The sequence below is a fragment of the Leucoraja erinacea genome, chromosome 10 (genome assembly GCF_028641065.1).
Source record: "Leucoraja erinacea ecotype New England chromosome 10, Leri_hhj_1, whole genome shotgun sequence".
NCBI lineage: Eukaryota > Metazoa > Chordata > Chondrichthyes > Rajiformes > Rajidae > Leucoraja > Leucoraja erinaceus.
The window spans coordinates 70,811-142,899 of NC_073386.1; the positions used below are offsets into that span (position 1 = coordinate 70,811).

The 72,089-nt window shown below is 44.7% G+C and overlaps 1 protein-coding gene across 1 annotated transcript; it reads left to right on the top strand.

Annotated features, from left to right (window-relative positions):
• Positions 1-1,542: 1,542 nt before the first annotated feature.
• Positions 1,543-45,057, top strand: LOC129700681 (di-N-acetylchitobiase-like). Its single transcript, XM_055641263.1, has 7 exons — positions 1,543-4,052; positions 10,183-10,321; positions 27,151-27,359; positions 29,073-29,244; positions 29,321-29,418; positions 36,823-36,981; positions 38,675-45,057. The coding sequence occupies exons 1-7, from the start codon at positions 3,909-3,911 to the stop codon at positions 38,858-38,860; spliced, it is 1,107 nt and encodes a 368-aa protein (XP_055497238.1). The 5' UTR covers positions 1,543-3,908; the 3' UTR covers positions 38,861-45,057.
• The last annotated feature ends 27,032 nt before the right edge of the window (positions 45,058-72,089 follow it).

The window sequence follows — 72,089 nt, forward strand, 5'->3', positions numbered from 1 at the left end:
AACTGCGCAGGCGCGGCTAGAGGTGGTGAGGTGGAGATGGAGGGGGGTAGAGAGGGAGAGGGCTAGAGATTGAGGTGTGGGGCGGGGGTGAGGTGACACAGGGGAGGGCTGGTTCCCGAACGCAATACTCCACCACTCACCCATATGACCCAATATTCATCACTCCCTAGAGAGGGAGGGGGGCAGAGAGGGAGGGTGGAGATAGAGAGAGAGGGAAGTGCAGAGAGGAAGGGTGGGTCAGAGAGGAAGGGAGGGGAGCAGAGAGGGAGGGGAAGCAGAGTGGGAGGGCCCCCCCTTTCCCCCCTCTCCCCTTCTACTCCCACCCTCCTCTCCTTGAATTTTGTTCAAACTTTTAGTTTGAACGAAATTGCGTACCTTGCAGTCATGACAGAAAATATAGTAACAGAACACACAATGAACACAGTTTAACACAAACATCCATCATAGTGAATCTCCAGTCACCTCGTCACTGTGATGGAAGGCAAAAAGTGTTAAAGTCTTATCTCTTCCTTGCTTGTTCTCCCTCTGCGTTGGGGCGATCCAGGCTTTCGATGTTGGGCCCAATAGTCATTACTCCCTAGAGAGGGAGGGACGAGGGCTAAAAGAATGGTGGAGATCCTTTGCAGTATGAAACTTTCGTTGGCACTAGAGGTTAGAGTCGAAAGTTAAGGATGAAAAAGAGCGCTCACGATTTCTGGTGAAGTATACAAGTGGAAGTGTGAAGGTACTTGTAGAAAGTTGTCGGATGGAGCCAGGCAACCATGGCTATAAAAAGATGAGAAGATTACTAAAATAACGTTTTGGTGATGAACAGAAGATTGTTTACGCATGGAATTATGCCTGTTGGTCGTCAAAATATACCAAGACATGAAGAATTAAAACAATGGCCTTACCTGAAGGATGTCAAGATATCTGAAATAAATTCTGGTATTGATCTACTTATCGGAATGAAGTTTCCAGAGAACTGACAGTGAACCGTTTCTTAAGCGAGAAGAAATGGATCGATGAACTAAAATCTCTCTGCAAGCTAGACAGAGAGTAGCCAAAGCTTGAGCTGGGATTTGAAATCACTGCTAAAGATTCGGACATTAAAACAAACTTAACGGTGAACTTTATTGTTAAAGATCCTGTTATTCTTTTGAAGGATTTTCATACTCCAACAACACATTCATGATTTGATTGGACATGGAGGAAGACGTTTCATCCTATCAAAGCATTGGACTATGAAGTTTTGGACTATATACTGGGTAGCATGCCAGATTTTAAGGGATTGGTATGCACGATACGACTTTGAATTAAACCACTGTTGTAATAAGATTAATAACCGTTGCTTCTAGAAGGTGAAAGTGAAGATGGAAGAGTTGAAGAAGAATTCTGATCGCAGACATATAGTGCATGCTATTTTTTCCTCGTTAGTATAGTGGATTAGTATCCCCGCCTGTCACGCAGTAGACCAGGGTTCAATTTCCCGATGAGGAGCCACAAGGCTTTATTCCCTGACCTTTTGCTTTTTATGTATATCAAGCCTTAATAGCCACTTTTTAAATGTTTATTAGTAATTGCCTCATTATATACTCGGAACAATTAGGGGCCGGTATGTAGTGGCCATCTGGCCTGTTTTGCATGTCATTGATGATGGCATGTGCCTTTAAATTTTAGACTGCCCGTTATATTGTGGGTGGGGTTTATGACGTGGTTTTGGGCATGTTTGGAGCTTAGATGCTTGCGCAGAAGTCTAGTTTTTTAGATTAGTTTGGAGAGACCATGGTGAAGGTTAACCCTTCTACCATGTACAATACAATACAATACCATTTATTTGTCATTTGAACCTCACATGAGGTTCAAACGAAATTTGGTTTCTGCAGCCATACAAGAAAAGAACCAAGACACACACCAACACAATTTACACAAACATCCATCACAGTGTGATGGCAGGCAAAGTCTTGTTTCTCCCCTGCTCTCCATTCCTCTCCCAAAGTCAAAGTCCCCGGCGGGCGCTAGCAAGTCCCACGGCCACATAAAGCCGCGCCGGGCGATGTATGGCCATGCTCTGGGTCCCGATGTTGGAGGCCCCGGAGGGCTCTAGCAAGCCCCACGGCCATTTAAAGCCGTGCCGGGCGATGTAATGCACTGCTCCAGGTCACTCTCAACCCCGTAATTTGAGCGGGAGAAGTCGCCGTTGCCGGTGCCCCGCAAAGCAGTCTCCCACCGGGGACCCGCGAGCTCCCGGTGTCACCATCCATCGCAGGCAGTCGTGAGATCATGCGGGTCATGTGCGGTCCATGGGAGATCTAAAGGCAATCATGTCAGATCTTGCCAGTGTTATGGAGACACGAGGAGTTTACTAATGTCTAAAATAATAAGCTGGAGTTCGAAGAAGATTGTAGTAATGAGTCGGAAGAAGCTTGGATGTATCTTACTGTTTTCTATCAACAATAAAATATTTATTCATCAAAGGACTGTGTTTTGATTCTATATCTGAGAAGAAGCTTTGAAGGTCTCTGTGAGAGCACACGTGCATTTAGAAGACACCCCCTTCAACCATTATCATCCAAATAGCGGCTATGGTGCTAATTACATAAAAAATTTGAAAATCTGCCGTTACATCAACTAGCCGGGTGATGGTAAGTCACGCGGCCGAATCCAAGCTCCGCGAATGGGTCGATTCAAACTCCGCAGCCTGGGGCTGACGAAGTTCCCACCCTCCAGTCCAGTGGACGAAACTGTTGTTGAGAGCTTCGGAGAATTGGTCACCAACCTTGGACCTGCGAGCTCCCGATGTTGTCGTCCACTGGGCCCGCAGCAGAAGTCTCCGAGGCTCCGAAGTCGGTTCGCAGCCACAGCACCACCACAGCCTCCAAAGTTGACCAGCTTCGCAATGGTGAGTCCACAGGCTCTGCCACCGGAGCCTCAAGGTTGGTTCCAGTTGGAGGCTGCCAGCTTCACGATATTAGGCCTCAGTGCAGACTGAGACGGAGACGGGGATATGACAAAGAAAAGGTTGCATCCCCGTTGAAGGAAGAAGTTAAAACAAGTTTCCACCAACCCCCACACATACACAACTAAAAATAAAAGAAAACATACATCTAACAAGACAAAAGAAAACAAAAAAAAGGAAAAGACAGACAGACTGTAGGCGAACCGCAGCTGCTTGGCTGCACCACCACTTCCAGAATTTTGTATCTATCTTCGGTTTAAACCAGCATCTCCAGCTCCTTTCTACAACCTTAAATATGTGTGTAATAGTAAGCTGTAAAAAGTACTGCTACTTTATTTCCACTTAAATACCTAAGTCGTAAGTAGTTGAAAGCACAGATATAAAGCTTGCTGGCTAACTTGAAAAAATATAATTTGTACTGTTTAGAGTTCATATAATTGTCATGTGTGTCAAGGTACAGTGAAAAGCATTTGTTGCGTGTTAACCAGTCAGCAGAAAGCCAACACACGATTACCATCAAGCAATCCACTGTGTACAGATACATGATCAAGGGATTAACATGATTGGTATATTTTAACCAATCCACATCAGATACTTATTGGTCATCGATAATTATTATTGCCTCAGTTCGTGTGGAGAGGTGTAAATGGTGGAGGAGGGTGAAAATCAAATCCACGTTGAGGGACAAACTTTGTCCGAGTCTGTGAGAGAAGGGGATTAGTGTCTTGGAGTTGAATATTTGTCATGTGAAAGGGGGAGTCAGTGCTGACTGTTGTTCAAGGCTGCAGGAGAGGAGAGGAAATCACTGTTCCTGCAAAGTTACATTTGATTGCATGAAATTGATGTCATTATTCCATTGTTGCCACTTGCAGAGAGAGAGATATAGAAAGGAATCGGAGGTTTCATTCTCAGTGGATTACCATACATAAAACACTGGTTGCAGCAGGTCTGGCAGAGTCAGACAGAGAGGATGAGATGGAGACTGGAATCAGTGCTGACTTTGGTCATAAACACACTGTGGATGCAAAACATAGTCACGGACAGGGATGTTTGTAAGTGTAAGAATCAAACTCTGTGCAAACCCATCTCTTCAAGCCATCGCGTCCAAGTTGAGGTGAGTGATGAGGCGGAAAGCACTGCGTAGCCTTTTATCTCTTCAGCTGGAAAGTGGAGCGAGGATTTATGAGGATGTCGCCCAGGGTTGGGGAATAAAGAACCAGAGGGCGTAGATTCAAGTTGAGAGGGGAAAGATTTGATGGGAAATTGATAGATTAACTTGGGGTCATGTTCGTTACGGACATCGTGTGTGGTCTGTTCTTGTGCTGTTCTATGTTCTATTTTATGTGGACACCAGAACATAACATGGGCAACGGCGCTCCTGGTCATAACCACCAGGGACACCGTATGATGGCAGCCTCTGCCTACAGTCTGTCTGTTTTTTCATCTTTTTGTTATTTTTATCCCGTTTAAAAAGTATGTTTTTGGAGGTTTCTTAGTATTTTTTATGAGGGGGAGGGTAAGGGGGAAACCGTTTCTCAGTCATTTCCTGGCGAGGATGCGACTATTCTCCTTGCATCCCCCCCCCCCCCCCCCCCCCCCTTGTTGCCTACCATCAAGATTGATGGGGCGTTTCTTGCCAGAGACCGACCAGAGCTTCAGCGGCGGTGCAGCACTGATTTACAATCGCGCGTCAGACGATGCCTTACTGGGGATTGCTTATTAAAGCTCAGGAGTGTTGGGACTGCTGTTTAACAATGTGGAGCTGTGGTTGTGGAGCTTCTAGCTGCGGGAGGCGCTGACTTCAACATTTCGGTGTCCTGGTGATCCCTTTGACGAGGGCCGCCAGTGTTCAATCTCCGCCCAGCTCGGTCTCTGGTAAGAAACGGCCGATTCGGACCTCCAAGCCGCTGAGAATGTTCTTCCATTCCGACATCGGAGTTCTGATCATCCCAGCAAGAGGGCCTGAACATCGGACCACCCGTAGCATCGTGTGCGGAGGGCTCAAAGGCCCTGAACGCGGGTGAACAAAGAGGAAATTGTTTGAACTTTATTGCATTCCCTCACAGTGGGAAACATTGGTTCTACTGTGTGGTGATGTTTATGTTAAAGTCTATCGTGTATTGTGTTCTTTTTTATTTGTATGGTGACTCAAATCTCACTGTACTAATTGATGCATGTGACAATAAATGTAAACTTGAAAGGGCAATGGGAGGAAAAGCAGGTGGACTTTTGACTCCTAGAGACTGTTCTGCTTTTCGTTCCGATCCTGGATAATCTAGTTTAGTGAGCGATCTGAACTCTCTGCAATAAAACATTCTAAAGATTCACAAATCTCTGAGGCAACACAACACTCTTATCAGAATTAGAATGCACAATGTGTAGGAAGGAACTGCAGATGCTGGTTTAAACCAAAGATAGACACAAATTGCTGGAGTAACTCAGAGGGACAGGCAGCATCTCTGGAGAGAAGGAATGGTGACATTTTGGGTCGAGGCCCTTCATCAACCTCTGTATCTCTGAGATACAAAGATAAGGAAGTGTAAGGTGTGAGAATTAGACATCAAAAGGGGTGGACAAGAAGGAAAATGTAGGATAGATCATTGTTAGCTAGGAGAAGGTAACAACAAAGCAAACAGATAAAATGTAATCAGGGGCAGTCAGACTGGAGGGATGGAGAGAGAGGCAAAGCAAGGATTACATGAAGTTAGAGAAGTCAATATTCATACCACTGGGGTGTAAGCTGCTGAAGCAAAATATGAGGTACTCTTCCTCCAATTTGCACTGGGCCTCACTTTGACAATGGAGGAGGCCAAGGACGGAAAGGTCAATGTGGGAATGGGAGAGGGAGTTAAAGTGTTGAGCAACAGGAGATCAAATAGGTTTAGACAGGCTGAGCGGAGGTGTTCAGTGAAACGTTAGCCGAGTCTGCGTTTGGTCTCACCTGGAACAGTGGGCACTGCAGATGAGGTTGCAGGAGGTGCAAGTGAACCTCTGCCTCACCTGAAAAGAATGTTGGGGTCCTTGGATGGAGTTGAGGGAGCAAGTATAGGGACAGGTGTTGCATCTCCAGCGGTTGCAGGGAAAAGTACCTGGGGAGAAAGCAGGAACGGGGTACTGATTTAGAATGATCAGCCATAATCATATTGAAAGGTGGTGCTGGCTCGAAGGGCCAAGTGGCCTATTCATGCACATCTTTATTACTAAAAGTCTGACCTTGACCGCTTTTGGCTCGCTGTGCTGTGATTTCAGAGAGAACGCCGCCACCTATGGCTGTCATTTTGGACCACCTCGCTCAGAGCCACCCTCCGCTTCCCGGGAATAGAGGATTTTTCATATCGATGAAAAATCAGAGAGATATTAATGTTTTTTTTTAAATCACCATTCTCTCTGCTGCACCTGCTGGCGGGAGGGGGAAGTGACTATAAAACCCGGAAATGGTGAGCATCACTCAGTCTAATGGAGGAAGCCAGAGGGTCACATCTCTCTGAACAGTGAATAACACTGAACACATGTCTACTCAACTGTGAGTGTCCTTAATGTGGTTCTAAAATGCTTGCAAACAGTGTCTATTGGTTCTAAAATTCTAGCAAAAAGTGTCTTTTGGTTCTAAAATACTTCCAAAAAGTGTCTCTATTTGTTCTAAAATGGTTGCAAAAAGTGTCTCTATTGGTTCTAAAATGGTTGCAAAAAGTGTCTTTATTGGTTCTAAAATAGTTGCAAAAAGTGTCTCTATTGGTTCCAAAATGCTTGCAAAAAGTGTCCCTATTGGTCGTAAAAAGGTTGCAAAAGGTGTCTATTGGTTGTAAAATGGTTGCAAAAGGTGTCTACTGGTTTATAAAATGCAAAAAGTGTCTATTGGTTCTAAAGCTTGCAAAAAGTATCTATTGGTTCTAAAATGGTTGCAAAATGTGTCTACTGGTTCTAATATGCTTGCCAATAGTGTCTTTTGGTTCTAAAATGCTTGCAAAAAGTGTCTCTATTGGTTCTAAAATGCTTGCAAAAAGTGTCTCTATAGGCTCTAAAATGCTTACATTTATTGTCACATGCACCAAAAAGTATCTATCTATCTATCTATCTATCTATCTATCTATCTATCTATCTATCTATCTATCTATCTAAAAGTAAGATCTTGACTGCTTTTGGCTCGATGTGCTTTGATTTCCTAGAGAACGCTGCCACCTACGGCCGTCATTTTTGGCCACCTCGCTCAGAGACCCCCTCCACCTGCCTGGACTGGAGGATTTTTCCCATTGATGCAAAATCAGAGATATTAATGTTTATTAACAAATTGCCATTCTTTCTGCTGCCCCTGCTGGTGGAAGGGGGGAGAGACTATAAAACCCGGAAGTGGTGTGCCTCACTCAGTCTTGCAAGATGGAGGAAGCTAGAGGGTAACGTCTCTCTGAGCTCTGAATAACACTGAACACGTGTCTACGCAACTGGGAGTGCCCTTAATGTGGTTTGAAAATGAAAATATGGTTGGTTTGAAGTAAAAAGGCACTGCATGTAAATGGTTGTTACATAGAAACATAGAAACATAGAAATTAGGTGCAGGAGTAGGCCATTCGGCCCTTCGAGCCTGCACCACCATTCAATATGATCATGGCTGATCATCCAACTCAGTATCCCGTACCTGCCTTCTCTCCATACCCCCTGATCCCCTTAGCCACAAGGGCCACATCTAACTCCCTCTTAAATATAGCCAATGAACTGGCCTCAACTACCCTCTGTGGCAGAGAATTCCAGAGATTCACCACTCTCTGTGTGAAAAAAGTTCTTCTCATCTCGGTTTTAAAGGATTTCCCCTTTATCCTTAAGCTGTGACCCCTTGTCCTGGACTTCCCTAACATCGGGAACAATCTTCCTGCATCTAGCCTGTCCAACCCCTTAAGAATTTTGTAAGTTTCTATAAGATCCCCTCTCAATCTTCTAAATTCTAGAGAGTATAAACCAAGTCTATCCAGTCTTTCTTCATAAGACAGTCCTGACATCCCAGGAATCAGTCTGGTGAACCGTCTCTGCACTCCCTCTATGGCAATAATGTCCTTCCTCAGATTTGGAGACCAAAACTGTACGCAATACTCCAGGTGTTGTCTCACCAAGACCCTGTACAACTGCAGTAGAACCTCTCTGCTCCTATACTCAAATCCTTTTGCAATGAAAGCTAACATACCATTCGCTTTCTTTACTGCCTGCTGCACCTGCATGCCTACCTTCAATGACTGGTGTACCATGACACCCAGGTCTCGCTGCATCTCCCCCTTTCCCAATCGGCCACCATTTAGATAATAGTCTGCTTTCCTGTTTTTGCCACCAAAATGGATAACCTCACATTTATCCACATTATACTGCATCTGCCAAACATTTGCCCACTCACCCAGCCTATCCAAGTCACCCTGCAGTCTCCTAGCATCCTCCTCACAGCTAACACTGCCCCCCAGCTTAGTGTCATCCGCAAACGTGGAGATATTGCCTTCAATTCCCTCATCCAGATCATTAATATTGTTTGGGGGGTTTGGGTTGAAGTAAAAATACACTGCATGCAAATGGTTGTTTGGGGGGTTTGGGTTGAAGTAAAAAGACACTGCATGCAAATGGTTGTTTGTGGGGTTTGGGTTGAAGTAAAAAGACACTGCATGCAAATGGTTGTTTAGGGGGTTTGGGTTGAAGTAAAAAGACACTGCATGCAAATGGTTGTTTGGGGGGTTTGGGTTGAAGTGAAAAGGCACTAAGAAGGGTTGCTTGCTGGTTTTGGGTTGAAGTGAAAAGGCACTGCAGATGGTTGTTTGTCTCAACTTGACAACTTCCTGTTTGCACTATATTGATTTTAGATAAAACGCTACCACTTACGGCTGTGATTTTTGGCCATCTTTCTCAGCCCCCCCCCCCCCCCCTGCTCTTCAGGTGCGGAGGATTCTTCCCATCAATTAAAAACAAAAGTGTGATTAGTGTTTAAAAAATGTTGAAAATCTCTCTTCTGTCAATCACGCCATGAAGGCCACACCTTTTCCGGTGGGAGGGGGAGGGATTATAAAACCCGGAAGTGTGTGTGTGGCTCAATGTCTTCATGATGGGGGAGGGAGTGATCACGACTCTGTCTGAGCTGTGAATCAACTGAACACACTGAATGTCTACTGAACTGTGAGTGTGATGTTTTGTGTTGTTTTATGGTGGTTTTTATGGTGGATTCACCCTGCTTGAAATAGTATGAAACTGCATTTGAATGTGGTGTCGTTGCACCCTGCATGAAATGGTATGAAACTGCATTTGAATTTGGCGGCCTTGCACCCTCCTTGAAATGGTATGAAACTGCACTTGAATTTGGTGGCTTTGCACCCTGCTTGCAGAGATAAGAAACTGCACGAATTCGGTGGGCTTGCACCCTGCTTGAAATGGTAGGAAAATGGATTTGAATTTGGTGGCCTTGCACTCTGCTTGAAATAGAATTTCAAGGAATAGCTGTGAGTCAACCGCCAGCCCACCAGCCGTGAATGAGCTGCCAGCAGATCACGCTTGAGGGACTGAACTGCCACCCCAAGAATCCATTTGGCCCACAATGTCCATACTAGCCCTCTGGAGACCAGTAGTCCCTGCAGCTAACAACACCCATACCAGCGATCCAGAAAACCCCCCACCCCCCCTCTGGCCACCAATATTGGAATTGGTGGAGAGGCGGAACATTGCGTCGGGGGATCAGCCCTCCCGTGTGAACATGGGACCTAACGGGTCCCGCTTAGTCTAGTATTTTCTATGTGTCTATGTCAGTCAATAGTCTATCGACTAGTGAGATCAAGAAACGAAAGGGAGATATCAGAGATGCTCCAAGTGAATTTGAGTGCCGAATGCATTTAGTAGCAAACATCATGAAGGCTGTGCATTCTGCATGGGTGCAGGTGGTAGACCCGATGCAGTTGTCAATGCAGCAGAGATAGGCCTGGAACAGAAATTGCTCGACGAAGCAGGGTATGGGCATAGTTTTGAGTTTGAGGCAAGTTTAAAGGAGATGTGTGGGACATGTTTTTTATGCAGGGAGTGGTGGGTGCTGGTGCCCAAGAATCTGATGCTGTGAGGCAGCATCTCTAGCATTCAGTATTCCAACAAAAAGTACCACCAACATCATCTGCAGGCTAAATCTGTCCACCAACAGCCCTTAATATTCTTCAGGGTCTGAGAACAGATAATTCTGTATAATTGCAGGAAATTGTTATTTCTTAATTTAGGTGGCAATTCTAATTTTATTCCAGGTCTTTGGATTTCACATTGGAACAGATCGCTGGGTGCAATATCACTGGCCGAAGATTACAACAATTGTCGTGTCTGGTGCTGTGGAAGATAAGTTCTACTGTATCGTCCATTCATATAACATTAGACTTGTCCTGAAAGGTAACTCATTTTACCATAGATGATTGAGACAATACCATCAAAGATCCAAGGATTAATTAAGACCGGTGTAGAGCTGTTTAGTCGGCATCTCAGCACGTTTTATTCCTTGTACTGTACAACCATCTGCTCTACGAGCATGGACTCGGTGACCACACTTGCGCTTGGTCCGCCAAGACCTACTGGATCTCCCAGTTGCAAACTATTTTAACTTGTTTTACATCCCCATGCAGAACTTTCAAGCCTGGGCTTCCTCCATTTCAAGAGTAAGACCACACACAAATGCACAAACCATGTAATTTATACAGGAAACAATATATATAATGAATATAAGAAAAGTTGATAATTAGTTTTTATCTCATATTAAAGTTTGTAAACAAATAATACAATATTACAATATTAAAAAAAAATTAAACCAGCAGTCTTCTAACAAAGATATTTTACCACATAATATATAAGTAATAAAAAATATATAATGAATAAATTACAGTAGGTTAATTTTAGAGAATATACAAAATTTGTAGTTATTTTAAACCGCAATGAATGAAGATGTTAACACAAAGATTGAAAGGAATAGGTAACGTTCAATTGTAGACAGAACAATTGAAAATATATCGTAATACTAAAAAATGAAACTAATTATTTTATTACCACAATAATAGCCATGTTAAAACAATACTCTTTACTAATGGGAAAGGTGAGCCTGCTTCTTCTTTGTCAGCTTATCCAGTCGAGGTTCAATTGAGGACAGTGCCATGCGCAATGGATAATGAATATCCATAGTATTCCTGTACTTTGTTTTAAAGACACTCATGGTTGAGAAGCCAGTCTCGCAGAGGTAAGTTGAAGGAAATGGGAGAAGGGTTTTCAGAGCAATTTCACTAAGCTCAGGATATTCTGCTTTTATTTTTATTAAAAAGGAACCAAGTGATGTTGTAGTGTCGAAACTCATCTTCAATTCTTCGTCAGCAGCCAACTCCAACAATTTATCTTCCATAATGACACTTAAGTCGTGTTTCAATGGAATAAATGGATTTCGGATCCATCCATTCCCTTTCCGTGGATCTTCTTCTGCTGGAAAGTATAACTGAAAACTGTCTGCCAGATTCGTCAAGTGTTCTCTGATGACATTTCGTAGAGATGTAATATTTAAATCTTCGCCTGCATCAGCGATGATTGTCGCTAATTGGTGAAACATGTCATAACAATCTCTTGACACTCGACTCTTCCATGCTTCTAGTTTTCGTTTCTGCCCATCAATCTTGTCTGCCATTGTAAAACACCAAGCCATGCTTCCCTGCATGGAGGTGTTGAGATCATTAATGATGGCAAAGATATCAGCCAAATAAGCCAGCTTCACTAGCCAATCCACATCTTGGAACAATTGTGACCAATTTGTTTTTTTGGCCTGAAGAAACTCGACAAGCTCGTTTCGTAGCTCAAATACTCTTGACAGGACTTTTCCCCTCGATTACCAACGTACCTCAACATGCAATAAAAGCTGTTTATGATCAGCTCCCATATTATCACATAATGCAGTGAATAGTCTCGAATTTAAAGCATTCACCTTTACATGGTTTACAATTTTTACAACCTCGCTGAGCACACTGTATAGTTCTGTTGACATTTTTTTTGTTGCAAGACTTTCTCGGTGAAGGAAGCACTGCATCGACTTGCATTCTGGGGCAAGCGCCTTAATTTGGGTAACCACTCCTGACTGCCGTCCTATCATGGCGGCAGCGCCATCAGAACAAACGCCTACACAAAACTTAAAATCCAATCCACATTTGTAGTCACTCACAGTCTTAAACAATTCAGAACTAGTTGTTTTTGTTGGTAGTGAAGCAGAGAAAAAAAACTCTTCCTTCAAATCACCTCCATGTTCAAAACGTACATATACCATCAGAATTGCCTGATTAGCAACGTCTGTACATTAATGAAGCTGCAAAGCAAAATATTTTGCTAATTTAATCTGTTCTATGACCTGATCTTCCATATCGTGAGCCAGATCGTGAATTCGTCGAAATAGAGTGTTATTTGAAAGTGGCACCTGAGCCACTTTCTTTGCCGCTGGCTCACCCAGCATTTCCATGCAGACATCTTTAATACAGCCTATCACTAGCGTCTCACCGATTGTGTATGGCTTCTTAGCCTTAGCAACTCGAAGTGCTACTTTATAAGAAGCCCGCAAAGCACAAGTATTTATGTGTGACACTTCAAAGATCTTTTTCTGACGGCCTTTTAAATCAACATGCTTTCTTTCAAATAACTCTTTTGGCTTTGAACTCATTTCTTTGTGTCTTGTATTTAAATGTCTCTTGAGATTTGATGGCTTCCTTGAGTCATTAGCCAACACATCTCCACAAACAACACACTGTGGTTTTTGTACTCCCCCATCAATCGTGGCTACAAAGCCAAGTTGAATGTACGAGGAGTCATATTTACCTAAAGCTATACGAGTTCCTTTTTCCTGTAATACTTCGGTATCATCACCGTCATCTGATTCCAAATTACTTGCGTGTTCAGCAACAGGATGTCTTGGCTTGATAAATAAGTCCATAGGGCCTCGCTTTGCCATCTGTAAATTAAGGGATAATTTAGATAAATTAGGGTGCTATACAGGGGAGCTTGGGGGCAGAGCTCCCCAGCCAAGAGCTTAGGTAAGTTAGTTAGGGTTTTGTAATGCACAAAAAACAATACAAACTATATTTTTAATGTTAAACAGAGCCCTACAGTTCGTGCTACTGAAGCTTAGTTAGGCCTATAGGTTAATTCTAGACTAGGTTAGGTCATTTGCGGTATAATTCATGGTCAAATCAATGGAAAAACACAAAACTAGTGGAAAACTATTTTTTCCTCACCAATATCGATGTTTGAGATAAACTGGACATTTACCAAAGAATTAATATAAATTTCATAACCCCAGGTAGGCCTATATACTTAATTTATGATATTAGGATGAAAGCCGAATAAATTCAGTGGGAATTCTTTTATTGAAAAGTATGTGTGAGAGGAACATTGATTAATAGGGTAAGTAATGTTAGGATAAGAAGCTAATATGAAATTTAAAATGAATTACAAACAGGATAAAAATGGGAAAGTAAAGAATTATTCGTACTTACATTCTCAGATCAGTGGATTGTGACAGGGCCTCAAAGGACAAACGCGCTGTCATCCGTATGATACTCTCTGTTCAACTTCTTGATGATGACTGCAGGAAATTATTATAATATTAGAGAAGGATGGCCCACTCTGTTATATATTTGCTCCCGGGCCGACGGTACCGCCTCTAGCGGTCGACACGTATCACTATTACAACTCTCATTAGATTTGTTAATATCAAACCATTTTTTTTAGTTTATTTTATATTAATAGTGATGCATTGGAGTTTCCTATTATTAACAAATCTAATGAGATTTGTATTAGTGATACTTGTCGACCGCTACAGGCGCCACCGTCGCGGCGGGAGCAAGTTCGCCAATTGGAGTGGGCCATCCTTCTCTAATATTATAATCCTTGCTGCGGGTCACGGGTGATCCGTTGTACGGTTGTTGGGGTGGGTGTAACATCTTTAAACGTTAGGAGAAATGAAATAATATATTCTCTCTTTTTTTTATTTGTTCGTGGAGGCAACTCCGTTTCCTAAGAATTTGTCTTGAAGCATAAATTCTTCAATAACTGAGGAATTCCCCACACAAACCCCCAAGAAAGAGAAGCTTGAGAAGATTGGGGTGAAATTTGGCGGGGAAACAGCAAACATGCCGTGTTCACTTATTCAAGATTCTCCCCTCGCCCTTACACCCTCCCATTTTGTCTGCATCCCACACGCTATAGTAGTACCCACTATTTGATGTATAATACAAATAGCAACTGATGGTCCGCGTACCGGTACCGGTCCGCGGACCACCACTTTGGGTAGCACTGCTCTAAACAACCTCTCAACTCATTCTGAATAAGTATCCAAATCTCTTCATAACCGGTCCATATAGTATCAGCTTTAAAGAAAAGTTCTGGTTCAAAAGTAAAGTTATTTATTTATTTATTTTCTTTCACTGGAATATTCATCTTTAATAGCCCTATCTAGCTCGCTTTAAGAGCACTGACTATAGAAACATAGAAAAAAAGAAAATAGTTGCAGGAGGAGGCCTGTTTTTGCTACCAAAGTGGATAACCTCACATTTATCCACATTAAACTGCATCTGCCATGTCTTTGCCCACTCACCCAACCTGTCCAACAGCCTGCATTCTCATAGCATCCTCCTCACAGTTCACACTGCCACCTAGATTTGTGTCATCTACAAATTTGCAAATGTTACGTGTATTCCCTTCATCCAAATCATTACTATATATTGTAAATAGCTGTGGTCCCAGCACCGAACCTTGCGGTACCCCACTGGTCACTGCCTGCCATTCTGAACGGGACCCATTAATCACTACTCATTGTTACCTGTCTGCCAAACAATTTTTGCATAAGGCGCAGTGCTTGACCGATGACTCCAACCCAGCACGGCTCCTAATAGCACCGAATAAATATTCCTTCTGGCCAGAGCTCCGGATTGTACAATTCGCAGATACTTTAAATGAACAGTTTCTACTGTGTACAGTGTCAATCTTTTGACAGGTAACCTCACGGCCACGTTTTTCATTTAGATACACAGATAATGTATTGGCATCTAGGTCCGGTGAAAACCTGGAGGCAAAAACACACACCAGCTTAATCTTGATCATTTTAATGTTACTCGCAGCTCCGGTACCAATAATAGGCATAACGTTACTGGATTTCTTTCTCTGCCCGGAGGTAATAGTGCGCAATTTTGCCTTATCAATAGTGTTCTCTGGAGCATGATGTTGACCCTTTTTCAGAGCTCCCGTGGATTTTGCAGAAACAAAGTGAATCAAGAAAAAGCACTGATTGGCTCTAGCCCGAGTGGGAGGAGAGTTAGAAGGGAGTCAGAGGGGGAAACAGTTTAAAAAGAGAGGCATAGCACAGGCAGACTTAGCTCAGAGCTATCGTGAATTTTGAAGAAACAGCAGCAAAGAGAAGCAGGAAAAAGCACTGATTGGCTCTATCCCGGGTGGGAGGAGAGTTAGAAGTGAGTCAGAGGGGGAAAACAGTTTAAATCTGAGGAATTTGGTTTGTAAATTGGTAAATTGGGCAATTTATCAGTCAATATAAGCAGGACGGCTCTTAGGGCAGTGGCCTTGTGAGTAAAGTGCCTTGTGAGTAAAGTGTGGTCTTTGGTGAATAAAATGTGAGTCTTTGGCCCGAGGAGGCTGAGGGGAGGAGGCTACACATAAAGCTTGAGAGGACGGAGTGTGTTGAACACATGTCGGGCAGATGAGACACGTGTGAGGCTTGCAGAATATGGGAGCCCAGGGACACAGATGGAGCCTCGGGCTGCTACAACTGTGGCAAGTGCATCCAGCTTCAGCTCCTAAAGGACCGTGTTGGGGTACTGGGGAAGCAGCTGGATGATCTCAGTGCCATCCAGGAAAATTAGAGTTTCCTGGGCAGGACCTACAGTGAGGTTGTCACGCCAAGGATACGGGAAGAACCAAGGTGCATGACAGAGAGAAAGGGTGGAAATCGTGGAGTGCAGAAGATCCAGGTGGCTGTATAACCATATAACCATATAACAATTACAGCACGGAAACAGGCCATCTCGGCCCTATAAGTCCGTGCCGAACAACTGTTTTCCCTTAGTCCCACCTGCCTGCCTCATAATATAACCCTCCATTCCCTTCTCATCCATATGCCTATCCAATTTATTTTTAAATTATACCAACGAACCTGCCTTCACCACTTCCACTGGAAGCTCATTCCACACCGCTACCACTCTCTGAGTAAAGAAGTTCCCCCTCATGTTACCCCTAAACTTCTGTCCCTTAATTCTGAAGTCATGTCCTCTTGTTTGAATCTTCCCTATTCTCAAAGGGAAAAGCTGGTCCACATCAACTCTGTCTATCCCTCTCATCATTTTAAAGACTCTATCAAGTCCCCCCTTAACCTTCTACACTCCAGAGAATAAAGACCTAACTTATTCAACCTATCTCTGTAACTTAGTTGTTGAAACCCAGGTAACATTCTAGTAAATCTCCTCTGTACTCTCTCTATTTTGTTGACATCCTTCCTATAATTGGGCGACCAAAATTGTACACCATAATCCAGATTTGGTCTCACCAATGCCTTGTACAATTTTAACATTACATCCCAGCCTCTATACTCAATGCTCTGATTTAAAGAACCTACCTAATTTACCTGATTTAAAGAACTGTGCCTAAAGAAATCATGTACGCCCTCTTGGGAACAGTCTGGGGAGACGACGTTTCCAGTCCGAGCGGTGGACATGTGGCTCCAATCCTAGAAATGGGATTCGACCGGCGAGACCGACGTCGGGCAAAGCCCTAGTGGTGCATGACTCCATTGTCCGAGGAGCGGACAGGAGATTCTATGGCGGCAGACGAGATACAAGGTTGGTCTTTTGCCTCCCTGATGCCAGGGTTCATGATGTCATGAGCCAAATTCAGAACATCCTCGAGAGAGAAGATGAACAGCCAGCAGTAGTTTTGCACGTAGGCACAAACGTCATCGGGAAGAAGCGGAAGGAGGTTCTGCAACATGAGTTCAGAGAGTTGGGAAGAAGACTGAAATGCTGGACTTCTAGGGTGGTTATCTCTGGATTGCTTCCAGTACTTCGTGCTAGTGAGGACAGGAACAGGGAGATAGGGGATCTGAATGTGTGGCTGAGGGGCTGGAGCAGGGAGCAAGGATTTAGATATATAGACGATTGGGATCTCTTCTGGGGTTAGGGTGACCTTTACAAAAGGGACGGGTCACAACTTATCTGGAGGGGGACTGACATTCTGGCAGGCAGGTTTGCTAGGGTTACACGTGTGGGTGGGCAGAGGGGATGGGTTACCCAGTTGGTGAGGAATGAAATTCAGTCCCTTGCAAGGGATGACATTGAAACAGGTGATGTGGAGTCAGTATGGATAGAATTAAGGAATTGTAAGGGTAAAAATACCCTAATGGGATTAATCTACAGGCCCCCAAACAGTAGCCCGGACATAGGACCCAAGTTGAATCAGGAGTTAAAATTGGCATGTAGTAAAAGAAATGCTGTGGTTGTTATGGGAGATTTCAACATGCAGGTAGACTGGGAAAATCAGGTTCGTACTGGACCCCAAGAAAGGGACTTTGCATAGTGCCTTTGTGATGGATTCTTAGAAGAGCTTGTATTGGAGCCTACCAGGGAGAAGGCAATTCTGGATTTAGTGTTATGTAATGAACCAGATTTGATAAAGGACCTCGAGGTTAATGAGCCATTAGGAGGCAGTGACCATAACATGGTCAGATTTAATCTACAATTGGAGAGGGAGAAGAGTAGATTGGAGGTGTCAGTGTTGCAGTTGAATAAAGGGGACTATGGGGCCATGAGGGAGGAGCGGGCCAAAGTTGACTGGAAAGATACACTTGCCGGGATGACAGTGGAACAAAAATGGCAGGTGTTTATGGAAATAATATAGAAGGTGCAGGATCAGTTCATTCCTAGGAGGAAGAAAGATTCCAAGGGGAGAAAGGGGCGACCATGGCTGACAAGGTCTGATGGCGGACAGTATAAAAATTAAAGCGAAGAAGTACAACGTAGCAAAGATGAGCGGGAAGCAAGAGGATTGGGTAATGTCTAAAGAATAACAGAAGATAACTAAAAAGCCAATATGGGGAGAAAAGTTGAGGTACGAAGGTAAGCTAGCCAAGATTATAAAGCAGGAGAGTAAAAGCTTCTTTAGGTATGTGAAGAGGAAAAAAATTGTTAAGACCAAAAATGGACCCTAGAAGACCGAAAAAAGTGAATTTATTACGGGGCACAAGGAAATGCCAGATGAGTTGAAGATGTACTTTGGATCTGTCTACGCTAAGGAGAACACAAACAATCTTCTTGATATAGTAGTGGCCAGTGGATTTGAAGGAAATCCACATTAGGCTGGAAATGGTGTTGGATATACTGATGGGACTGAAGGCTGATAAATCCCCAGGGCCTGATGGTCTGCATCCCAGGGTACTTAAGGAAGTGGCTCTAGAAATCGTGGATGCATTAGTGATAATTTTCCAATGTTCTATACTCGGGATCAGTTCCTGTGGATTGGAGGGTAGCTAATGTTATCCCAGACGGGAGAGAGAAAAAAGGGAATTATAGACCAGTTAGCCTGACATCGGTGGTGGGAAGATGCTGGAGTCAATTTTAAAAGATGAGATAGCAGTAACAGGATCAGTTTGAGTCAGCATGGATTTACGAAGGGGAAATCATGCTCGACTAATCTTCTAGAATTTTTTGAAGATGTAACTAGGAAAATGGACAAGGAAGAGCTAGTGGATGTGTACTTGGACTTTCAGAAAGCATTTGATAAGTCAAGTCAAGTCACTTTTATTTATATAGCACATTTAAAAAACAACTCTCGTTGGCAAAAGTGCTTTACATTGGTGGAGGTATTAACGTTATACAACATTGGTTCATAGATTAAGTACATACATAAATCCATACATATAGCCCTCACTCAGAGGACGTCAAGAAAGGCTTGAGAGTAAAGATGAGTTTTAAGTCTCGATTTAGGAGTCGATGGAAGGGGCTGTTCTGATGGGAAGAAGGATGCTGTTCCACAATCTAGGAGCTGCAACCGCAAAGGCTAGTCGCTCCTGAGCTTATGCCTAGACGTTCAGTAACCCCAAGCCGGCCGATCTGAGGGACCTGGAAGTGGTGTGGTGGGTAAGCAGACTTTTGATGTAGATGGGGGCAAGCCCGTTAAGGGTAAGGGCTTTGTAGACATAAAGGAGGATCTTGAAATTTATTCGGAACCGCACAGGGAGCCAATGTAGAGAGGACAGAATCGGGGTGATTTGGGCCCTTTTTCGGATGCCTGTCAGGAGTCTCGCTACGGCATTTTGGACTAGTTGCAGGCGGGACAGGGAAGATTGACTGATGCCAGTGTTAAGGGAGCTGCAGTAATCTAGGCAGGAGGAGATAAATGTGTGGATGATCTTTTCGAGGTCATCAAACTGGAGGAATTGTTTTATTTTAGCTATCGTCCGAAGCTGGAAGAAGCTAGCATTTACCACGGCATTGACTTGTTTGTCAAATTTCAACGCTGAGTCAAATATCACGCCAAGGTTTTTGACGTGAGGTTTGAGTAATGGGGTAGGGCTTCCAAGGCTGCCTGCTATCATTTTGATTGAGTCCGAAAGGCCGAGAAGGATGACCTCAGACTTACTCTCGTTTAGTTGCAGGACGTTCTGGGCCATCCAACATTTTTTATCCTCGAGGCAGCGGGTGAGGTTAGGCAGATTTGATTGTTTTTTGGGCTTCAGGGGGAGATAGAGTTGAGTATCGTCTGCGTAGCAATGGAAGGAAATGCCGTGCCTTTCAATGACTTGGCCGAAGGGGAGCATATACAGGGAGAAGAGAATGGGGCCAAGGATAGAACCTTGTTGAACCCCACATCAGAGGCTAGCTGGGAAGGAGAAACAGTTGCCTATGTTAGTAGAGAAACTCCTACCTTTGAGGTAGGAAATGAACCAGCTCAGGGCAGTGCCATCAATACCAACCCTGTACCGGAGACGGTCAATTAGGATGGTGTGGTCGACTGTATCAAATGCTGTGCTGAGGTCGAGAAGGAGCAGGATTGCACAGTCGCCAGAGTCAACGGTGAGCAGTGGTCATTATGTACCTTCAACAAGGCGGACTCTGTGCTATGGTGGGCCCTGAAACCTGATTGGAAAGTTTCCAAGATAGTCTTTTGGTGAAGGTAAGGCATAAGTTGACTTAAAATTACCTTTTCAAGGGCTTTTGAAAGGAAAGGCAGTTTTGAAATGGGTCTGTAGTTGCTTGGCAAGGTGGGGTCGAGGTTAGGTTTTTTTCAGGAGGGGCTGGACCACCTCATGCTTGAAGCAGGTAGGTACAGTGCCAGTGGCCAGAGAACTGTTGAAGATGGCGGGGATGCTGAGATCGGCTATTGTAATGACATCCTTAAGAAGGGCAGAGGGGACAGTGTCGAGGGGGCAGGTGGTAGGTTTCATGGTGGTGACCAGTTTTACAAGGGAGGGTAGAGTAACGGGTTGGAAACAGTCTAATTTTGAAGAACAGACCAATGAGACAGCCAGGTCGCGGATGGGAGAGGAATATTCTTTCTTATATTCTTTACTTTGCTGGTGAAAAATGTAGTAAATTCCTCGCACAGATAGCCTTTATTGTCAGTTACTGCAGTACGGATCCCTTCCTGCCTTTCGATTCGTTCCCGCCGTGCGATGTCACAATGCCCGATGCTCGCGGACGTCCAATCGGAATGCATCCATTTGCATGTACGGCTTTCCGGCTGCGTTTCTTCCTTTGATACTCCGCAACTCCAAAACCGGACGCAGAATCGCCGACGTCTTTTCCATTTCGGTAGAGATTTCGCTTTTCTTTCTAAGTGTCCGCTCCTCATTACATTTTGTCATGTTTAGGTACACTTTTTTAATCAAATCCTTCCCCCCCCCCACCCCCCCCCCCCCCCAAAAATAAACCCCAGCACCACCCCATGGTGAATGTTCCATCGTGTGATGTCACAATGCCCAATGTTCACATATGTCCAATCGGAATGGATTCATTTACATATGCCTTTGCAGGAGGCCAGCCCATGGTGAACGTTCCATCGTGTGATGTCACAATGCCCAATGCTCAAATACATTGTTGCCATAGAGAACACTCGGTGATTATTCAAATTCTTCACTAACTGTCATTCTGATTTTGCTTGTGAAGTGAAAAGTCCTGAATTGCATTTGTCTGATGCAGGAAGATTGTTCCAGATGTTGGGGAAGTCCGGGACACGCGGGACACAGTTTAAGGATAAAGGGGAAATCCTTTAGTACTGAGATGAGGGAAACATTTTTCACACAGATAGTGGTGAGTCTCTGGAACTCTCTGCCACAGAAGGTAGTTGAGGCCAGTTCATTGGCTATATTTAAGAGGGAGTTAGATGTGGCCCTTGTGGCTAAAGGGATCAGGGGGTATGGAGAGAAGGCAGGTACGGGATATTGAGCTGGATGATTAGATAAAAGAGTGCAAAGAGTAGGAGTAAACGGGTCCTTTTCACAATGGCAGGCAGTGACTAGTGGGGTACCGCAAAGCTCAGTGCTGGGATCCCAGCTATTTACAATATATATTAATGATCTGGATGAGGGAATTGAAGGCAATATCTCCAAGTTTGCGGATGACACTAAGCTGGGCGGCAGTGTTAGCTGTGAGGAGGATGCTAGGAGACTGCAAGGTGACTTGGATAGGCTGGGTGAGTGGGAAAATGTTTGGCAGATGCAGTATAATGTGGATAAATGTGAGGTTATCCATTTTGGTGGCAAAAACGGTAAAGCAGACTATTATCTAAATGGTGGCCGATTGGGAAAGGGGGAGATGCAGCGAGACCTGGGTGTCATGGTACACCAGTCATTGAAGGTAGGCATGCAGGTGCAGCAGGCAGTAAAGAAAGCGAATGGTATGTTAGCTTTCATTGCAAAAGGATTTGAGTATAGGAGCAGGGAGGTTCTACTGCAGTTGTACAGGGTCTTGGTGAGACCACACCTGGAGTATTGCGTACAGTTTTGGTCTCCAAATCTGAGGAAGGACATTATTGCCATAGAGGGAGTGCAGAGACGGTTAACCAGACTGATTCCTGGGATGTCAGGACTGTCTTATGAAGAAAGACTGGATAGACTTGGTTTATACTCTCTAGAATTTAGGAGACTGAGAGGGGATCTTATAGAAACTTACAAAATTCTTAAGGGGTTGGACAGGCTAGATGCAGGAAGATTGTTCCCGATGTTAGGGAAGTCCAGGACAAGGGGTCACAGCTTAAGGATACGGGGGAAATCCTTTAAAACCGAGATGAGAAGAACTTTTTTCACACAGAGAGTGGTGAATCTCTGGAACTCTCTGCCACAGAGGGTAGTTGAGGCCAGTTCATTGGCTATATTTAAGAGGGAGTTAGATGTGGCCCTTGTGGCTAAGGTGATCAGGGGGTATGGAGAGAAGGCAGGTACAGGATACTGAGTTGGATGATCAGCCATGATCATATTGAATGGCGGTGCAGGCTCGAAGGGCCGAATGGCCTACTCCTGCACCTAATTTCTATGTTTCTATCAGCCGTGATCATATTGAATGGAGAATGGTGCAGGCTCGAAGGGCCGAATGGCCTACTACTGCACTTAATTTCTATGTTTCTATGTGTCCCTCTCCTCACCCCTCTACCTCTGCCATCCATCTCTCTCTCCCCCACCCCCCTTCCCTCTCTACCACCACCCCCTTCCCTCTCTACCACCACCCCCTTCCTCCTACCCCTCTGTCCCTCTTCTACCACTCCCGCTACCCCCTCGACCCCCCCCTCCCTCCCCACTCTTCCACTGCTCTCCCACTCTCTCCTCCCCCTCTCCTCACCCCTCTCCCATCCCTCTCTCCCCCACCCCCTTCCCTCTCTCCCCCACCCCACCCCCTGCCTTCTCTCTCCCCCCACACCCTTCCCCTATCCCTCTGTCCCTCTTCCATCTCTCCCGCTACCCCTCGCCTCCTCCCTCCCCACTCTTTCCCCTCTTTCCCCCCTCCCCTCTCCCCATCCCACCCTGCCCCCCTCCCTCCCCATCCCCCCTCCCCCAATGCTCTCTCCCCATCCCTCACCCACTACCCCGCTCTCCTTTCCCTCCCAAATCTATCACGTTTCCTCCTCCTCCCTCCCCTCTTCTCACCCCCCCCCCGCCCGCAAACGCCGTTGGGGAAACAGACCATAGAGGGAGTACAGAGAAGGTTCAACAGACTGATTCCTGGAATGTCAGGACTTTCAAATGAAGAAAGACTGGATAGACTTGGCTTGTACTCGCTAGATTTTAGAAGATTGAGGGGGGATCTTATAGAAACTTACAAAATTCTTAAGGGGTTGGACAGGCTAGATGCAGGAAGATTGTTCCAGATGTTGGGGAAGTCCAGAACAGGGGGTCACAGTTTAAGGATAAGGGGGAAATCCTTTATGACCGAGATGAGAAAAACATTTTTCACACAGAGAGTGGTGAATCTCTGGAATTCTCTGCCACAGAAGGTAGTTGAGGCCAGTTAATTGGCTATATTTAAGAGGGAGTTAGATGTGGCCCTTGTGGCTAAAGGGATCAGGGGGTATGGAGAGAAGGCAGGTACAGGATACTGAGTTGGATGATCATCCTTGATCATATTGAATGGTGGTGCAGGCTCGAAGGGCCGAATGGCCTACTACTGCACTTAATTTCTATGTTTCCCTCTCCTCATCCCTCTCCCTCTCCTCACTCCTCTCCCTCACCCCTCTCCCTCTCTCCCTCACCCCCCTTCCCTCTCTACCCCACCCCCTTCCCTCTTTCCACCCGCCCCATTCTCCCTACCCCTCTCCTCCTCCCTCTCACTCCCCCCACTCTTTCCAGTCTCTCCCTCCACCCTCCTCCCCCACATCTCTCTCCCCATCCCCCCTCTCTCACCCCCTACCCCCGCTCTCCTTTCCCTCCCAAATCTGTCATGTTTCCTCCTCCTCCTCTCCCCTCTCCCCTCCCTCCCCTCTTCTCACCCACCCCCCCCCCCTCCCCCCACCTGTGAGTTTGGGGGGGTGGTTAATTTGAGTGTGATGCCGCAGCCCCTACTCCCCCCCCCCCCCCCCCCCCCCCCCCCCCCCCCCCCCCTGCAAACGCTGTTGGGGAAACAGACCCAACGGGTCTGCACTTGGTCTAGTAATACAATAAAAACAACAAAAACAACAATAAACACACATTAACATCCACCACAGTGAGTCCACTGAACATCTCCTCACTGTGATGGAGGCAAAAGTCTTAGGTCTGCAGTCTCTTCCCTCCTCTTCTCCCTCTGCGCTGAGGCGATACCCCCCCCCCCCCAGGCGTTGTTACAAATCAGTCCCGCGGCTCAAACGCTGCCGCCCACCAGTCCTGCAAACGCAGCCGCTGGCCCACGGCCGAACCCCGGACTCAGGCCAGCACTGTAGTATTGTCATTTTTTAGGCGGACATGCTAATGGTGCAAAGATGAACAGTAAGCTTTTAGCCCATAAAACGAACCCAACATTTCCAAGCAGTTTATACCCAGTGTCTGTAGTAGTGATGATTATTGTATGTTCCATCTACCCCCCGTACTAGATATACTGTTAGTTTCTCCCCAGCCTTGAGCACTAGCATCCATTTGTACCGTGAGTGTTGGGTTATTGATAACGATGGGGCTGGAACTATGCCAAATGTTCACATTCCACCATTGTAATTCTGATATTGCTTTAGCTGGTAATTTCATGGTTCGGTCAAAATGAGGTCCATGCTGGGTAGCTGGATTTGCTGCTATTAATTTCCCAATTACTCTTGCCACTTGTCGAATAGTTGGTTGATTGGTAATCATTAATTTGTTGCAGGCTTGTGCCAATTCTGCTGCTTTTTCTTTTGGCAACGTTACAGACATGTGGACTGAGTTAATTGTGAATCCCAGATAGTCCATAGTTGTGGATGGCGTCAACTTAGATTTATCTGGATGTATGACAAATTCCAGAGTTTCAAATAAATGTTTGGTAGCTAATACTGCTGATTTAGCTAATTCCAGGGTTTTGCCCACTATCAAAATATCATCAAGATATGCCAAGACAATATGTTTTTGTTTTCTTAGTATTGCCAGGGCTGGTTTTAATATCTTGGTAAATAGTCTTGGGGCTGATGTTAGACCACTAGGCAACGCTTTATACTGCCACAGTTGCCCCATCCAGTTAAACTTTAGGTATCTACGATGATCCTAATGAATGGGTACTGAATAGTATGCATCTTTTAAATCGATGCATGCCATGAAGTATCCTCTGGAAATCAATTGTTTGGCAGTAACAAATGTTTCCATTTTGAAATGTACAGTATATACTTGACAAAAATATTCAATGTCTTTAAATCAATGATGATGCGACATCCACCATCTTTTTTAGTGTTAGTAAAGATATTTGATACAAATTCCAAAGGGTCATGTTCCGATTTCTCTATGATTCTCTTTGTATGTAATCTCACCAGTTCTGCCTGTCCCTTGCATTTTTCTTTTTGTGAGAGGGTAAACTCCCTGTGGGGTGCATGCTGAACTGGCGGTATACTTTTTTGAACAAATTCAATTTTGTATCCCTGAATACCTTGTAGTATATAATTATCGAGAGTGATAGCCCTCTATGCTTCCAAAATCAGGTGTAGCCTCCCCCCTGTTAGTAAAGGCCCTGCACCTTTTATGTTCTGGAAGGAACAAGACTCACCTACCTCCATTGTTACCAGTAGAATATTCATTTATTGGGTCTGCGGCTCTTCATCTGTCATCTGTTGTGTGGGGTTGGCGCATCTTCCATGGGGTCCGCTATGGGCCCTGTCCCAAAAAAGACTTCTGGGGATGGTATGCGGGCCCCATGCTTTCACCAGTACCATGTTGTAGACGCCTACTGGTGGATGCGTAAGGGTGCTGCCATCTGGGTTGCGTGGTCTTGCTCGTTCCGGGGCCTGCCCTCATGAGTCCAAGTGCTTTAGACTCCTCGTCCAGATCTTTTACCTGCTTTGGCAGGTCTTTACCAAATAGCAGGATTTGTGGTTGTGAGGTCGGCGTTTTGCACAACCCTGCAAATGTGGGGTTGAGGGCAGGTCTTATGGCTTCTTTCTGTAGGTTGTTGATTTTGTACTGTGTATTACACAGCAGAGCCAGGGTGGCTTGTTGGTTATTGGTCATTTCGACACCATCCACGGAACGAGCGTATGAAGTTATGCCTGACGTTAGGAGCTTCAGAATTTTTTTGGAGTTTGAGTTCTTGGGTTCGAATGCCCAGCCCAATGTACCCCCAGATTTGGCTATTGACGGCCGGTACATTGAGCGATATACAATTCTCCGGTGGCGTGTATAATTCTAACGCCTCATTAACTACCTGTTCTTGGAGTGGGTTGAAGGACAGGTAGTCAATGCTAGCCGCCAGTTTAGGCTGCAACGGCTGTCCTGCTCACGGCAGCTCTTCCTGTTCCTGTACCCCCAGCATACTGCTGTTGTCTTCAGCCAACGACCCCTCTTCTTGACCAGCCCGGCCCTGGTCACCAACGCTCCCCTCCACTGAGGGAGGTGCAATAGCCAGTGCTGAATATTGCACTGTGGCGGGTGTGATTGCACTCCCTTGGCGGGCTTGCCCCATCTCCCGGAGCAAATCCCGCTGGAGCATTTGCTCCATTAGCCGTTCCATGCGGTCCAAACGGTCACCTTTACTTCTCTCGGGCGGTGTGTCTTCCGTGCCAGACTCATCGGAGTAAACCGGCCGGTCTGACTTCTGTTTTGCCTTGCCTCCAACCCGCTGCGGTTGTTCGAGCTGAGCAGCTTGCAGCATTGGGCTCGGCTCTACAGAAATTTCGTCAGTGACTATGGACCGCAACGAGTGTGGTCCAGGTGCCGCCGTCACCCCCCACTGCTGGAACCCTCCTGGGCCATCACAGTCAGACGGGGTGTGACCTTCTTCATTTGTCTGCCCTTGTTGTTCTCTATGAAGACAAATCACAACATGGATTTTTTCAAATACGACCTCAGAATAAGTTTTACTTACCTGGAGGTCCCGTTTTAAACTCTGTTGCGGGAGAACTCGTTCTCCCGCCCGTCGCTGTTATCCTGCGTGAGGCGGCATGCCACGCATGCATGCTGGCGGGGTCTTCACGTAGTCACTCACGTGACTCCGAAGTAAAATCTGCCTTGTAACATGCCCATTCTGACCTTAGAGCTGTCTAAACTCTGTCTTTTCTTTACCTTTTCTCAGCAGATATAACAATGTATCATTTGAGAGACAACGCAACAATGGAATTGTGGAAGAACCACATAGTAGTACTTGTAAGAACATATAACTTGGATGGAATATATATACATTTCAGCGGTAAATTAAACAAAGGAACCTGGAATTATCATGAATTGACAAGGATGGTGATTAAATCTGCATCACATTTCCGCAATGAATTACCTGGATGTCAGGTAAATAAGCCAAACGTTCAAGCCTTGTGTTCCAATATGATGCTCACTGCAGAAAAGAAGCAAATATATATTTTTTGTTTACAAAATGGAGGAACAGTAGCTCATATTCATCCAGGTACCTTATAATCCAGCGGTATGAACATTGAAAGACTCAAAGTGCTGGAGTAGCTCAGCGAGTTAGGCCGATTCTAGAGTGAACATGGATAGGTGAGATTTCGAGTTCACGAAGGGTTCGGACCTGAAACATCACCTTTCCATGTTTTCCAGAATTGCTGTCTAACCTGTGAGTTACTCCAACACTTTGTGCGTTTTTCGTAAACCAGCATCTAGAGTTCTTTGTCTCTCCATAGTATGAAGAGAATATTGAATTCTACAATATTAGGTATAATTAAACTACTACCCCCTATCTTCTTTCTCTTCCCTGTGCCCTCCATTCCTCTTGTCCCCTTCTACTCCAAATACTTTTTTTTGTTTTTTTTTGTTCGTGATTAGTCATGTACAGCACTTTGTTGCAACAGTGGTTGTTTTTAAAGTGCTCTATAAATAAAGTTATTATTATTATTATTATTATCATTTCCTCTAGCCTCACAATTCATGCATCTCACCTTATCTCATTTCATCTCTGGCCTTTGTCCATCCATCCACTAATCACCCCCCCCCCCCCCCTCCTCCCCAATCCCCCACCCAACGCACCTGTATGTATACACCTTTCACTTGCCAGGATTTGTCCTGACCCCACCTCTCCTTTCCAGCTTTCTCCCACCCCCTCCTCCCACTCCAACCAGTCTGAAGAAGGATCCCAAATTGAAACGTCACCTACCCAGAGATGTTGCCTGACCAGCTGAGTTAGTTCAGCACTTTGTATCTTTTTCTGTATCAATCACCCTACATTGTTCCACCCCCACCTCTCCTCCAACCTTGCTCCTTCAACAATCTGTCTGAAGAAGGGTCCCGACCAGAAACGTCACCAGAGATGCTGCCTGACCCACTGAGTTATGCTTCTTAACCAATACTGACGAAGGATTTCTTATAAAAACCATATAGAGCAGCACACTAGCACAGCTGGTAGAGCTGCTGCCTCGCAGCACCAGGGACCCGAGTTCCATCCTGACCTCGGGTGCTGTCTGCATGGAGTTTGCACATTCTTTCAGTAACCACATGGGTTTCATCCGGACGCTCCAGTTTTCTCCCACATGCCAAAGACATAGAAACATAGAACATAAAAATTAGGTGCAGGAGTAGGCCATTCGGCCCTTCGAGCCTGCACCGCCATTCAATATGATCATGGCTGATCATCCAACTCAGTATCCCGTACCTGCCTTCTCTCCATACCCTCTGATCCCCTGATCCCCGGGTTTGTAGTTTATTTTGTCTCTGTGAATTGCCCCTAATGTGTAGGGAGTGGATGCACAACTGGGATAACATAGAACATCAAGCAAAGGCCAAGAATGCACACCTACACCTCTAAACTCATTAGAAAACTTAGGAGATCTGGCATTTCCCCAACAACACTCACCAATTTGTGCAGATGCGCCATAAAACGCATTTTAAAAGAATGTATCAGCAGGTTTTGGGAACAGCTTCAATCAAAGACCATGAGAAATTCCAGAGAGTTGTGGATGTCGACAGACCGTCATTCACACCAACCTCCCTTCCATGGATTCCACCTGCACTTCACTGCAATTGGATTCTTGTTTCTCTTGCTCTCTTTAGATCTCCTTTGCTGTGCCTTGGACTCCAAGCTGCAAGAAAGAAAGATGCTATGACTTTTTGGCAATTGCACATGTGATTGACTTCTTCTTTGTTGAATCCTTTAAAATTCCTAATGACAAGCGGGAAGGTTGTGTTGCAACGTCAAGCTCTCCCTACCATCATGTGTTAACAGGTACGTCCAACGACACATCAGTGGCCGCGAATTACTGAAATAACTGGGACCCAACCTCACCAATCTGTACTTTCAGGTCTCTCTGACTACATCAAAATGGGCGTTGACTCCAGGAAGCTTGTGATGGGCGTCGCATGGTATGGTTATGACTACACTTGCAAGAGTTTCTCTAAGGTAGGGTGTAGGTCTTGTATGTCCTCATCAATTTTCAATTAGATTTTGCTCTTTATTTGGTTGTGTCCACATAAACGACCTTTTCAATTGTTAAAGATATAACAGCAGCGCCTTTGGAAAGCAGTAACTGCATTGATCAAAGTCAGCATGGATTTATGAAGGGGAAATCATGCTTGACTAATCTTCTGGATTTTTTGTGAATTGAATAAATAAAATGGATAAGGGAGAGCCAGTTGATGTGGTGTATTTGGACTTTTAAAAAGCCTTTGACTGTCCAACACAAGAGATTAATGTGCAAAATTAGACTACATTGTAAATTATAACTTTGGTGGCAAGAATAGGAAGGCAAACTATTATCTGAATGGTGTCAGATTAGGAAAAGGGGAGGTGCAACGAGACCTAGACGTCCTTGAACATCAGTCACTAAAAGTAAGCATTCGTGTACAGCAGGCAGTGAAGAAAGCCATGTTGGCATTCATTGCAATCATTCATTGAGTGCGGATAAATGTGAGGTTATCCACTTTGGTAGCAAAAAACAAGAAGGCAGATTACTATCTAAATGGCATCAAGTTGGGAAAAGGGATGGTACAACGGGATATGGGGGCACTTGTACATCAGTCTATGAAAGTTGGCCTTTAAAATAAGAGGAATCGCTTATAGGAGCAAAAGTGTTCTTCTTCAATTTTACAAAGCCCTAGTGAGACCGCACCCGGAGTATTGTGTGAGTGTGTGTGAGATTGTGTGTGTGTGTGTGTGTGTGTGTGTGTGTGTGCGTGTGTGTGTGTGTGTGTGTGTGTGTGTGTGTGTGTGTGTGTGTGTGTGTGTGTGTGTGTGTGCGTGTGTGTGTGTGTGTGTGTGTGTGTGAGATGAAGGGCGTGTGTGTGAGATGGAGGGTTTGTGTGTGTGAGTTAGAGGGAATACACAGATACATCGAAAATAGGTGCAGGAGGAGGCCATTCGGCCCTTCGAGCCAGCACCACCATTCATTGCAATCATGGCTGATCGTCCCCAATAACCCGTGCCTGCCTTCTCCCCATATCCCTTGATTCCGCTAGCCCCTAGAGCTCTATCTAACTCTCTCTTAAATCCATCCAGTGATTTGGCCTCCACTGCCCTCTGTGGTAGGGAATTCTACAAATTCACAACTCTCGGGGTGAAAACGTTTTTTCTCACCTCAGTCTTAGGGAAAACAAAGAGGGAAGAGACAAAGACTTTAAGACTTTTGCCTTCCATCACAGTGAGGAGGTGCCTGGTGAACACACTGTGGTGGATGTTAAATTTGTGTTTATTGTGTGTTTTTGTTATTTTTATTATATGTATGACTGCAAGGTGCGAACTTTCATTCAGAACGAAAGGTCTCAATGACAATAAAGGATACTTAGACTTTTGACTGACTTAAATGGCCTCCCCTTTATTCTAAGACTGTGGCCCCTGGTTCTGGACTCGCCCAACATTGGGAAGATTTTTTTCTACATTAGGCTTGTCCAGTCCTTTTATAATTTTAATATGTTTCTAGAAGATACCCCCTCATCCTTCTAAACTCCAGTGAATACAAGCCTAGTCTTTTCAATCTTTCCTCATATGACAGTCCCGCCACCCCAGGGATCAATCTGATGAACCTACGCTGCACTGCCTCAATCACAAGGATGTCCTTCCTCCAATTTGGAGACCAAAACTGGACACAATACTCCAGATGTGGTCTCACCAAAGCCACATACAACTGCAGAAGAACCTCTTTACTCCTATACTGAAATCCTCTTGTTATCAAGGCCAACATTCCATTAGCTTTCTTCACTGCTGCTGTACCTGCACATCAACTTTCAGTGACTGATGTACAAGGATGGCAAGGTCTCGCTGCACCACCCCCTTACCTAACCTAACCCCATTGAGATAATAATCTGTCCCCTTGTTTTTGCCGCGAAAGTGGATAACCTCACAATTATCTATATTATACTGCATCTGCCATGCATCTGCACACTCACTCAACCTGTCCAGGTCACCCTGCAACCTCTTAACATCCTCTTCACACTGCCAACCAGCTTTGTCATCCACAAACTTGCTAGTGTTGCTCCTAATTCTCTCTTTAAAATCATTAATATATATGGTGAACAGTTGCGGCCCCAACACCGAGCCTTGCGGCACTCCACTCGCCACTGCCTGCCAATCTGAAAAGGACCCGTTCATTCCTACTCTTTGTTTCCTGTCTGCCAACCAATTTTCTATCTACGTCAGCACCCTACCCCCAATACCATGTGCTCTAATGTTAGTCACTAGTCTCCCGTGCGGGACCTTATCAAAGGCTTTCTGAAAGTCTAGATACACTACATCCACTGGCACCCCTTCATCCATTTTACTTGTCACATCCTCAAAAAATTCCAGAAGATTAGTCAAGCATGATTTTCCTTTCATAAATCTATGCTGACTTGGACTAATCCTTTTAATGCGCTAGCCAAATGCCCCAATATAACCTCTTTAATAATTGAAGCTATTTAAGACTGAGGTGAGAAAAAACTTGAGAGTTGTGGATTTGTGGAATTCCCTGCCCTAGAGGGCAGTGGGGGCCAAGTCACTGGATGGATTTCAGAGAGAGTTAGATAATAATAATAATAATAGATTTTATTTATGGGCGCTTTTCAAGAGTCTCAAGGACACCTTACACAAATTTTGCAGGTAGAGGAAAAACATGTAAGGGGAATGCAATAAATAGTAGAGACATGACTAGTACACAAAGTAAAGACAGAATTCAATACAAAACACAATAATAAGGCAATTAATGCACAGATGAAAAGGGAGGGGGACGTGGGGCTAAGGATAGGAAGAGGTGAAGAGATGGGTCTTGAGGCGGGACTGGAAGATGGTGAGGGACACGGAAATGCGGATCAGTTGGGGGAGGGAGTTCCAGAGCCTGGGAGCTGCCCTGGAGAAGGCTCTGTCCCCTAAACTGCGGAGGTTGGACTTGTGGATGGAGAGGAGACCGGCTGATGTGGATCTGAGGGACCGTGAGGGTTGGTAGGGGGAGAGGAGGTCAGTGAGATATGGGGGGGGGGGCAGATGGTGGAGGGCTTTGTAGGTGAGGATCAGGATTTTGTAGGTGATCCGGTGGGAGATGGGAAGCCAGTGAAGTTGTTTGTGGACTGGAGTGATGTGATGCCAGGATTTGGTGTGTGTGATGAGTCGGGCGGCTGCGTTCTGGACCAGTTGGAGTCGGTTGATGTAGGTGGAGTTGATGCCAAGGAGAAGTGAGTTGCAATAGTCTCTAGGGGCTAGTGGAATCAAGGGATATGGGGAGAAGGTACACACTGGTTATTTTATTTTTTATTTTTTTAAATTAGAAGCAATTGTACAAGAATAAAACATTCGGCACATAAAATTATACAGTTATTGTACACTTCAATTTTAACCTTTTAACTTGAAAATAAGGGAAAAGAAAAGAGAAAGAACAAAAAAGAGAAAAAGTGAAAGGTGAAAAGATAGGATCCCTAAACTACCAAAGCAGTGTGGCCAAAGAGTGAATAAAGATGCAAGAGAGAAGGAAATAAAAGAAAGGAAAACAAAAGAAAAAAGTGGAGATATACCTGCCTTTCGTCCTCCCCCCGCCCACCTCACCCAATGCACAGTTTGATTTAAATCCAGAGTTGTGTCCTTACTATCCTTGTAAGAATTCACTGAAGGGTGTTCCTGTCTTGAAAAATTGATCTGGTTTTTCTGCCAAGACAAGCCTAATATTTTCCAAATGTAGTGTTTTGGACACGTTTGTAATCCATATTTTAACAGTAGGGACTGATGTGTGTTTCCAAAATGTAAGTATTTGTTTTTTCGCCGTTATCAGGCCATAAATAAGGAAACGTCTTTGAAATAATGTAAACTCAGAACAGGCTTCTGACGTACCTAGAGTAATCAGTTTTGTGTCGGGGTCCAATTTTATATTTACGTATTTTAGAAAAAAATTCAAAATTTCAGAAATTATGTAACTTTATACAAGAGGCAAAATAATGGGTTATAGTTGCTTCCTGAAGGAGACATTTATCACAAATAAGAGAAACATTTGGAAAATCTCATTCAGTTTAGACTTTGAATAATAAAGTCTGCGAATGCCTAACGTTAAGAGAACAGTTGTGTATATAGAAGACTTTCCTCCCATCTATCTTTTAAAATTGTTAGGCCGAGTTCAACTTCCCAAGCTCGTCTAATTACTTCCGACGATGGGGTTTGTATATTTAAAAGGGTATTACAAAGGTACGATATTAACTTATTTGAATCCGAGTTTCTATTCATGCATTCATCTAGTACGTCTGTAACCATATATTGACAGTCTTGGGTATATGATTTCAAATACAGGTAGTCTCGTATTTGAAGATATCTAAAGTATTGGCAACCTTTCAGATGATATTTCAATTGTAATTCTTGAAATGAGAGAAAAGTTCCCATCTCATAAAGATCTCCCAGTTTTTTAATTCCTAACCTATCCCAGCATGCGAACGCCTTATCTGAAATAGACAGTTTAAATGAGGGATTATTGGCGATTGGTGAGAGAAGAGATAAATTTCTCAGTTTAAGGCAGTTTAAAGCGCCTATATTAAAAGGCGAACAATCTTCTCTTTCCATTATTAACCAGTTTACCCGTTGGCATGTGTTGTCCATCCAATAGATTAAGTTTTTAATATTCGTTGCCCAGTAATAGTACAAAAAATTGGGGAGAGCCAATCCGCCAGTTTCTTTGGGTTTACATAGATGTCTTTTATGTATTCTGTGTGTTTTATAATCCCAAATAAATTTTGTGATCAGAGAATCAAGATTTTTATTTTTATTTTAGGGAGATAAATCAGTATTGATTGAAATAGTTGCAGGATTTGTGGAAGGAAGATCATCCTTATGACATTAATTCTACCTATGATGGAAAACGGAAATGTTTTCCAAAATTGAATAAGGGCATTTAGTTTGGTAATTAACGGTGGAAAGTTTGTTTGAAATAGAGAAATGTATTTTCTAGTTACGTAAACTCCAAGATATTTAAATTTTTCCATAGCAATTCTGAAAGGGAATTTTAGAAGGTGTGTTGGCTCTTGAGGTTTTATTGACATAATTTCACTTTTGTTCCAGTTTATTCTATATCCTGAAAAGGATCCGAATTCCTCTATAAGATTTAGTATGTTTGGAATGTTAACTTGGGAATTGGTGATATATAGTAGTACATCAACTGCATACAATGATATTTCATTATCAGAATATTTAGTATTATAGCCGTGAATATTCGGATATACTCTTATACTTCCTGCTAAAGGTTCAATCGCAAGGGCAACAGAGATGATTACACAACCCTGTCTAAGGCCCCGGGATAACTGAAATTTAGGTGAGAGTATTTGATTAGTTAGTATTCTGGCAGTCGGCTTGTCATATAGCAATTTTATCCATGAAATAAAGTTTTCTCCTTATTGAAAATTTTGCAATACTGTAAAAAGATATTTCAATTCTACTTGGTCAAATGCTTTTTTCTGCATCTAATTAAATAATTGATAAGTCTTCTTTTATCGTTCTATGCGAGTACATTATATTAAACAGACGTCTCAAGTTGTTGAACGAGTGTCTCTTGGTTATAAGCCCAGTTTGATCAGAATGTATTAATTTATTAACGTATTTACTTAGTCTTCTTGCCAGGGTTTTAGTTAATATTTTCTGATCTGTATTTAGCAGGGCAATTGCTCTATATGATCCCGCACTGGTTATTGATTCGGGACGATCAGCCATGATCACAATGAATGGCGGTGCTGGCTCGAAGGGCCGAATGGCCTCCTCCTGCATCTACTTTCTATGTTTCTATGTAACTCTTCTGCCATTTCCTTGTTCCCCATAATAATCTCACCCATGTCTGCCTTCAAGGGACCCGCATCTGTGTGCGTGTGACTGAGATGGAGGGGGGGTGTGTGAGTGAGATGGAGAGGGTGTTTGTGTGAGATGGAGGGGGTGTGTGTGTGAGATAGAGGGGGTGTGTGTGAGAGAGAGGGTGTGTGTGAGATGGAGTGTGTGTGTGAGATGGAGGGTGTGTGTGTGTGAGATGGAGGGTTGTGTGTGTGAGAGAGATGAAGTGTGTGTGCGAGAGATGGAGGGTGTGTGGAGATGGAGGGGTGTGTGTGTGTGAGATGGAGGGTGTGTGTGTGTGGGATGGAGGGTGTGTGTGTGTGGGATGGAGGGTGTGTGTGTGTGTGAGATGGAGGGTGTGTGTGTTTGTGGGATGGAGGGTGTGTGTGTGTGAGATGGAGGGTGTGTGTGTGAGATTGATGAGTCCACCAGCCGTGAGTGAGTGACCTGTGAGTCCCACCAGCCATGAGTGACTGAACTGTGAGTCTAATAATCCATTCGGCCCACAATGTCCATATTAGCCCTCTGGAAACCAGTCCATTCGGCCCACAACATCTGTACTAGTGCTCCAGAAATTATGTGTGTGTGTGTGTGATGGAGTGGACTCACAGTCACTCACTCACAGCTGCTGGACTCACAGTTCACTCAATCTTGGCTGGTGGACTCATCCATCACACACACACCCTCCATCAGACACACACAGCCTCCATTACACACACACACACACACACACACACATTGAAAATATTGGAATTGGTGGAGAGGTGGAATATTGCGTTGGGGGACAAGCCCTCCTATGTGAAAATGGGACCCAAGGGTCCCACTTAGCCTAGTGTTCTTGTGTTTGTTAACTTTCTGGAGAAGGGATTTGTTTGCTTTCCCAGGGAAATGGAGGTGAAATTAGTTGCCGCCTTGTCATGTAAATCGTCCCATTACGGCACCTCGTTGTATAAGGAACAACCCAATATTTCTGCTGCATATTGATTACTTTGATAACTTGTGATGACGTTGAGCCTTTCCACAGCTACAGTTTGCCCTCACCATCCATGATGTTGATAATCCATGATGTAATCCCACTTTCTCATCCACTCCCTACACTCCAGGGACAATTTCCGTAAAGACAGCACCAGTAGTCAGGACTGAACCTGGGTCACTGGCACAGCAAGGCAGCGACTCTACTGCTGCGCCACCATGCCAGCCCAAAAGGACAGTTTCTTCCTTGCTGTTATCAAGGAACTGAACCATCCTCTCTCTAGTGGATATCTCGCACCAGCTAGAGAGCGTCTTGAACTCCGATCTATCTCATTGTAGATGTTTGAACTATCTTTACTCGACTTTATCTTGGACTAATTCTTGCAGACTATATCCTATATCAATGCACCGTGAACAGCTTGATTATAATCATGTATAGTGTTTCCTTTGACTGGGAAAGCATGCAAACAAAAGCTTTCCATTACCTTGGTACGTGATGATAATAATCTTAACTAAACTGAAGTGAACTAACATTATTTACAGCACACATCACATATATGTTTTTATATGTTTCAGGATGGTACGTGTGAATTGGAAATTGGTTCTCATAAGGACCCCTGTAGTTATAAAGTAGCAAAATTGATGCGGTATAAAGATATCGTAAAGCACCTGCCGAGATCTCTAACTGGAAAGGTGTGGAACGATGTCCGCAAAGCCCCATATTTTGTCTTCATGGTAAGTAAGTAAGTAATTTTTATTTATATAGCACTTTTAAATCAAATCACGTTGAAGCCAAAGTGCTTTACAGAGAAGAAATTAGATTACCATACATCCATATAAAATAAAAAAGCAAAACAAGACACAATACACTATAGGATTGAACATGAACGTCCCCCCACAGCAGAATCAACACTTTCCACTGTGAGGGTAGGCACCAAAAAGTCATACATACATAGGTAGCTCATGATTAAGACAAAGCAAATATTACCACCTGTAAGATTTAATCAGTTCTGTGTATTGGCCCTGTCTCAGGGTGCGAGTCCACCCACGAGTGATCCCGAGTTTAAAACAAATCAAACTTGTGGTAATCACGTAGAATTAACGTAGCGGGAACGTCGGAACTCGTAATGCTAACGGCAGGTACTCGGGTAAACTTGTTAACTTGTGAAAATCTTTCAACATGATGAAAGATTTCCACGAGTCAAATTTATCCTTGAAGTAAAAATTTTAAACTTTTAAACTCGTTGTAGGAACGTAGTAGCCCATGAGTTTACCGTAGTGACTCGTGCGTCCACCGTGGGCACTCTTTAACTCAGCGGGACTGGCAGCATCTATGGAGAGAAGGAATGGGTGACGGGATGATGTTTCCAAAATTCCGCTGCGTCTTTGTGTTACTCCAGCACTGTGTGTTCAATTTTTGTCAACCAGCATCTGCCCTTTCTTGTGTATGACATTATTTGTATCCATGGCAGTTGATTGTTGCTCCCTTCAGTTTCCCAGGGGCTCCGCTCTATAATTTTTGGTGCCCATGGTAGACTCACGAGTCACTATGGTAAACTCACGGGCTACTACGTTCTAAACATTTAAAAGTTAAACATTTTTACTTCAAGAGTAAATTTGACACGTGGAAATCTTTCATGAAGTTGAAAGATTTTCACGAGTTACAACATGTTTCCCGCATACCTGCCGTTAGCGTTACGAGTTCCAACGTTCCCGCTACGTTAATTCTACAATGGTTTTGTAAATAGCAGGGAACAGAAGGCGAAAAATATTGCTGCAGAAAGACAAAGATGAAAGAATATGGGGCAGGCAATTTAGGACTGTGATGAGGAAAAACGTTTTCAACCAGAAAGTTGTGAATTTGTGGAATTCTTTGCTATAGAAGACAGTGGAGGTAAATTTACTGGATGTTTTCAAGAGAGAGTTTGACTTAGCTCTTTGGGCTAATGGAATCAAGGGATATGGGGAGAAAGCAGGAACATGGATGATCAGCTATGATTATATTGAATCATAGGACTGGCTCAAAGGGCCGAATGGCCTTCTCCTACACCTATTTTCTATGATTCGGTTTCTATGTTAATACAATATTCCCTCCTGCAATAGATAAGAGAATGATTGGCTACTCAGTATTCAGAATATTTTAAAAGCATTTGAAGAAGTCCCATTTAAGAGGCAAATTGTGCAAAATTGAACATCTGGGACCAACGGTTTTGTACACAGTGAGTCAGGCAGCATCTCTGGAGAACATGGGTAGATGATGTTTCGGGTCGAGACCCTTCTTCACACACCAGCACCAGTTTCTGTGCTGTACTGTTCCGTGTTCTGTGTTAACGAATGTGCCGTCGAGACAGATGTGGTGAACCGTTTTCAGCATTGTGTGGACCTAACCTTGTCTTCTACTGTGTAACTCTCCCTGGCTTTATGATAGGATGGTAAAACCTACCACCAGGTCTGGTATGACGATCCAGAGAGCATTTCAATGAAGTCAACTTTCTTGAAGAAGCTCAAACTTGGTGGCATTGGTGTGGTGAAACTAAATGACTTGGACCATAATAGAACCGCCTGGGCAACGTTACACGCTGAGGAAATGTGGAATGCCCTCTGTCCACCATGAAGGTCATCCTGTGCTCAAAACATTTAATCTCTGTATAATTTATCGCTTTGTGTTCCATGGAAACAGAACAATAATTAGCTACTTTCTAGTGTCAGAAGTGAAATAAAGAAAGATCTGGAAAACAGCTTAATGTTTTATCCAATAAATTGTAGCAAAATACAAAGAGAGGTAGCAATGAATTTGCACATGGATGGAACGTGGTGGGCGGGCAGGAGAACAGTGGGACCCTCTCTCTTTCCCATCCCCCTCTGTGATTCCTGCAGCTCCCCTGCTCTTTGACTGTGTTCTGACCCAGGCTCACCAATCAAACCTGCCTCACTTGCCAGGCTTTGTCCAGCCCTCTTTTATCTTCCAAAGTTGCTACTCCACCCATCACAATCAGTCTGAATGAAGATCTCGACCCGAATCATCGCCTATCCATGTCCTCCAGGGATGCTGCCTGACCCACTGAGTTACTTGAGCATTTTGTACCTTTCCTTGGTAAACCAACATATGTATTGTCTTGCTACTGACTGGTTAGCACACCAAAAGCTTTTCATTGTACCACGGTTCACGTGACAATAAACAAAACTGTATAAAGTGTATGCACTTACTTGTTTCTATATCCCACGCTCATTTTTCCAGCTTTCATCTCTCTTCCCCAGTCAGTTTGAAGAAGGGTCCCAATCTAAAACGTCATCTATCAATTCCCTCCACAGATGCTGCCTGACCAGCTGAGCTACTCCAGCACTTTCTGTTTTGAACAAATATTATAGCTCAGCATAGAAAGACCTTTGAGCCTCCACGCCTCGCTCTCCCTGCAACTTGGCAAGCTCATTTCCTCATTTTCCAATTGCAATGAAGGATGTTTAATTTGAAACATGAACTCAATTTCTCCCCTGACTAACGTTTCTGATCTACTGAGTAAATCCAGCATTTTATGCTTTTGCTTGGAATTTCCAGCATTGTTTGCTGACCTGGACTCCAGTCCCTCACGGTACACCACTGACCCTCGCCACTCCACTGCCCACCAGCGGGCCGCAGCCATATCCACATTACCCGAGTCCCAGGCTCAGCACCTGCCCATAGTCTCCACATTACCTGAGTCCCAGGCTCAGTATCGTGCCCACAATCTCCATATTACCTGAGTCCCAAGCTCAGCGCCGGGCCCACAGTCTCCACATTACCTGAGTCCCAGGTTCAGCACTGGGCCCACAGTCTCCACATTACCTGAGTCCCAGGCTCAGCACTGGGCTCACAGTCTCCATGATGCAGACCACATGGTCTGACTGTGCTGGGTCACACTGCTCCACCCTTCCTACCAGGAACCTTAATGGGGGTTCTATTGGTTCTTCTCCTTCCCCTTTTAAACAGGTGGCCCCAGCTACCCTCTGCCGATACAATAGTCTTCATGCCCCCTCCTCTCTGAATATCCACCATCCATTTCCCCACCAGATCTCGCCCCGGCCTCCATCTACTCACCTGCCTTCCTCCGACCCCAACCCCCAGCATTGCCGTGTCTTTACCATTCCCTTTCTGTCCTCAGTCTGTCCTCAGCAGAGACCTCACCTTCGTTCCCCCCTGCCCCATCTCAACGAGTTTCGGGTCCGCCAGAACGTAGTTCTTTTCTGTCGTCACCTCCACCTCCGTGACTTTTTCTATGGGAAGGAGTCCGAACTACCCAATGACTCCTTCTCCCGACTCCAACGGACCCCCTCCTCTTGGACTCCCCCAGATGGCCATCTACCTTATTTAGACCTTTTCATTTCCAACTGCTGGTGGGACATCGACCGCCTCAACTTTTCCACTCCCTTTACTTTAACCTCTCCCACCGAACGTACAGCCCTCCGCGCACTCTGCAACAACCCCAACTTGATTATCAACCCTACAGACTAGGGAGACGTCATGGCGGTCTGTCACACTGACCTCTACTGGTCTGAGGCCAGGTGACAAATCTCAGACACCTCCTACTACTTATCCTTGGGCCTTGACTCCACAGATGAGCACCAGGCCTGAATATCACACACCATTTCTGATTTTACTATTTCCGGCCTTCTGCACCCTGCAGACCTCACTGACTTCATTCACTTCACGACTAATTTCCATCCTGCATTCAAATTCTCTTGGACTGTCTCCGACATCTCCCTACCGTTTCTGGATCTCACTGTCTCCATGACAGGAAACAGACAATTGACCAACACCTTCTACAAACCTACTGATCCCTATAGCTATCTAGACTACACTTCTTTCCCACCCTGCTTCCTGTAAAGACTATCCGCTACTTCCAGTTTCTCCGTTTACACCGCATCTGTGCCCAGGATGAGGTTTTCCATACAAGATCATCGGAGATGTCCTCATTCTTAAGGATATGGGGACCCCCCTCTTCCATTATAGACGAGGCTCTCACTAGGGTTCTCCTCAATACCATGCAGCTCCGCTGTTGCCCACCCTCCCAAAATTCACTACAAGGACAGAGTCCCCTTTGTGCTCACCTTCCACTCCATTCGCCGTTGCATACAGCATATAATCCCCCAACACTTTCACCACCTCCAACAGAATCCCATTATTGGCCACATCTTTCCATCTCCACCCATTTCTGCTTTTCGCAGAGACTGCTCCCTCTGCAACTCCCTGATCAACTCATCCATTCCCACCCAAACCACCCTCCTTCCCAGGTACTTTCCCCTGCAACTGCAGGTCATGCAACACCTGTCCCTTTACCTACCACCTCGACACCATTGGACAAGGTAGATGCAGGAAAAATGTTCCCGATGTTGGGGGAGGCCAGAACCAGAGGTCACAGTTTAAGAATAAGGGGTTGGCCATTTATGACTGTGAGGAAATTCTATTTCACTCAGCGAGTTATGAATCTAAGGAATTCTCTGCCAATTCACTGGATGTTTTCAAGAGAGAGTTTGATTTAGCTCTTCAGGCTAAAGGAATCAAGGGATGGAAACATAGAAACATAGAAAATAGGTGCAGGAGGAGGCCTTTCGGCCATTCATTGTGATCATGGCTGATCATTCCCAATCAATAACCGTGCCTGCCTTCTCCCCATATCCCTTGATTCCATGAGCCCCTAGATTTCTATCTAACTCTCTCTTAAACCCATCCAATGACTTGGCCTCCACTGCCCTCTGTGCAGGGAATTCCTCAAATTCACAACTCTCTGGGTGAAAAAGGTTTTTCTCACCTCAGTCTAAAATGGCCACCCCTTTATTCTAAGACTGACCTCTGGTTCTGAACTCGCCCAACATTGGGAACATTTTTCCTGCATCTTGCTTGTCCAGTCCTTTTATAATTTTATATGTTTCTATAAGATCCCCCTCATCCTTCTAAACTCCAGTGAATACAAGCCTAGTCTTTTCAATCTTTCCTCATATGACAGTCCCGCCATCCCAGGCATCAATCTCATGAAACTACCCTGCACTGCCCCGATCACAAGGATGTCCTTCCTCATATTAGGAGACCAAATCTGTACGCAATACTCCAGATGTGGTCTTACCAGAGCCCTATACAACTGCAGAAGAACCTCTCTACTCCTATACTGAAATCCTCTTGTTATGAAGGCCAACATTCCATTAGCTTTCTTCACTGCCTGCTGTACCTGCATGCCAACTTTCAGTGACTGGTGTACAAGGACGCCCAGGTCTTGCTGTACCTCCCCCTTACCTAACCTAACCCCATTGAGATAATAATCTGCCCCCTTGTTTTTGCCACCAAAGCGGATAACCTCACATTTATCGATATTATACTGCATCTGCCACATATCTGCCTACTCACTCAACCTGTCCAGGTCACCCTGCAACCTCCTAACATCCTCGTCACAGTTCACACTGCCACCCCGCTTTGTGTCATCCACAAACTTGCTAGTTTTGCTCCTAATTCCCTCTTCCAAATCATTAACTATATGGTAAACAGTTGCGGCCCCAACACCGAGTCTTGCGGCATTCCACTCGCCACTGCCTGCCATTCTGAAAAGGACCCGTTCACTCCTACTCTTTGCTTCCTGTCTGCCAACCAATTTTCTATCCATGTCAACACCCTATTCCCAATACCATGTGCTCTAATTTTAGTCACCAGTCTCCCATGCGGGACCTTATCAAAGGCTTTCTGAAAGTCTCGATACACTACATCCACTGGCTCCCCTTCATCCATTTTGCTTGTAACATCCTCATAAAATTCCAGAAGATTAATCAAGCATGATTTTCCAAAATCCATGCTGACTAGGACTAATCCTATACTGCTATCCAAATCCCCCAATATTAATAACTGCATCTTTCGCACCACCAAAGTCAGGCTAACTGGTCTGTAATTCTCCGTTTATCTCCCGCTCCTTTCTTGAAAAGTGGGATAACATTAGTTATCCTCCAATCCACAGGAACTGATCCTGAATCTAATGAACATTGGAAAATGATCACCAATGCGTCCACTATTTCTAGAGTCACCTCCCTGACCATCATGCCCAGGTAATTTATCATCCTTCAGTCCCATTAGCCTACTGAATGCTATTTCTTGCCTAATGAAAATTTATTTCAGTTCCTCGACCCCCTTAGATCCTCTGTACTCCCGTATTTCTGGGAGATTGTTTGTGTCTTCCTTAGTGAAGACAGATCCGAAGTACCTGTTCAACTCTTCTGCCATTTCCTTGTTCCTCATAATAATTTCACTCGTGTCTGCCTTTGAGGGCCTCACATTTGACTTTGCTATTCTTTTTCCCTTAACATATCGAAAGAAGCTTTTACTTTCCTTCTTTACATTCCTAACCAGCTTCCCCTCGTACTTCATCTTTTCAGCCCGTATTGCCCGTTTTGTTTCCTTCTGTTGCCCTATGAATGTTTCCCAATCCTCTGGCTTCCGGCTACTCTGTGCTGTGTTATACATCTTTTCTTTTAGTTTTATTCTATCCCTAACTTCTCTTGTCTGCCACGGTTGCCTCCTACTCCCCTTAGAAGCTTTCTTCCTTTTTGGAATGAAATGATCCTGTGTCTTCTGGATTATGCCCAGAAATTCCTGCCATTGCTGTTCCACCGTCATTCCAGCTAGAAACCCTTTCCAGTCCACCTTGGCCAGCTCCTCTCTCATGCCTTCATTATCCCCTTTGTTCAACTGCATCACCAACACTTCCAATTTAACCTTCTCCTTCTCAAGATATGGGGAAAAAGCCGGAACGGCTTGTCACATAAATTGTCCCATTATTTCCCACAGACTGCTGTGGAGGGCGTCAGTAGATATTGTTACGTTAGAGATAGATTCTTGATTAGTATGGGTGTCAGAGGCTATAGGGAGAAGGCAGGAGAATGTGGTTAGAAGAGTGACATAGATAAGCCATGATTGAATGGCAGAGTAGACATGATGGGCCGAATGGCCTAATACTACTATCACTTATGACCTCATGACCTCACCACCTAGTGAGCTGTCTTGAACTACGATCTGTCTCTTTGGAGAAGTTTAAACCATCTTCAATAGTCTTCATTTTGCACTAAATCTTGCAGCCTTTATCTTACATCTATGCACTGTGGATGGTGTGATTATAATCATGTATAGTCTTTTCTTTGACTGGTAAAATGCAAACAAAAGCTTTTCAGTACCTCGGTATGTGATGATAATAAAATGAATCAACTAAACTGAAGTGAACTATCTTTATTTACATGCACACATCACATATATGTTTTTATATGTCACAGATTAATACATTGTGGAAACTGGCCCTTCGAACCAACTCGCCCACACTGGCCAACAATGTCCCAGCTACCCTAGTCCCACTTGCCTGCACTTGTTCCATATCCCTCCAAACCTGACCGATCCATATACCTGTCCAACTGTTTCTTAAATTATGTCACAGTCCCAGCTTCAACTACTTCCTCTGGCAGCTTATTCCATATGCCCACCAGCCTCTGTGTGAAAAGGTTACCCCTCGGATTCCTATTAAATCTTTTCCCCTTCACCTTGAATGTATGCCCTCTGGTCCTCGATTCCCCCACTCTGGATAAAAGACTATTCCTCTCATGATTTTGTATACCACTATAATATCTACACTCATCCTACGCTCCATGGAATAGAGACTTAGACTTAGACTTAGCTCCTTTATTTATCATTCAGACCTTACGGTCTGAACGAAATGTCGTTGCCTGCAGCCATACATATAATAATAAACAACAAAACACACGATAAACACAAATTAACATCCATCACAGTGAGTTCACCAGGCACCTCCCCACTGTGATGGAGGCAAACATTTTAGGGTTACTGTCTCTTCCCTCCTCTTCTCCCTCTGCTCCGAGGCGATACCCCACCGGGCGATGGTAGTCAGTCCCGCGGCTCACCGAGCTCCGCAAACGGGCTGGTTCAAGCTCCGCGGCCCGGGGGTGGTCGAAGCTACCGCCCTCCAGTCCAGTGGACGCAGCTGTTGCCGCGGGAGCTCCGGAAAACAGGCACCAACCTGTGACCTGCGAGCTCCCGACGATGTCGTCCACTGGCCCGCGGCCGAGCCTTGGATTCAGGTTGCCGCCGCCTCAGCTACCGGAGCGCCGTCCCAGCTCCGAGTCGTGCCGCTGCCACCGGAGCGTCTCAGCCCCGAGTCGTGCCGCTGCCATTGGAGCGCCCGAACGCCGCCACAGCTCAAAGATGGCCAGCCTCGTGTTGGCGAGTCCTGGCTGGCTCTGCCTCTGGAGCCTCGAGGTCGGTTGCAGGTTGGAGGCTGCCAACTCCGCCATTAGGCCTCAGCGCAGCCGGAGGCAGAGAAGGGGGGATACAACAGAAGAGTCGCATTCCCCCGAAGGGAGAGACAGAAAACCATGTTTCAGCCCTCCCCCCCTCCCTCCCCCACACATAACACAACCTAATAACCAAAAATTTAGCTAAACAAGACAAAAATACAACAACAAAAAGTAAAAACAGACGGTCTGCAGACGAGCCGCAGCTGTTCAACAGCGCCGCCACTTCCGGACTCAAACCTACATAGCCTCTCCATATAGCTCACACCCTCTGGTCCTGACAATATTCATGTAAATCTTTTCTGAACCCTTTCAATCTTGACAATATCTTCCCTATAACATGGTGCCCAGAACGGAACATATAAAAATCATGAATGGAAATCCACATTGGGCAGGAAATGGTGTTGGATAGACTGATGAGACTGAAGGCTGATAAATCCCCAGGGCCTGATGGTCTGCATCTAAGGGTACTTAAGGGTGGCTCTAGAAATCGTGGATGCATTGATGAACATTTTCCAATGTTCTATAGATTCAGGATCAGTTCCTGTGGATTGGAGGATAGCTAACGTTATCTCAGTTTTTAAGGAAGGCGTGTGAGAGAAATTATAGACCAGTTAACCTGACATGGAGCAGGAATTACCGGGTCCCTTTCAGAATGGCAGGCAGTGACTAGTGTGGTACGGGAAAGCTCGGTGCTGGGACCACAGCTATTTACAATATATATTAATGATTTAAATGAAGGAATTACAAGTAACATTAGCAGATTTGCAGATGACACAAAGCTGGGTGGCAGTGTGGACTTTGAAGAGGATGTTATGAGAATGCAGGGTGACTTGGACAGGTTAGGTGAGTGGGAAGATGCATGGCAGATGCAGCTTAATGTGGATAAATGTGAGGTTATCCACTTTGGTAGCAAAAACAGAAAGGAAGAATATTATCTAAATGGTGTCAAATTGCTAAAATGGGATCTGGGGGTCCTTGTTCATCAGTCAAATTAAGCATGCAGGTACAGCTGACAGTGAAGAAAGCGAATGGCATGTTGGCCTTCATAACAAATAGAGTTGTGTATAGGATTAAAGAAGTTCTTCTGCAGTTGTACAGGACTCTAGTGAGACCACTCCTGGAGTATTGTGTGCAGTTTTGGCCTCCAAATTCGAGGAAGGACATTCTTGCTATTGAGGGAGTGCAGTGTAGGTTCACAAGGTTAATTCCCGGGATGGCGGGACTGTCATATGCTGAGAGAATGAAGCGGCTGGACTTGTATACTCTGGAATTTAGAAGGATGAGAGGGTATCTTATTGAAACATATAAGATTATTAAGGGTTTCTACACGCTGGAGGCAGGAAACATGTTCCCGATGTTGTGGTGGTCCAAAACGAGGGGCCACAGTTTAGGAATAAGGGGTAAGCCATTTAGAACGGAGATGAGGAAACACTTTTTCACACAGAGAGTTGTGAGTCTGTGGAATTCCATGCCTCAGAGGGCGGTGGAGGCCGGTTCACTGGAAAATTTCAAGAGAGAGCTAGATAGTGTTCTTGAAGATAGTGGAGTCAGGAGATTTAGTGAGAAGGCAGGAACAGGATACTGATTGTGAAAGATCAGCCATGATCACATTGAATGGCGGTGCTGGCTTGAAGGGCCATATGACCTACGCCTGCACCTGTTGTCTATCGTCTATTGTTCGTAATATTCTAAATGCGATCTCACCAACGTCTTATACAACTGCAACATAACCTCCCAACCTCCATACTCAATACTTTGACTGATGAAGGCCAAAGCGCCAAAAGCCTTTTTGACCACCTTATCTACCTGCGTCTCGACCTTCATGGATCCATGCACCTGTACTCCTAGATCCTAAATGTGTGAATTGGAAAATGCTTCACAAAAAGAACCTCGGCAGTTATCTGGTAGCAAGAAGGATCCCATGTAAAGGAATCGTACAACGCCTGCCGAAATCATTGTGGAACAATGACCGGAGTGCCCCATATTTTGTCTACATGGTAAGATCGTACATAGGCAGCTTCTGAGTCAGACAATGCAAACATTACCATCTGTAAGATTGAATCAGTTCTGTGTAAGATTGTGCAAAGCTCAGAACATTGTGTCTGTACAGTGGAAATAAGAACGGCCAAGAATATGGTAGTGAACGTACCTCATCCTAAATATAATCAAATGTTATTAAGTGTTGTGTTAATCAAATGCAGACACAGAGAATGTCTTGAGTTTCAAAAAGAGAATTTACACCAACTCTGCCCTCCCCGATGGACAAAAAATTATCCACATTTTCACTTCTTTGTCTTTCAACTCATCGGCACAGGGGCAACACAGTGGCGCAGCGATAGAGTTGCTGCTTCACAAAGATGAGTAGTATGTAATCTTTATAACTCATGAGTTTACGTACTGGGGTAGCATGATGGGAAAAATGGCCAACCTTAGAAAGTTATGGATGCCAGTGATAATAAATAGATTTATCATGGTGCTTACGTTCCACAGCATAGCTAGTTTAGTTAAATAAACGTTTACTGGAGGTAGTAATCTAAGCAGAGGGCAATAAAACTGATCAGCGAGTAGTGACATTTATTGCATCAATTTGTTATACAAATGGGAGAGCGGTTTTGTAAATAGCAGGGAACATAGGGCTAAAAATATCTCTGGGGAAAGACAAAAATGAAAGGACACGGAGGTTAAGAATAATGGGCCTGTCCCACTTGGTGATCTTCGAGGCAACTACCGGCGACCTTCATAGTCATAGCAGGTCGCCGAAAAACCAGCGACAACCTACATCATCATGGCAACAAGGTATGACAACACCTACGTCAGAAGAAGCCAAGCTGCGCTCAAGGCGTCAAACCCACATTCGCGGAAAATCTTTCAACATGTTGAAAATTTAGCGGCGACCAGAAAGACGTTACGACATTTTTGCGCGATTGAGGAGACCACCGGTGAACATGTAGCGTCAAACTAGTCGCCTGTAGTTGCCTAAAAAAATCACCTAATTGGGACAGGCACATTTGAGGTGGGCAATTTCAAGATCCAATTCAATTGTCATTTGGACCCCTTGAGGTCCAAACGAAATGCCGTTTCTGCAGCCATACATTACAAACAAATAGACCCAAGACACAACATAATTTACATAAACATCCATCACATCGCTGTGATGGAAGGCCAAAAAAAACTTATCTCTCCACTGCACTCTTCCCCCCTCCCCTCCGATGTCAGAGTCAAAGTCAAAGCCCCCTGGCTGCCGATGGTTAGGATGCTTGTTCAAACAATCATCAAGTATTTCTGGTTCCCTAATCCTGTAGACTTGTGTAAATCATGTCTGACGAATCTTATAGAATTTTTCGAGGATGTAACTAGTAGAGTGGATAAGGGAGAACCAGTGGATGTGTTTATATCTGGACTTTCAGAAGGCTTTCGACAAGGTCTCACATAAAAGATTAGTATACAAACTTAAAGCACATGGTATTGGGGGTTCAGTATTGATGTGGATAGAGAACTGGCTGGCAGACAGGAAGCAAACAGTAGGAGTAAACGGGTCCTTTACACAATGGCAGGCAGTGACTAGTGGGGTACCGCAAGGCTCAGTACTGGGACCCCAGCTATTTACGATATATATTAATGATTTGGACGAGGGAATTGAATGCAACATCTCCAAATTTGCTGAGGACACGAAGCTGTGGGGCAGTGTTAGCTGTGTGGAGAATGCTAGGAGGCTGCAAGGTGACTTGGATAGGCTGGGTGAGTGGGCAAATGCATGGCAGATGCAGTATATTATGGATAAATGTGAGGTTATCCACTTTGGTGGCAAAAACAGGAAAGTAGACTATTATCTGAATGGTGGCCGATTAGGAAAGGGGGAGATGCAACGAGACCTGGGTGTCATGGTACACCAGTCATTAAAAGTAGGCATGCAGGTGCAGCAGGCAGTGAAGAAGGCGAATGGTATGTTAGCATTCATAGCAAAAGGATTTGAGTATCGGAGCAGGGAGGTTCTACTGCAGTTGTACAGGGCCTTGGTGAGACCACACCTGGAGTATTGCGTACAGTTTTGGTCTCCTAATCTGAGGAAGGACATTCTTGCCATAGAGTGAGTACAGAGAAGGTTCACCAGACTGATTCCTGGGATGTCAGGACTTTCATATGAAGAAAGATTGGATGGACTCGGTTTGTACTCGCTAGAATTGAGAAGATTGAGGGGGGATCTTATTGAAACTTACACAATTCTTAAGGGGTTGGACAGACTAGATGCAGGAAGATTGCTCCTGATGTTGGGGAAGTCCAGAATAAGGGGTCACAGATTATGGATAAGGGGGAAATCTTTTAGGACCGAGATGAGGAAAACATTTTTCACACATAGAGTGGTGAATCTCTGGAATTCTCTGCCACAGAAAGTAGTTGAGGCCAGTTCATTGGTAATATTTAAGAGGGAGTTAGATGTGGCCCTTGTGGCTAAAGGGATCAGGGGGTATGGAGAGAAGGCAGGTACAGGATACTGAGTTGGATGTTCAGCCAAGATGATATTGAATGGCAGTGCAGGCTCGAAGGGCCAAATAGAAACATAGAAACATAGAAATTAGGTGCAGGAGTAGGCCATTCGGCCCTTCGAGCCTGCACCGCCATTCAATATGATCATGGCTGATCATCCAACTCAGTATCCCGTACCTGCCTTCTCTCCATACCCCTTGATCCCCTTTGCCACAAGGGCCACATCTAACTCCCTCTTAAATATAGCCAATGAACTGGCCTCCACTACCCTCTGTGGCAGAGAGTTCCAGAGATTCACCACTCTCTGTGTGAAAAAAGTTTGTCTCATCTCTGTTTTAAAGGATTTCCCCCTTATCCTTAAGCTGTGACCCCTTGTCCTGGACTTCCCCAACATCGGGAACAATCTTCCTGCATCTAGCCTGTCCAACCCCTTAAGAATTTTGTAAGTTTCTATAAGATCCCCTCTCAATCTCCTAAATTCTAGAGAGTACAAACCAAGTCTATCCAGTCTTTCTTCATAAGACAGTCCTGACATCCCAGGAATCAGTCTGGTGAACCGTCTTTGCACTCCCTCTATGGCAATAATGTCCTTCCTCAGATTTGGAGACCAAAATGGCCTACTCCTGCACCTATTTTATATGTTTCTATGTAATAAAGATCAAACTTCAAACTGGTAAGTTCTCGTTTAATCTTATGATTATAAAGTGTTCTATTTTTCGAACGGTACATTTATTTCGGTTGTTATGGCTTTACTATTGTTGCAGTTCATGATTGCTGACATTGGAGGGAACAGGGGAAGCATTATGACTGGTCGAAGGTAACGACTGTCATTTCCACCGGAGTTTTTGACCCTGATTTTGTGTGTCATGCCCACGCACATAAGGCTCGAGTTGTCCTGTACGGTAAATGATTCAGCTGCCGGAGAAGGGAATGTTCTTCTGAACTCTGATGCAAGCTAGATTATTGCAGACTAATTATAGGAACTTTTTTGTGTGTGGCTGTGTGTGGCTGTGTGGCTATCGAGTCAGATTATTGAAAAGGCTCTATACATAATTACAGTCAAGCCATCCACAGTGTACACATGCAGGATAAAGGGAATGACATACAGTGCAAGATACAGTCCAGTAAAGTGTAATTAAAGATAGTGTGAATGTTTCAGTGAGGTAGATGGGAGGTGAGAACCGCTGACTAATTTGTGAGAGCAAGGTTAAGTTGACTGATAACAGCTGGGAAGTAAAGACTAAATGTGTGAGTGTGTGTGTGTATGCATGTGTATGAGTATGTGTGTGGGTGCATGTGAGTAAGTGTGTGAGCGTGTGTAAGTGTGTGAATACATGTGTGTGTGTGAGTGTGTATGTATGTATCCATGTGTATGACTGTGAGTGTGCGCATGTGAGTGAGTGTGTGTGTGTGAGCAGGTGAATGCAAGTGTGTGTGACAGGGTGTGTGAGTATGTGTGTGAATGCACGTGTGCGTGAGTGTGTGAATGAGTGTGTGAATGAGTGTGTGTGTTTGTGTGCATGTGTGAGTATGTGTATGTGTGTGTGTGTGTGAGTGAGTGTGAGAGTGTGTATGAGTGTGCGTGAGTGAGTGTGCATGTGTGAGTGTGTGTATGTGTGTGTGTGTGCTTGTGAGTGAGTGTGAGGGTGTGCGCGTGCGTGTCCATTACGGTGTATGAGAATGCGCTGCTCCAGCATTGAAATGCAAGCATAAAATCATTAGCTTCATTTTCATTTTTGTTTTGAGAAACAGTGCTGAAACAGGCTGTTCAGTCCACCGAGTTCACGTCAACTATGTATCACCCGTTTACACTAGTTCTATCCTGCACACTAGGGATAATTTTACAGAAGCCAATTTAACGACAAACCTGTACGTCTTTGGGATGTGGGAGGAAACCGGAGCACTGGAGGAAACCTATGGTGTCACAGGGAGATAAAGCTTTCCGCTGTACCTTGGTGACCGTGCGAACTATGCTCAGACGGCAACCGTAGTGAGGATCATACTCAGGTTCCAGGAGGCAGCAGATATACGGCTGCAGATTACAGTTACATTCCATGCAATTTTGGGTCACTGTAAATTTACACATTACACATTTACACAATTCCACATTAAGCTGCATCTGGCATGCATCTGCCCACTCACCTAACCTGTCCAAGTCACCCTGCATTCTCATAACATCCTCTTCAAAATTCACACTGCCACCCAGCTTTGTGTCATCTGCAAATCTGCTAATGTTACTTGTAATTCCTTCATTTAAATCATTAATATATATTGTAAATAGCTGTCCCAGCACCGAGCCTTGCGGTACCACACTAGTCACTGCCTGCCATTCTGAAAGGGACCCGGTAATTCCTGCTCCATGTCAGGTTAACTGGTCTATAATTCCCTGATTTCTCTCTCCCGCCTTCCTTAAAAACTGTGATAACGTTAGCTATCCTCCAATCCACAGGAACTGATCCTGAATCTATAGAACATTGGAAAATGTTCATCAATGCATCCACGATTTCTAGAGCCACCCTTAAGTACCCTGGGATGCAGACCATCAGGCCCTGAGGATTTATCAGCCTTCAGTTCCATCAGTCTATCCAACAACATTTCCTTCCTAATGTGGATTTCGTTCAGTTCCTCCGTCACCCCAGATTCTCTGACCACTACTATATCAGGAAGATTGTTTGTGTTCTCCTTAGTGAAGACAGATCCAAATTACCTGTTCAACTCATCTGGCATTTCCTTGTTCCCCATAATGAATCCACCTTTTTCGGTCTTCAAGTGTCCACCTTTGGTCTTAACACATTTTTCCTCTTCACATACCCAAAGAAGCTTTTACTATCCTGCTTTATATTCTTGGCTAGCTTACCATCGTACCTCATCTTTTCTCCCCATATTGTCTTTTTGGTTATCTTCTGTTGTTCTTTAAACATTACCCAATCCTCTTGCTTCCTGCTCATCTTTGCTACGTTGTACTTCTTCTCTTTAATTTTTATACTATTCCTGACGTCCCTTGTCAGCCATGGTCATCCCTTTCTTCCTTTGGAATCTCTCTTCCTCCCATGAATGAACTGATCATGCACCTTCTGTATTATTCCTTGAAACACCTGCCATTTTTGTTCCACTGTCATCCCTGCTAGTATATCTTTCCAGTCAACTTTGGCCAGCTCCTCCCTCATGGCCCCATAGTCCCCTTTATTCAACTGCAACACTGACACCTCCAATCTACCCTTCTCCCTCTTCAATTGTAGATTAAATCTGACCATGTTATGGTCACTGCCTCCTAATGGCTCATTAACCTCGAGGTCCTTTATCAAATCTGGTACATTACATAACACTAAATCCAGAATTGCCTTCTCCCTGGTAGGCTCCAATATAAGCTGTTCTAAGAATCCATCACAGAGGCACTATACAAAGTCCCTTTCTTGGGGTCCAGTACCAACCTGATTTTCCCAGTCTACCTGCATGTTGAAATCTCCCATAGCAACCACAGCATTACTTTTGCTACATGCCAATTTTAACTCCTGATTCAACTTGCGCCCTATGTCCAGGCTACTGTTTGGGGGCCTGTAGATTAGTCCCATTAGGATCTTTTTACCCTTACAATTCCTTAATTCTATCCATACTGACTCCACATTTCCTGTTTCAATGTCACCCCTTGCAAGGGATTGGATTTCCTTCCTCAGCAACAGAGCAACCCCACCCCTCTGCCTGCCTGTCTGTCTTTTCGATAGGAGGTATACCCTTGAATATTCAGTTCCAAGCCCTGGCCCTCTTGCAGCCATGTCTCAGTAATTCCCACAACATCATAGTTGCCCTTTTTTTCTTTCTTTTTTTTTGTTTTTATTTATTAGAAGTACAGTACATTACAATAATACAAGCCAAATATAACTTATTACATTTATTGTACCACTTCATTTTTTAATCTTTAAAAAGAGAGAAAAGTAAGGAAAGTAAAGAAAGTGAGAAAGAGTCATGATATTGTGAAAGTGATCGAAAAGAAAGACCCATTAAGCAAAGAGTTAGGGGAAAATGTTAAGAAATAGGCCATAGAAAAGAAAAAAGAGAAAAAAAGAACAAAAGCTCTATTATGAAGACAGAGCAGAAAGGGATATACCAACTTCGTATTTTTCATCCCCCCTTACCAGATCCATATAACCATATAACAATGGTTATATGGATCTGGTAAGGGGGGATGAAAAATACGAAGTTGGTATATCCCTTTCTGCTCTGTCTTCATAATAGAGCTTTTGTTCTTTTTTTCTCTTTTTTCTTTTCTATGGCCTATCCTGACACCATTTCATTTTAAACTACTGTTGCACCTTATACTTGTAGTAAGTCGACACATGAAGACCACGTCTGTTGGAAATGCTCTGATTTGCCCTCAAGAAGGAGTCTCATATCTTCCAGGTGTAGTGTTTCAAACATATTTGAAATCCACATATTTATTGTTGGTATAGGGGCGTTTTTCCAGGATTTAAGTATAAGCTATTTTCCCGTTGTTAACCCGTAATTAAATAGATTATTTTGAAACACAGATAGTTCAGGGCTCCCTTCCATTGTTCCAAAGATAATCAATTCTGCTTTTGGTGTCAATTTTATTTTAAATAATTTTGTAAAGATTTCAAAAATGTCAATCCTAAATTTTTGAATTTTTATACAAAAAACAAATGAGTGCGCTATAGTAGCTTCCTGAGGTAGACATTTATCACAAATAGGGGAGACGTTAGGAAAAAGTTTACTTATTTTGGTTTTTGAGTAATATAATCTATGTAAGATTTTAAATTGAATTTGAGTGTGTCTTACGTTAATCGAGCATTTGTGCACAGATAGCAAATGTTTATCCCACCTCTCTTTTGAGATTTTTATAGCTAGTTCTTGTTCCCAGTCTCTTCTAATTCCGTCGGTTGATGGTATTTCTATATTTAGAATGATGTTATACAAGTATGATATTAAATTAGCTGATTCGGCCTTTGTATTCATTGCTTCGCCCGTTTCTAACTGAGCCTCGGAGGTCGTTTTCTGCGCTTGAATAATTCTTGTTTTCAGGAGCAAGTTCAGGTATGGAGAAAGCGTCGAGGGTGAAGTTGAGGCGAGCCACTGGGAAAGTTATGGAAGACTGCGGGAGTGCGGGTAGTCGGCGACCGCCTAGTTCACCTACCCAGTCACTAGCGGTACGACCAGCGACTGCAGACCTGGTGTCTCAGAGCACCGTGGCTGCACCATTGGGGCGCAAGGCCACTAGAAAGTCTGCGCGGCCCATAGACGCGGATGAGTCGGGCCGGGAGGGTTCCCCTACGGGAATGGATACCGTTTTTGCCTGGTTGTCCAAAATGGAGCTCCTATTCTTGTATTCTTGTATTCAAATTTTATTGTCGTTGCCTCACTTTGAGACAACTAAATGAATTTCCCGTACAGCAGTATCGTTAAAAAAAATCACAAGAAAAATAATAAAAATAAATAATAAATAAATAATAAAACATATTAAAAAAATAAAATTGAAATTGAATTAAAAATTTAACAAAAGCACAAACACAAAAAGTCCACAACACAACATAACTAATGGAGAGGATGCTCCATCAAGATACACTCCGACAGCGCCGGCCCATGAGAGAGCCCATGCCAGCGGCACCTGAATCACGGCTGCTTAATGTCTCCATCTTGGAGGAGGGGAGCCGACCGGGTCAGTTTGATTCTGACGCCGAGTCTGTGGGTATAGCTGTGGAGCATACCTGAAGGGATGAAGGGCATGAGCCAAAAGTACCATTCCTGGAAGCAAGATTTGCCATCCTAAGAGAGTCAGGAGAGCCGCTGGGTGATGAATTGGCTGCAACTATAAATTAGCTGGCTTCACATCAGCTTCAAGAGCTGACTATGGGTGAAACACCTACGGACTTTTTATAGGGGGACTGTCGAGAGCACATTGACCTACGGCATCACTTCCTGGTTCGGGAGCTGCAAGGCGTACGAACGGCACCAACTAGACAGGATTGTGAAGACCGCCAGCAGGATTATTGGTGCTCCACTCCCCTTCCTGCTGGACATATACAGGAAGAGATGTATCAGCAGAGCCATCTCCATCATCAAAGACCCCTACCACCCATCGCATGACATTTTCTCCATCCTGCCATCTGGGAAGAGGTACAGGAGCATTAGCTGCAAAACCAGCAGGATGCTCCTCAGCTTCTTCCCACAGGCTATAAGACTGCTAAATGGACTTTGCCCCCTGCCAAGTTTCGCGCACAAACCCCCAACCTGGACACACTGCAGCACAGCCACTGTTGTGCCGCTGCCGATCGGAACGTCTGTTGAATGTTTAGTAGAGTGTTAAATTTGTTCATGATACATGTATTTTTTATTTCTATTTATTTTTAATGCACACTGAATGGACACTGGTTGAGCAACGTTTTTTTGTTTCCTCTGGGTATGCGAATACTCAGGAAATGACAATAAAGATATACAACATCCAAAAAATATGAGACCCCGGCTAACTGTGCACTACTCAAAGTACCGGCGGTAAACCACGCCATATGGGGTCATATGGGCGTGGGCATCAGAGCTCAAGAAATGAAGCTTCAGAGGGTGCTGAAGTTGCTTGCCTCGGGCATTACTGCATTCGCCAGATCGGTGGATGGAGGGCACCTGTCTGATACACAGCAGGATGCCTTAGCCCTCATGTGCAACGCACACTTTGAATTTAATTGTTTGAGGAAAAGTGCCATCCGCCCTACCATCAACCTTAAATTTGCGGCGCTGTGTAAACCCAGCAACATTCAGCCACCAAATCTGCTGTTTAGGGAAGACCTCGCGAAAAGAGTTAAGGAGCTCGACGACGAGGCAAAAACGGTGGGAATGATTAAAGCACCGATGATTAGCAGAATGCTTCGGCGGTAGTACCCCTACAGACAGGTTGCAGAGACCGGGTCCGGTCAAGGTACAAGCCGGCCATTCACAAATGTGCACAGCTGGCGAGCTCCAATTGGGACACGGGCAAACATGCCCTTCCCTACCAGAAACCGGGGGCAGCAAATTCCACCGGTAACCATGGAGGTAGGTGGGTCTGGTTCTTATAGGAACATATTCAAGTCAAGTCAAGTCAAGTCAAGTCAAGTCAAGTCAAGTTTATTTGTCACATACACATACGAGATGTGCAGTGAAATGAAAGTGGCAATGCTCGCGGACTTTTGTGCAAAAGACAAACAACCAAACAAATTATAAACACAATCATAACACACATATTCTTTTACATAATAAAAAAGAATTGAGAATAAATGAGAAACACCTACAAGTTGGGGGGAGATTACACTTGTTTCTGAAGGAATGGTATGGGATAACATCAGATCCGTTTATACTGTGCAGTATACAAGGGTTTCAAATTGAATTCCTTTCCAATTTGCATCCACCCACTCAGCATTTACCACGCCGGGCACTCATTTTCTCACAAAAAGAGAATTTGGAGGTACAGGCGGAACTTGAAAAATTATAAAAAAGGGGTAATTGAGAAGTCAGTTCACTAACTCCTCCAATTCGTATCTAATATTTTTCCTCGGTCAAAAAAGGATGGAGGATGTTGAATCATCCTTGACTTGACGAGCCTTAACATTGCAAAATTAAAACTTTTACTGCCAAACAACTGATTTCCAGAGGATGTAATATGGCATGTATAGATCTTAAAGATGCATATTACTCAGTGCCTGTTCATATGGATGGTAGGAGATATTTGAAATTTAGCTGGATGAGGCAATAATGGCAATTCAAAGCACTGCCTAATGGTTTAACCTCAGCCCCTAGATTATTTATGAAACTGTTAAAACCAGTACTGGGGATACTCCGGGCTCAGGGTCATATTGTAATGGCCTATTTGGATGATATCTTAATCATAGGAAAGACTCGGGAAGCAGCTGAATCATCCATTTCAGTTGTTAAGCTCACTTTTGAGAGATTGGGGTTTCTCATCCATCCAGTTAAATCCAAATTGACACCAGTCAGAGTCATTGATTATTTGGGATTCACTATTAACTCAAATCACATGTCAGTGACTCTGCCCAGGGGCAAAAGACTAGATTTAATTGAAGGCTGTAACAAGCTCATGGAGGAGCAACAACCTTCAATTAGACAGGTGGCCAGCTTGATTGGCAAATTAGTGGCTGCTTTTCAAGCTGTGCAGTTCGGACCTTTGCATTACCAAAATTTACAGCGTGCAAAGGAACAGGCACTCTGGATACATACAGGTCATTATGACAGGCACATGCAATTACCAGCTGAATCCATTGCTGAAGTGCACTGGTGGATAATGAACATCTCAAGTTGTTCCAGCAAAATTCTGGTTGATCAACCTTCGATTGTCTTACAGACTGATGTCAGTGCCCTGGGTTGGGGTGCTACTGATACCATTTATAGCTGTGGAGGCAGAGGTGCTTATTCCGCAATCACATGGGATTAACTATTTAGAGCAATTGCGAGCATTTTATGGGCTTAAGGCTTATTGTTCTGCTAAGTGTCACTTGCATGTTCAGCTTCAGATTGACAACACTATGGCAGTGGCGTATGTTAATCATATGGGTGGAATCAAGTCGGAATCTTGTGATAGATTGGCTAATCTGATTTGGCACTGGTGTATTACAAGAAACATTTGGGTTTCAGCTATCTACCTACCAGGTAGACTCAACATGGTGGCAGACCAGGTCATGCAAATTCAATGACAACACAGAATGTATGTTGAATCATGAGGTATTTAATGTTGAATCATGAGAGATGTTGTTGCTCGGTATGGGATGCCAGATATCGATTTGTTTGCATTCAGACTCAACCACCAGTTACCTAAATATGTTTCATGGAACCAGACGCTGGGGCAGTAGCGGTAGATGCATTCTCGCTACATTGGGGTGGAATGTTAATATGTTTTAATATGCATTTCCTCCATTCTGCCTCATCAGTCAGTGCTTGCTCAAGATCAAGCAGGACTCTGCCTCAGGAGTTTTGGTAGTACCCGACTGGCCTACATAGCCATGAGATCATAACACAGCCCCTTATGGCTGTTCCCAAACATAGTGACCTACTGGTGCATCCTGTAACTGGCGATCAACATCCTTAACATGACTGTATTGATCTGTTAATTTGCAGATTCTGAGGAGGCCATACCTGGGACAAGGACTATCCAATCGTACCGTGGATGTGATCACTGCAGCCTGGAGGGATAGTACCAAAAAGCAGTATATCTCTCATGTCAGGAAATGGGAGGTGTTCTGCTTACGGGGGAATATTACATATCACACGGCATGCATCTCAGATGTGCTAGAATTTCTGTCAACTCTATATTCCGATGAAGGGTTGAGCTATAGTGTGATTAATACTGCCAGGAGTGCCCTGTCATCAAACTTGTGGATGGGATCAGAACAACATTCTGTTGGGTCTCACCCTTTAATATTTCGGTTTATGAAGGGTATTTTTAATTCCAATCCCCCAGGCCCAGGAACTATGCAATCTGGGATGTGAGCGTGGTACTTATGCTGCTTTGTCAGTGGACTCCCATCACATCCTTGTCTTTGACCAAAATCACCCTGAAAGTAGTCATGCTCATGGCACTGGTTTCAGTGCAACGGGTGCAGACGTTGCAGAAGCTGCGGCTGGACAGGATGGTAGCATCTGCGAATATCATTACGTTTTACATTTATGATCTACTTAAACAGAGCAGACCAGGGGTGACAGGGTTTAAGCTCATATTTTCGGCATACCCCATGGATTTATGACTGTGTGTGGTGTCACACTTGCTATATTATATCAAGATCACAAAGAGCCTCAGAGTTTGGAATCAGCATTATTTATTAGCCACAAAAAAACGCATAGGAAAGTGTCGGTTCAGACCATTTCAAGGTGGCTGAAACAGGTTCTGGTTTGTGCAGGTGTTGACACTGATAATTTTACCACCAGGGCGGCATCAATGTCAGCGGCCAGGGCAATGGATGTCCTTCTCGACCATATCCTCGCGGCTGCAGGATGGTCAAGTGAATGAACTTTTCAAAGATTCTATCACAAACCGATTGCTGAACCGGGGGTATTTGCCCATTCCGTTTTGAGTTCTGTTTTATAGCTTCCCCCTGGGACAGAGGGGTTGCTATTGTTTTTCTTTATTAAATAAACCGTTAACATGTTCAAATCAGTGTCATGGTTTAATGAATTGTTGATTATTCACTCATCCTGAGTCAATCGATGCAGTGAGACGCCTGGATTTGAATCTATGGCATGAAATCACAGAGCTTTGAAATCTTCACGGAATCACTCACATGACTCCGAAGTAAAATAGTAAGATTCAACGAGAACCTACCAGTTTGAAGTTTGATCTTTATTTTATGAGGAGTTGCGATGAGTGATTACATGCCCACCACTCCCAACCCTCGTATCACAAAGGTCATCTGGTAGTTCTAGGTTTCTAATCTTACTATGTTACTTCAATTACTGTTATCCGTGATTTCACACCGCTGCTTTGTAGATTGACGCGCATGCGGACTGGCGGGGTTCTTCACGTAATCACTCATCGCAACTCCTCATAAAATAAAGATCAAACTTCGAACTGGTAAGTTCTCATTTAATCTTACTATTCTTGATTAATATGGGTGTCAGGGGTTATGGGGGAAAGTCAGGAGAATGGGGGTAGGAGGAAGAGATGGATTAGCCATAATTGAATGCTGGAGTAGGCGACGGGCCAAACTGCCTAATTGTGCTCCTGTCACTTATGACCTTATGAATTATTTTCTCTGTAGCGTCGGAGGTTGAGGGGAGACCTGGTAGAAGTATATAAAATTATGAGCAGCTCACAAATGGTAGACTGTCAGTATCTTTCTTGCAGGGTGGAAAAGTCAAAGACTAGAGAGCCTAGTTTTAAGTTGATAGCAGCAAAGTTTAAAGGGGATGTGTGGGACAAGTTTTTTCCACAGAGAGTGGCGAGTGCCTGAGACGTGCTGCCTGGGATGGTGGTGGAGGCAGATACATTAGTGGTGTTTAAGAGGCTTTTGAATAGTCATGGATGCGCTGGAAATGGAGGGATGTGACTCTGTTGGTCTTGGTGTCAAATTCAGCACAGACATTATGCACCAATGGGCCTGTTCCTGTGGTTGGCAAAAATGCTGGAGAAACTCAGCGGGTGCAGCAGCATCTATGGAGCGAAGGAAATAGGCAACATTTCGGGCCGAAACCCTTCTTCAGACTGATGGTCTGAATTCACCACCCTCTAACCATTATTTTCTTCAGAGAAAGATCAGTCTGAAGAAGGGTTTCAACCCGAAAACGTCGCCTATTTCCTTCGCTCCATAGATGCTGCTGCTCCCGCTGAGTTTCTCCAGCATTTTTGTCTACCTTTGAATTTCCAGCATCTGCAGTTCCTTCTTAAACTCGGGCCTGTTCCTGTGTTGTATTGTTCTCCGTGCTATATTCAAGTGAATTGGGAAGTGGGGAAAGAGAAGAAGAATGAGACCGATACATCAGAATCCAAATAATTAATTGAAGCAATCATTTGTGGATGTTGGAAATTCCAAGCAAAAGCATAAAATGGTGAAATTACTCAGCAGATAAGAGCATTAGTGAGGGGGAAAAAATTAGTTAATGTTTCAAATTAAACATCCTTCATTGCAACTTGAAAATGAAGAGATGAGCTTGCTAAGTTGCAGAGAGAGCGAGGCATGGAGGCTCAAAGGACTTTTTATGCTGAGCTATAAGGTTTGCTTAAAACACTAAGTGTTGGATTAGCACAGCTGGCCAGGCAGCATCTGTGGAGGGAATTGATAAATGACATTTCAGATTGGGATCCTTCTTCAAACTGATTGGGGAAGAGAGATGAAAGCTGGAAAAATGATGGGTGGGATATAGAAACAAGTAAGCGCGTACAGTTTATAGAGTTTTGTTTATTGTCACGTGTACCGTGGTGCAATGAAAAGCTTTTGGTGTGCTAACCAGACAGTGGAAAGACAACACATATGCTGATTTACTAAGGAAAGGTACAAAATGCTCAAATAACTCAGCGGGTCAGGCAGCATCCCTGGAGGACATGGATAGGCGATGTTTCGGGTCGAGATCTTTCTTCAGACTGATTGTGATGGGTGGAATAGGGGGACATGGAAGCAACTTGGAAGAGAAAAGAGGGCAGGACAAAGCCTGGCAAGTGATAGGTGGATACAGGTGAGGCAGGTTTGATTGGTGAGCCTAGGTCACAACACAGTCAAAGAGCAGGGGAGCTGCAGGAATCACAGAGGGGGATGGGAGAGAGAGAGGGTCCCACTGTTCTCCTGCTCGCCCACCATGTTCCATCCATGTGCAAATTCATTGGTATCTCTCTTTGTATTTTGCTACAATTCATTGGATAAAAGGTTATGTCAGTTTTCCAGATCTTTGTTTATTTCACTTCCCACTCTGGAAAGTAACTAATTTTTGTTCTGTTTCCTTGGAACACCAAGCAATAGATTATACAGGGATTAAATGTTTGACAACAAGATGATCTTCATGGAGGACAGAGGGCATTCCACATTTCCTCAGCATGCAACGTTGCCAAGGCGGTTCTACTCTGGTCCAAGTCACTTAGTTTCATCACACCAATGCCACCAAGTTTGAGCCTCTTCAAGTAAGTTGACTTCATTGAAATACTCTCTGGATCATCATACCAAACCTGGTGGTAGGTTTTACCATCCTGTCAGAAAACCAGGGAGAATTACATAGATAGAAGACAAGGTTAGGTCCACACAATGCTGAAAACGGTTCACCACATCTGTCTGGACGGCACATTCATTAACACAGAACTCAGAAAATTACAGCACAGAAACAGTAGACCAGTTGCCGGTGTCTAATGAAGGGTCTCGACCCGAAACATCACCTACCCATGATCTCCAGAGATGCTACCCAACTCACTGCACACTAAACCTTTGCTCCAAGATGTTCAATTTTGCACAATTTACCTCTTGTGGGATTATTCAAATGCTTTTAAAATATTCTAAATACTGAGTAGCCAATCATTCTCTTATCTATTGCATGAGAGAATTTTGTACTTACATAGAAACATAAATGAAGAAAATAGGAGCAGTAGTAGGCTGTTTCTCCCTTCAAGCCAGCACTGGCATTCAATATGATCATGGCTGATCATCCAAAATCAATACCCCATTCCCGCTTTCACCCCATATCCCTTAGAAACAAAGAAACATAGAAAATAGGTGCAGCAGTAGGCCATTCGGCCCATTGAGCCTGCACTGCCATTCAATATGAACATGGCTGATCATCCAACTCAGTATACTGTACCTGCCTTCTATCCATACCCCCTGATCCCTTTAGCCACAAGGGCCACATCTAACTCCCTCTTAAATATAGCCAATGAACTGGCCTCAACTACCTTCTGCGGGAGAGAATTCCAGAGATTCACCACTCTCTGTGTGAAAAACGTTTTCCTCATCTCGGTCCTAAAAGATTTCCCCCTTATCCTTAAACTGTGACCCCTTGTTCTGGACTTCGCCAACATCGGGAACAATCTTCCTGCATCTAGCCTGTCCAACCCCTTACACAGCACTTAATTAAATGTGATTAGATTCAGGATGAGGTACATTTATTCCCAGATTCTTGGCAGTTCTTATTCTCCACCCTGTTTCCACCGTACAGACCCAATGTTCTGAATTTTGCACAATCCTTGCACAGAAATGATTCAATCTTACAGATGTTAATATTTGCATTGTCTGACTCTCAATCTTTCTATGTATTAGCTTACCATGTAGACAAAATATGGGGCACACTGGTCATCGTTCCACAACCTTCTAGTCAGAGATCTCGGCAAGCGTTGTACGATTTCTTTATACGGTATTCTTCTAGCTATTGGATAACTACACGTGCCTTCTTCAAAAGTATTTTCCAATTCACACGTACCGTCCTGAGACATATAAAAACATATATGTGATGTGTGCATGTAAATAGAGTTAGTTCACTTTAGTTTAGTTTAGTTTAGTTTATTATCATCATGTACAGAGGTACTGAGAAATGCTTTTGTTTCCATGCTCTCCCAGTCAAAGAAAATACTATACATGATTACAATCAAGCTGTCTACAGTACATAGTAGATCTGTCTATCTGTCTATCTGTCTATCTGTCTATCTGTCTATCTGTCTATCTGTCTATCTGTCTATCTGTCTATCTATATCTAGCTGTCTCGGCTGCCACGTGACCATCTAGACGCTAACCATAAGACACACACCCGAATCTGATCACCTTGCGGTGGGCCTGCCTTGACTGAGGGTGTCTTGTGATAAAAGGCCGAAACACCCAGTGACGTTGAGGTACACAACTGAAGATTGGTCATCTCCAAGAATACCAAATGTCAATTGTAGTGAAAACCTTAGGGATTGTAACATCCAATCCTACTAATCAATATATCTATCTCTATATCTCTTCTTCTCTTTACATAACTAAAACTCTGATCTTGTTATCTTCCGGTTTGTGCGGTCTTTCTATTTGTGCAAAAACGGTTTGAGATATCGCTATGATTTTTCACCAGTTCATTCACTGTTCTCTTGTGCTGTGAGTCCACCAAGTATCGTTCTGATCGGTTAAATGTCATAAAAGTTAGCGAGGTTTTAACAATCTTAAAAATCGCCCGTGCACAGATCGATCTCTTCTCCTGCCATTCAGCGCCGCGTGGAATAGTCTCTTCGTCTGTCCCTCACCGCACCAGGGATGGTCCGCCCTTCTTGCACCATCGCATCTTTACTGGAGCTGAGAATGGCCGGAGGGACCCAATTTTCGGAGGGACCCGAAGGAGCCCAGCCCCAAGCAGCCCAGCCCCAAGCAGCCCAGCCCCTTGCAGTCCGGCCTCATGGAGCCCAGCCCCAAGGAGCCCAGCCCCAAGGAGCCCAGCCCCAAGGAGCCCAGCCCCATGGAGCCTAGCGTCAAGTCCCAAACCAGCGTGGGAGACCAAGCACAGTCCAGAATGGGACATCCAGCCCAGCCCAGCCCAGCCCAGCCCAGCCCAGCCCAGCCCAGCCCAGCCCAGCCCAGCCCAGCCCAGCCCAGCCCAGCCCAGCCCAGTCGGAAATGTCGCCGAGGTCACCAAATGGAAAGTGGAGACTCTGATCCCGGCGGAGGAGAACGACCAGCGACCAGCGCCCACTGTGAGTCCCCGTCGTACCACCAATTCCATCCACTATCCCTCTGGTCTCCTCAGTGTCTCCTCCGCCTTCCCCCATCTTTTCACTGAGTTCACTCCCCCCCCCCCCCACACACCCCGCTCCTGCCACTACTCCACCCCTCCCCCCACAACTCCACCCCTCCCCCCACAATTCCACCCCTCCCCCCACACACCCCCACCACAACTCTCCTCCTCCCCCACACCCCCCCCCCCCACAACAACCCCCGGCCACACAACACACTCCTGCCCCACCCCACACAACCCCCCCCGCCCCACAATCCCCCACCCCCACAACCTGTCCCCACAATCACCTCCACCCCCACAACTCACCCCCATAACCCCCTGCCCCCATAACCCACCCCCCGCCTCCACAACCCCCCACCGCCCCTCACACTTCCCTGCCTTCACAAAACCCCCGCCCCTACAAACCTCCCCCCACACCCCATCCCCACCCCCGCAACCGGATCCCACTAAGTCTAGGATAATTTTGGAAGATTTAGTGCAAAATAAAGACTATAAAAGATGGTTCAAAGCTCCAATTAGATGGATTGGAGTTCAAGACCGTTCTCTAGCTGGTGAGGTCATGTGAAAGGATTAGAGTTCGGGCATTCGGCCCATCAACTCAACTCCACCATTCAATCATGGCTTATCTATGTTTCCCCCCTAAGCCCCTTCTCTTGCCTTCTCCCTGAAACCTCTGACACCCGTACTAATCTCTGCCTTAAAAATATCCACGGACGGCCTCCACAGCCTTCTGTGGCAAATAATTCCACAGATTCACCACCCTATGAGGCTGTGACTAAATACTTTTCTCCTCATCTCCTTCCTAAAGGAACGTCCTATAATTGCCTCAAGTCCTAGACTCCCCACAAGTGGACACATCCACCGATGAGAGGATGGTTCAGTTGCTGGATAACAGCAGGGAAGAAACTGTCCTTTTGTGGTGGTAACGGTGGCACAACAGTATAGCCTCTCCCTCGCAGTGCCAGAGACCCGGGTTCAGTCCTGACTATGGGTGCTGTCTTTCCGTAGTTTGCATATTCTCCCTGTGTCTGTTTTCTCTGGGTGCTCTGGTTTCCTGCCACATTCTAAAAGCGTGCAATCTGGTCGGTTTATTGGCTTCTGTAAATTGTCCCTGGTGTGTGGGGAGTGAATGAGAAAGTGGGATTACACCATGGATTGTCAACATCATGGATGGTGAGGGCAAACTGTAGCGTGGAAAGGCGTCATCACAAGTTATCAAAGTAATCCACATGCAGCAGAAGTACTGGGTTGTTCCAAATACAACGAAGTGCCCTAATGGAACGCTTTACGATAATGGAATGACTTGGAGTTACCGAACATCCTGCAGTCTAGGCACAGTCTAGGAGCCGCGCCTTTGCGGTTACAGGTCCTAGACTGTGGAACAGCATCCCTCGTCCCATCAGAACTGCCCCCTCCATCGACTTCTTTAAGTCGAGACATAGAAACATAGAAACATAGAAATTAGGTGCAGGAGTAGGCCATTCGGCCCTTCGAGCCTGCACCGCCATTCAATATGATCATGGCTGATCATCCAACTCAGTATCCCGTACATGCCTTCTCTCCATACCCTCTGATCCCCTTGGCCACAAGGGCCACATCTAACTCCCTCTTAAATATAGCCAATGAACTGGCCTCAACTACCCTCTGTGGCAGAGAGTTCCAGAGATTCACCACTCTCTGTGTGAAAAATGTTCTCCTCATCTCGGTTCTAAAGGATTTCCCCCTTATCCTTAAGCTGTGACCCCTTGTCCTGTCCTGGACTTCCCCAACATCGGGAACAATCTTCCTGCATCTAGCCTGTCCAACCCCTTAAGAATTTTGTAAGTTTCTATAAGATCCCCTCTCAATCTCCTAAATTCTAGAGAGTATAAACCAAGTCTATCCAGTCTTTCTTCATAAGACAGTCCTGACATCCCAGGAATCAGTCTGGTGAACCTTCTCTGCACTCCCTCTATGGCAATAATGTCCTTCCTCAGATTTGGAGACCAAAACTGCACGCAATACTCCAGGTGTGGTCTCACCAAGACCCTGTACAACTGCAGTAGAACCTCCCTGCTCCTATACTCAAATCCTCTTGCTATGAAAGCCAACATACCATTTGCTTTCTTTACTGCCTGCTGCACCTGCATGCCTACCTTCAATGACTGGTGCACCATGACACCCAGGTCTCGCTGTATCTCCCCCTTTCCCAATCAGCCACCATTTAGATAATAATCTGCTTTCCCGTTTTTTGCCACCAAAATGGATAACCTCACATTTATCCACATTATACTGCATCTGCCAAACATTTGCCCACTCACCCAGCCTATCCAAGTCACCTTGCAGTCTCCTAGCATCCTCCTCACACCTAACACTGCCCCCCAGCTTAGTGTCATCCGCAAACTTGGAGATATTGCCTTCAATTCCCTCATCCAGATCATTAATATATATTGTAAATAGCTGGGGTCCCAGTACTGAGCCTTACGGTACCCCACTAGTCACTGCCTGCCATTGTGAAAAGGACCCGTTTACTCCTACTCTTTGCTTCCTGTTTGCCAGCCAGTTCTCTATCCACATTAATACTGAACCCCCAATGCCATGTGCTTTAAGTTTGTATACTAATCTCTTATGTGGGACCTTGTCGAAAGCCTTCTGGAAGTCCAGATACACCACATCCACTGGTTCTCCCCTATCCACGCTACTAGTTACATCCTCGAAAAATTCTATAAGATTCGTCAGACATGATTTACCTTTCGTAAATCCAAGAGACAAAACTCATCTTTACTCTCAAGCCTTTCTTGACGTCCTCTGAGGGAGGGCAATGTGTATGTGTTTATGTTTGTACTTAATCTATGAACCAATGTTGTATAACGTTAATTCCTCCACCAATGTAAAGCACTTTGGCCAACGAGAGTTGTTTTGTAAATGTGCTATAGAAATAAAAGTGACTTAACTACTTGACGTGACAAGGCAGCAACTAATTTCATCTTCATTTCCCTGAGAAAGCAAACAAATTCCTTCTCCAGAAATTTCACAAACATGGAAACAAAGATGCAGCAGTAGGCCATTCGGCCCTTCAGGCCAGCACTGCCATTCAACATGACCATGCCTGATCATCCAAAATCAGTACCCCGTTCCTGATTTTTCCCCATTATCCCTTGATTGCCTTAGCCCTAAGAGGTAAATCTAACTCTGTCATTAAAACATCCAATCAATTTTCAGAGAATCCCACAGATTCACAAATCTCTGGGTGAAAATGTTTTTTCCCATCTCAGTTCTAAATAGACTCCCTCTTATTCTGAAACTGTGACCCCTGGTACTGGACTCCCTGAACATCAGGTACATTTTTCCTGCATCTAGCCTGTCCAATCCTTTAAGAATTGTATGTTTTTTTTATAGAAAATCCTCTCATCCTTCTAAATTCCAGCAAATACAAGCCCAGTCAACCCGTTCTTTCATTATACGTCAGTCTCGCCATTCCGGAAATTAACTTGGTGAACCTACGCTGTACTCCCTCAATAGCAAGAATGTCCTTCCTCAGATTAGGGGACCAAAACTGCACACATTACTCCAGGTGCGGTCTCACCATGGTCTTGTACAATTGCAGTACGACCTCCTTGCTCCTAAACTCAAATCCTCTCACAATGAAGGCCAACATGCCATTTGCTTTCTTCACTGCCTGCTGTACCTGCATGCTTACCTTCAGTGACTGATGTTCAAGAACACCCAGCCTCGTTACAATGCCCCTTTTCCGAATCTGATACCATTCAGATAAAAATCTGCCTTCCCGTTCTTGCCACCAAAGTGGATGATCTCAAATGTATCCACATTATTCTGCATCTGCCATACATCTGCCACTCGCCCAACCTATCCAAGTCACCCTGCAGCCTCATAGCATCCTCCTCTCTGCTCACACTGCCACCCGGCTTTGCGTCCTCAGCAAACTTGGAGATTTACATTTAATTCCCTTGTTTAAATCGTTAATATATATTGTAAATATTGGAAGTAGTCACTGCCTGCCATTCTGAAAAGGACCCATTTATTCCACCTATTTGCTTCCTGTCTGCCAAACAGTTCTCTATCCATGTCAATACCCCATCCCCAATATCATGTGGTCTAATTTTGCACACTAATCTCTTGTGTGGGACCTTGTCAAAGGCTTATTAAAAGCCCAGATACACCACATCCACTGGTTCTCCCTTATCCATTCTACTTGTTTCATCCTCTAAAATTTCTGAACGATTAGTCAAGCATGATTTCCCCTTCATAAATCCATGCTGACTTTGACAAATCCTGTTGCTACTTTCCAAATGCGCTGCTATCACATCTTTAATAATCAAAAAGTAAATTTTCGTGGCCACAATCAAATAAGGAGGAAAATCTCATTGAAAGTGGTGAGGACGGCACATTGAAGGTAGCCTCTGCCTACAGCCTGTCTGTTTTTCAATCTTTTTTTAATTTTTAGTCAGTTTTAAAGTTTGTGTTGGAGTTTTTCTCTGTGGGGGAGGGGAGTAGGATAAGGAGGAAACCGTTTCCCAGTCACTTCCTGTCCTCGCCCCCCCTCCTCACGACCCACCAACTGGATTGGAGCGGCCTTTCCTGCCGGGGACCAGACCAGAGCTTCAGCAGGGGTGGATTGGATACATCGCGGAGCGGGCGATGCCTACTTGGATCGCCGTTTGGAGCTCCGGAGTGTTGGGCCGCTGCTCCACCATGGCGGAGCTGTGGTTTGGAGAGCTTCCAGCGCGGCCGGCACTGACTTCAACATCGCAGAGTTTTCAGGCCCTTTGCTGAGGGCCGCCAGCATTGTATCTCCGCCCAGCGTGGCCTGTGGACTTCGGGAGCTGCGGCTTCCTGTAGGAGGTGGCCAACTCGGATGTCCAGGCCGCTGAGGACATCCTTCAGACCTGACATCAGATTTCCATCACCCCGGTGAGAAGGCCTGGGCATCGGGTTGCCCGTAGCGGCGATAGCGGTGGTTTGGGATCCCCCCCGACCACGGGAGGACAGAGGAGGACAATGGCTGAATTTTGGAGCCTTCCCTCACAGTGGGAAACTTTGATTCCACTGTGTGTGGATGTTTGTGTTAAGACTTTGTGTTATGTGCTCATTATTACCCGTATGGCTGTATGGCAACCACACATTTCACTGTACCAATTGGCACATGTGACAAACAAATGTATCTTGTATCTTGTATCTTGGACATTCAAGACCTACACCCTACCTGAGGGAAACGCTTGCAAGTGTAGTCATAACCAAACCATGGAACGCACATCACAAGCTTCCTGGAATTAATGCCCATTTTGATGTAGTTGGAGAGACCTGAAATGACAGATTGGTGAGGTTGGGTCCCAGTTATTTCAGTGATTCGTGGCCACTGATGTGTCATCGGATGTACCTGTTAAGACGTGATGGTAGGGAGAGCTTGACGTTGCAACACAACCTTCCCGCATGTCATTGTGAATGTTGAAGGATTCAACAAATAAGAAGTCAGTCGCAGATGAAATCGCCAAAACGTCAAAGCATCTTTCTTTCTTGCAGTTCGGATTCCAAGGCATATTAAAGGAGATCTAAAGAGATCAAATGAAACAAGAATCCAATTGCACCTTGTCATTTACATTGGCTCCCATCACTGTTAAATGTTTAGTTTGGAGATGCAACATGGAAACAGGCCCTTCGGTCCAACGAGTCAATGCCGACCATCGATCAATCATTCACACTAGTTTAGTTTAGTTTATTATTATCGTGTGTAGTGAGGTACAGCAAAAAGCCTTTTTATTGCTCACTATCCATTCAACTATATGTGATTACATGTATTATTGCACCATTTAAGAAACATTTAGACGGGTACATGGATTGGGTAGGTTTAGAGGGATATGGGCGTCCCCCATTCCCCCAACTCACCCGTATGTATACACCTATCATTTGCAGACAGGTGGGAGCTGGCCTACAGGGAGGAGGTCCAGCACTTAGCAGCATGGTGCGCTGACAACAACCTGGCCCTTAACTCCAAGAAGACCAAGGAGCTCATTGTAGACTTCAGGAAGTCCAGAGGCGGCACGCACACCCCCATCCACATTAACGGGACGGAGGTGGAACGTGTTTCTAGCTTCAGGTTCCTGGGAGTCAACATCTCCGATGACCTCTCTTGGACCCACAATACCTCTACTCTGATCAAGAAGGCTCATCAGCGTCTCTTCTTCCTGAGGAGACTGAAGAAGGTCCATCTGTCTCCTCAGATCCTGGTGAACTTCTACCGCTGCACCATCGAGAGCATCCTTACCAACTGCATCACAGTATGGTATGGCAACTGCTCTGTCTCCGACCGGAAGGCATTGCAGAGGGTGGTGAAAATTGCCCAACGCATCACCGGTTCCACGCTCCCCTCCATTGAGTCTGTCCAAAGCAAGCGCTGTCTGCGGAGGGCGCTCAGCATCGCCAAGGACTGCTCTCACCCCAACCATGGACTGTTTACCCTCCTACCATCCGGGAGGCGCTACAGGTCTCTCCGTTGCCGAACCAGCAGGTCGAGGAACAGCTTCTTTCCGGCCGCTGTCACTCTACTCAACAACGTACCTCAGTGACTGCCAATCACCCCCCCCCCCCCCCCGCCCCCCCCCCGGACACTTATTATTTTTTTTTTTTATTCAAATCGTTTGCTATGTCGCTCTTCAAGGGAGATGCTAAATGCATTTCGTTGTCTCTGTACTGTACACTGACAATGACAATTAAAATTGAATCTGAATCTGAATCTGAATCTGAGCAGTGTATATGGGGTATGTTGGTCGCTTTGGGCAAGTTGGGCCGAAGGGACTATTCCATACTATGACTCTATAACTCTTGCCGAATTGGAGAGGGGGGAAGAGGGTGTGTTTGCAGTGAAACTGATCCTTGATTATGCTGGCGGC

Coding starts and splice junctions, on each gene's coding strand:
- LOC129700681 (XM_055641263.1), top strand. CDS start 3,909: ATGAGATGGAGACTGGAATCAGTGCTGACTTTGGTCATAAACACACTG. Junction 4,053..10,182: donor GCCATCGCGTCCAAGTTGAG/GTGAGTGATGAG, acceptor ATTTTATTCCAG/GTCTTTGGATTTCACATTGG. Junction 29,419..36,822: donor CTTGCAAGAGTTTCTCTAAG/GTAGGGTGTAGG, acceptor TATATGTTTCAG/GATGGTACGTGTGAATTGGA.